The sequence below is a fragment of the Cherax quadricarinatus genome, chromosome 64 (assembly GCF_038502225.1).
Source record: "Cherax quadricarinatus isolate ZL_2023a chromosome 64, ASM3850222v1, whole genome shotgun sequence".
Taxonomy (NCBI): Eukaryota; Metazoa; Arthropoda; class Malacostraca; order Decapoda; family Parastacidae; genus Cherax; species Cherax quadricarinatus.
Window position 1 is genome coordinate 13,339,652 of NC_091355.1, and position 72,089 is coordinate 13,411,740.

Genomic DNA, 72,089 nt, shown 5'->3' on the forward strand with positions numbered 1-72,089 from the left:
GCCCGAAATGCTCTGCATACAAAGGGCTTTTGGCATGTACACTCAATTATTATATTCCTTTGTACAACTATATATCATGTCAATATGAAATTATTATTATTATTATTATTATTATTATTATTATTGGAGTCCTTGTCATACCTTATTATTAAACCTTAAAAGTTAAAATATCTAAGTAACTCAACTTTATTTACTACAAGTACATGTACAAGGTATACAGGTCTAGCTGACATCAATGACATACTACTATATAGAAAGTCCCTTGTTATGCTGAGCATTTCGGCCATATTAGGTCAGTTTTTGTCCCAGGATGCGACCCACACCAGTCCACTAACACCCAGGTACCCATTTTACTGATGGGTGAACCTAGACAACCGGTGTAAGGAAATACGTCCAATGTTTCTGCCCCTTTGCTAGGAATCGAAGTGGTATCCTAGGTTCTCTATACATAAATACAGTTACATAAATTATCATACATAGCAGGATATATGTAGATTACCTAGGATAACCCAAAAACGTCAAAGTGACTTATTTCCACTGGGGTCTTGGTGACATTTACTGCACCAGGTACATCATTATAGAACAGATAGTCCAGCATAAGAGGAATGAGATCAATTAGAACATGTTAACATGCTCGTATGGTTGAGATGGGTTATTCTATTTTATTTATAGTGGAGAGTTAAATCTGTGGGGTCATATAATGCCTAGAGAACAGGAGACATTCAGGTTTGATCTATGAGGATAAACCCATTTCCTTGAATCAAGAGCCCCTCTCCAACGAGCCACCTCCCGTGAGGGGCATCTCGTGTATAGATATACACATATCGGTATACACGGAGATATTATTATTATTATTATTATTATTATAATACACGGAGATATACCTCTCGAGTGTATATATATTATCATATACATAACTCAGTCCATATACACAGGTATATTCCTCTGTGTATATACAGCAGGTTTGGCACAGGCCTGTTGGAAGTCATATTCTGAGTAAGAACATTCCAGGCCTACTAAATGTCATATCCTTTATAATAAAACACTCATTCCTATTGCAAGCATTATCCTATGTAAGAAAGCGTCAGGCCTCTTCAAAGCCATACCTTATGTATGAAAACTAGGCCTACTAAGTAAGTACGTAAGTAAGTTTATTCAGGTATACACAAATACAGTTACATAGAATTATTATACATAACAGCATATGTGTAGAGAACCTAGGATAACCCAAAAAAGTCAGACAGAGTGACTTATTTCCATTGGGGTCCTTTACTGGAGGTCTATCCTTTATATAAAAAATTTCATGTCTTCTGGAGGTCTAGCCTGTGTAAGAAAACTTCAAGCATGCGATGTCTGAAATAATAAAAAATACAGGAGCATCGAAAATAATAATAATAATAATAATAATAATAATAATAATAATAATAATAATAATAATAATAATAATAACAATAACAATAACAATAACAATAACAATAACAATAACAATAATAATAATAATAATAATAATAATAATAATAATAATAATAATAATAATAAACACTGATAATAAACACCACTATGAATAAAAATAAACAATATAAAGAAATTAGTAAAGGTGAAATTATTTTGCAAGGGAAAGAGGGTTAACCTATTTGCCATTTTAGCTTTTAAAGCGACAATACTGAATACAGTCGTAGTCTTTGCAATCGAACTGTTCTGGCAAATGTTTTATTTGCCGTACAATAACTTCAGAGAAAGAAGAAAATTCAACATATTTTTATAAACGCCAACCAAATACCTCATATTAATAAATGTATACCAATCTATTATATAAAATAGGAATATCATGAATAAACACTGTACATGCTGAAGTATGAACGTGTGTCTTAGACAAAAACGTTCCCTGAGGGTGTTCGTGTGGTGAGCAGGTAGCAGGCGACCATGGCAGCTACTGCAGTATTATGTTACTCTAGGCTTAGTTTTCTTCGATTTAACTTCCAGTATGCGAGAACAGCAGCGGTAAACGTAAGCCACGCAATATCCTTCAATAAATGCTTCAAATATAGAGTAAATATATTTTTAACCTTGGCTCACACTCGGAGGGACCGGGGTTCGATCACCGGATGAGTGTTAAGATAAGATAAAATAAGATTTAGTTCGGATTTTTAACCCCAGAGGGTTAGCCACCCGGGATAACCCAAGAAAGGCAGTGTGTCATCGAGGAGCGTCTGTCTATTTACTTTGGGGTCCTCAGTCTTGTCCCCCGGGATGCGACCCACGCCAGTCAACTAACACCCAGGTATCTATTTGCTGCTAGGTGAACAGGACAACAGGTGTAAGGAAGCGCGTTGAAATGTTTCCATCCCGCCAGGAATCGAACCCAGGCCCTCCGCGTGTAAAGCGAGAGCTTTGCCAGCCAGGCAAAGCTGGGTATGTTAGTATTACAAAAATAATAATAATAATAATATAATTATTTCTACAAATACATGGTACAACTTGTACAGACCATAGCTGACATCAGTGACATACTATATAGAAAGCCCCTGGTTATGCAGAGCACTTTGGGTAACTTAGGTCAGTTTTATCCCCAGGATGCAACCCACACCAGTCAACTAACACCCAGGTACCTACTTACTGATAGGTGAACAGAGACACATGTCTTGAGGAAACACCACAGTGTTTCCATACGTACCGGAGATTGAACCACAGACTTAACGTGTGAGCTGAGTGTGCTACCAACCAAACTATGGGGCTCTGGTGGCCTGGTGGTTAACGCTCTCGCTTCACACGGTGAGGGCCTGGGTTCGATTCCCAGCCAGAGTAGAAACATTGGACGTGTTTCTTTCCACCTGTTGTCTATGTTCCCCATCAGTAAAATGGGTACCTGGGTGTTAGTCGACTGGTGTGGGTCGCATCCTGGGACACTGACCTAAGGAGGCCTGGTCACAGACCGGGCCGCGGGGGCGTTGACCCCCGGAACTCTCTCCAGATAAACTCCAGATAAGATGGGGCACCTGTTCGCCTAGCAGTAAGTAGGTACCCGGGCATGTTCTGGGTTGCATCTTGGGGAGAGGATTAAAGGCCCTGCAATGGAAATAAGCCAGACAGTCTAATGAGAGTGACTTTATTAGGTTAATAATCCAGACTTCTTCTTAGTGGGCTAATTAGTAATTATAACATATTTATTTACAGTAAATTGTTTTCATAAGAATATAAGAAAGGAGAAGCACTGTAGTAAGCCTACTGGCTCATGCTAGGCAAGTCCACGCATGCACCTACACCCACTCATGTACCTGTCCATCTTATATTTAATGCTACCCAAAGATCTTGCCTCATTGAAGCTACCTGGAAGTCTGTTCCACTGATATACAACTCTGCAAGTCCTGTCATGGTCAGATATTTTCAGCATCGTATTTATTGATTTATTCCTGTCTTCCCTGTGTTTTCTTCAGTCATATCTCCTTTAATTCTATGCCTTTCCAGAGAATGGAGATTCAATGTCTGCAGCCTATCTTTTAAAGGAAAGATTTCTGATACTTGGAATCAGTTTCCTCATCCCTCACTGTGTGTTATCCAGTAATACAGGGATCCAGAACTGAGCATCGTAATCTAAAAGAGGCCTTACCATGGATATATAAAGTTCAAGTGTAACATGAGGACTCCTATTATTTATATTGTACTCCTTAATATGAAACTAAAAAGTCATTTAGCTTTATTATACAAACTTATGCACTGTTATCATGGCTTTAAATTTCTACTAACCAGAACTGCTAAATATTTTTTTTGCATTCTCTCTAAGATCTACGTTGTTTAACTTATAAGTGTTACAGTTATTTTCTTTTTCTAAGATTAAAACCTTACAATTATCTTCATTGAGCTGCAGCATCTGCTGCTTCTCTGACCACATCATCAACCTATCCAGGTCATCCTGTAGCTTTCTAGTGTCCTCATCAGAAGTTACCTGATGGCCTATTTTAGTATCATCGGCAAACTTGTTTATGTCACTATTTATTCCCTCATCTATGTTATTTATGTAGATTGTGAACAACAAAGGACTCTTGTAGTAAACCCTGTGGCACACCACTAGTAATGGGTCCCCATTCTGATTTCTCCCCATTTATTGAAAATCTCTGTTCCCTATCGGTCAACCATGCCTCAGTCAAGGACTTGCTTATTTCTTTTTTCCAGATTTGAGTACTCTCTTAACCCCATAGGGGTTTGGCATTTATTTTGAAACATTTCCCTGACACTTTGTGGCCCCTATGGGTTTAGCGCTCCAATATGATTGTAATAATAATTTAAAATATAAAAACAGGAGATCCTGGTTTTGCTTATAGTAATACATACTGTATTGCTTAACCCTTAAACTGTCCAAACGTAGACCTACGTTTTTTCAACATTTGAAAGTATGTAAAAAAAGTAGATCCTTTTTTTTTTTACATTTGAAAACGTGTAAAAAAACTTTGATCTACCTTTTTTTTTTTTTGTTATATTTGAAAATATGTAAAAGAAACGTAGATCTACTTTTGGAGCACTACGCATGTGAACGTAGATCTGCTTGGACAGTTTAAGAGTTAATGCAGTAGGTGTAGAAAGTTAAACTATAAATTTCTAAGGTGGCTAGTGAAGTGGCCCATTTCTCAGATCTCTTGCAAATATTGTTGGTAATGCTTTGGTTCTCATTAGAGAGCAGCAAGTTGTTTCCATCAAAGTGTAATTGGGCTTCTGGCTGTCCTCAGTCCATCACTGGTTGTGGGAAGCATATCAATGCACTTGTCACTCCACTTACATATGGTTATCGCTTGAAAGGCCACTTGGTACCACTCTGCAAGAATTACCAAATTATACTGACAGTTCAACAAGTTTTGAGCAGTTGTCTTGTTTATTAAAGAGTGCATCACCTTCATTTCACACATTTTATTCTTCTGATATATTTACTCTCTCCACCTCCTCTCAAACTATTTCAACTTTAGAACAGATTCTCTGACACTGGTTTGCTTCAGTTACTTCCCCTTCTTTGTTGCCATTATTCTTTTTGTAACACCATTCATGTAGGTACTACTATTCTGTTATACAAATCCAAAATTGAAGCATGTTAAACATTTTACCCTCCAACAGGATTGTTGATCATTTCTTTGTTTAATGAACATACAAACTAACAAGTAAGAAATATTGTTAACTTCTACCTACATTTAGTACAGTATGCACCTTACTGTGAATTTCATGATAGTTTTTAGCCCTGTAATATTTCCTTTCCAGTTGACAGGACCTGGTCTGAGCTTGGGCTCAGTAATTCCTAGAACCAGTAACAGATATCATATTTTTTATGTCCTGTATGTGTCATTCCTACATTTTCTTCTACTTTGGGTTATTTACAGAGTTACTGGGCTCGTCAACACTCCTCGTGCAAACGGCAAACTCAGGTGGTGCCTGGGTGGCATCCATGTAGCATTTGTATACCAAGGAGTAAATGGGTGCTATCACGGAAGCACAGAGCAGACAGGCCTTTTCATACTACAGCTGTAGGTCACAGACTTGTCTCCTTCCTCTTGGCTGATATTGGTGAGGGCATCAAAGAAGTAGTCATCAAGGAATGGTAAATGATTTTGAAATTTAGTTGTAAATGAATATGAGATTAAGAAATAATCTTTTATGATATATGTACTGTACTGTATTACATTATGTACATGTGTCAAAAGTGATGAATTTGAATAAAAAGTTAATTTATTGGACAGGCTTGCGTCTGCCATGGAAAGATGTTATGAGATAAGCAAATTTCCTGTGCATTATATTAAGGTTATATAAATGAAAAGGTGATTAGAGAAAGTGTTACTTCAAATGCCCTTAGAAAATGCTAAGGTGAGTGGAAAGTCCATAACAAGACCAGAGGAGTAATTACAAAGCCAGCAAGACTAACTGAGATGAGTGCAACCACAATTGACCATATATGGACAAACATACTAGCCCCCCTTAAAGCGGGGATAATCACAGACTACCCAACTTTGCTCCTGACAAGCATTTGTAAGCGACTAATGAAATACAATAAGATCTCCTTTCGATTCCATGATGAGACTTCAGTAAGCAACTTCACTGCAGAACTAAGCTCAGTTGTCTGGCATACAGAATTTTTCAGTGACACTAGTATTGATGAATGGGTAGATATTTCTAAATAAAATTCAAAGACTATGTATAACAAACATTGTCCTGTAAAAACTAAACCGATCACCAATAAAAGATTAAGTTGCCCATGCTTACTAACAGCATCCTAAGGTCCATCAATACGAAACATCAATATGAGAAACATAGAAAGGGCTTAATAACTAAACAGTTTATCAAACACTATACGTCAGTCCTCGCCAAATTAATCAGAAAGTCTAAGCAACTGCTATGGTGATACCTCTCATGTTCAAACTAGTATATGAACCGAGACCAGTTCGGAAACAGAGTTTCCGGATATGCGAGGGGAAAAAATGCACATCCATACCGTCATATCACCATTGGCAACGGCATTGTAGGTTTAAAAAATGAGTCCAGTGTCATCTGGTGGTGGGACCAGACACTCTGCGCTCTTGAATAACAGCCTCCTGGATTTCTGCAGCCATTTTAAGTTCAGCACCACTAACCATCATACCACTACCACATTGTTGTAGGTACCACTTCATCATGCACTGATCGAATTCCAAGCTCTGTGGCTTCACCATCACTTTTTTTTCAGCACTTTTTCCAGTTTTTGAGGCGGCAGAAAACATCCAAATGGCTGTTCGGACATTTCGATAATTTTAGAATTTTACCCTTTCCCAGGGCCTGTTCGGATATTGGTGCAGTTAGGATAATGGTAGGCCGGATATGCAAGGTATCACTGTATACTATTTTAATAGATTCAATGAAATGAGAGGAGACATAAAAAGACCTGGAAAGCACTCTTTCAGATCCTGGGCACCCACAAACCGAACAGAACTAGTAATATTGTACTAACTAAACAGAAACACCAGCCTATTGATACAGCTAACAAGTTAAATGACTTCTCAACCACTAGTAAGACTACAATACGTACTTCAGTTTCGTTAGTAAATGGAATTTTACATTGGTTGTACAGCACTGTAAATAGAATACAGTAGATCTTTAAAATATTGAAAGTAGCTTCTGTTGCAGAACTGGTTTCATTTATAAAAATTGTTGAGTTCAAGTTTTTATGAATATATTTATTAGCTAAAAATTTGAGTTCTTTACTGATATTTATTATTGATTGCAGCAGTAAAGTTTTTTATGTAGTATAATAAATAATTTGGAAAGATTATACAAACTTGACTACATATTACTGTGTACTCTGTTATGAGCAGGTTTGTCAGTGAGGGAGACACAGTCGCACAGTTTGACAGCATTTGTGAGGTGCAGTCTGATAAGGCTTCTGTCACCATAACTAGTCGTTATGACGGTGTGATTCGTAAATTATTCTACGATGTTGATGACACAGCTTTTGTTGGAAAGCCACTTGTAGACATTGAGGTGTCCAAAGAAGGTGAGTAAAGGGAAAGATGTTGCACATTTATCTGTGTGTTTAACTTTCATTTTACAATTAGAATATAAAGTATTCACATATTTCAAAAGGAGCTGGATGCTTATCATTCCTAGTTTGTTTATTGGCTTCTAAATCCACTCTCTTCAGGAAGGGTCCATTCCTTGATACTGGTGAGTAGCTCTTGATTCAAGGAATTAGGCTTTTCCTCTCCTTCCTTAGATCAAATTTGATTACCTCCAATTCCTTAGGTGCTCTTCCCTCTCCCCATTGAATTAAATAATAATACGTATTCCTATTCTGGTGCTTAATGTGACCAGCTCTTTTAAATACTGTATGTCATTTTTTGTTTTACCTTCATGTTATTTTACATTTGAGAAGGGAATAAGATGAGACAGATAGAATGCTCAAAATTTTCTCATTTCAGATGACTCTGTGGGAGCTGAGGTACAGGAAGGGGAAGCTATATCTGTGGGCCGTCCTGTGGAAGGTGCAGTAATAGAGCCAGGCAACTTCACACTTCCAACTGGAAAAATCCTTACAACCCCAGCTGTAAGAAGAATTGCTATGGAATATAAGGTGTGTTTTGGAATACTTTACTGCATGGTATCTTGTGTAGGGGAGAAAAAGGTAATGTTGAAATTTAAAATTTGAAGCTTGTTACCTGACCTCAATCAGACTGTTGGTGCTAGCAACATGCTATCCAGTGTAGGTGACATAACCAGGCTGATAAGGACTGACTTGAAGAGCTTATCATGTATTTAGCAATTGTTTTTATCTTTTTACAAATTTTCAGATTGACTTGTATGATGTTCAAGGCACAGGGAAAGATGGGAGAATACTGAAGGAGGATTTACTGCAATACATAGAGAGAAAAAAGAGTGGAGTTAAAGCACCTGTGTCTTCAACTCCAACATCTCCCACAGTTGCAACAAGTAAGTAATATGTACCATTGCAAAGATCATTTTTATCCTTGTAGTGGCTGATTTGTTCCAGCTTTGTCTTGCATATTATATCCAATCTCTAATTGCAAACCGTATTTTAGTCAATTTTAGTTAATTCTTCTGGGAAATCTGGAAAAACAGATGGAACGTGCAACTATGACTACCCTAGAAAATGACAACAGGAAAATGCAAACTCACTTCCTGTAAGCTTTTTCACCCTGAAATGTGTCCCTCTTCAGTACAGGAAAGACTGTGCTATAACTTAAATTGCCAGACACACTATCTAAAGGGGACAAAAAGATGCAAAACATCCAGGCCATGGGAAAACCTGGGTAGCCACAGCCACTCAAGACGGAGAGGTTTTTTAGTGTCAGGAAGGAAAAAAAACTGGCAGGAAATGGCAGAAATTGTACACCAAATCCAGTCATTCCTGGAGTGGAACCACAGTCGATGGCCTCCACTCCAAACCAACAGATACAGATACTAATGCCGGAAAAAAAAGTCCCCCCCAGTACCACCAATACCACCAGTCCGATGACATTCTTCCTTGCAAATATACAGGGTCTAAAGCCAACAACGAACAACAAAATACCTTTCATCTGTGGACTGCTTGCAGAGGCAAATGCAGTGTTCGCAGCTTTCACTGAGACCCACATAAAGGATCACTTGGACAACGAAATATGGATCCCAGGTTACAACCTATACAGATGCGACAGAGTGAACAGGAAAAAGGGGGGGTTGGCCTGTATATTGCAGAGTCACTTGTTTGCACAGAACTGCTTAATGCCTCAAATGATGTAGTGGAAGTTTTAGCATTAAAGATCGAGAACCAAAACCTAGTCATTGTGGTAGTCTACAAGCCTCCGGATGCAGCGTCCCAGCAATTCCAGGAACAGCTGTTAAAAATTGACCACTGTCTGGAAAATCTTCCAGCTCCTGCTCCCAACATCTTGCTCCTGGGGGATTTCAACTTAAGGCACCTAAAATGGAGGCATATAGCAAATAATGTTGTTGCAGTGATAACATCAGGAGGCAGCTCTGACGAAAACTCACACACACACACAAGCTTTTAAATCTCTGCACAAAATTCAACTTAAACCAGCAAATAATAGAGCCTACTAGACTGGAGAATACACTAGACCTCATCTTCACTAACAATGATGATCTGATATGAAATGTCACCATATCAAAAACAACATACTCAGATCACAACTTAATCGAGGTTCAGACATGTATGCGTGGAGCCCCAGACCGACATAATGAGATTAGTCACGAGGGAGCCTTTACCAAATTCAACTTCAATAACAAGAACATAAAGTGGGACCAAGTAAACCAAGTCCTAACCGATATAAGCTGGGAAGATAGACTAAGCAACACAGAGCCCAACTTATGCCTTGAACAGATTAACTCGGTGGCACTCGATGTATGCTCAAGGCTTATTCCTTTAAGAAAAAGGAGGAGTAGATGTAAAATGGAAAGAGACAGGCGCTCCCTTTACAGGCGACGAAAAAGAATAACAGAGCGGCTAAAAGAGGCCAATATATCTGAAATGCGTAGGGAGTCACTGGTCAGAGAAATAGCAAACATTGAACTTAAGCTAAAGGAATCTTATAGGAGTCAGGAATCGCGGGAAGAACTGAAAGCCATAAATGAAATCGAAAGAAACCCAAAGTATTTCTTTTCCTATGCCAAATCAAAGTCGAGAACAACGTCCAGTATTGGGCCCCTACTTAAACAAGATGGGTCCTACACAGATGACAGCAAGGAAATGAGTGAGCTACTCAAGTCCCAGTATGACTCAGTTTTTAGCAAGCCGCTAACCAGACTGAGAGTCGAAGATCAAAATGAATTTTTTATGAGAGAGCCACAGAATTTGGTTAACACAAGCCTATCTGATGTTATCCTGACGCCAAATGACTTCGAACAGGCGATAAATGACATGCCCATGCACTCTGCCCCAGAGCCAGACTCATGGAACTCCGCGTTCATCAAGAACCACAAGAAGCCCCTATCACGAGCTTTTACCATCCTATGGAGAGGGAGCATGGACACGGGGGTCGTCCCTCAGTTACTAAAAACAACAGACATAGCCCCACTCCACAAAGGGGGCAGTAAAGCAATAGCAAAGAACTACAGACCGATAGCACTAACATACTATATCATAAAAATCTTTGAAAGGGTCCTAAGAAGCAAGATTGCCACCCATCTAGAAACCCATCAATTACACAACCCAGGGCAACATGGGTTTAGAGCAGGTCACTCCTGTCTGTCTCAACTATTGGATCACTACGACAAGGTCCTAGATGCACTAGAAGACAAAAAGAATGCAGATGTAATATATACAGACTTTGCAAAAGCCTTCGACAAGTGTGACCATGGCGTAATAGCGCACAAAATGCGTGCTAAAGGAATAACAGGAAAAGTTGGTAGATGGATCTATAATTTCCTCACAAACAGAACACAAAGAGTAGTAGTCAACAGAGTAAAGTCCGAGGCAGCTACGGTGAAAAACTCTGTTCCACAAGGCACAGTACTCGCTCCCTTCTTGTTTCTCATCCTCATATCTGACATAGACAAGGATGTCAGCCACAGCACCGTGTCTTCCTTTGCAGATGACACCCGAATCTGCATGACGGTGTCTTCCATTGCAGACACTGCAAGGCTCCAGGCGGACATCAACCAGATCTTTCAATGGGCTGCAGAAAACAATGTGAAGTTCAACGATGAGAAATTTTAATTACTCAGATATGGTAAACACGAGGAAATTAAAACTTCATCAGAGTACAAAACAAATTTCGGCCACAAAATAGAGCGAAAAACCAATGTCAAAAACCTGGGAGTGATCATGTCGGAGGATCTTGCCTTCAAGGAACATAACATTGTATCAATCGCAGCTGCTAGAAAAATGACAGGATGGATAATGAGAACCATCAAAACTAGGGATGCCAAGCCCATGATGACACTCTTCAGGTCGCTTGTTCTATCTAGGCTGGAATATTGCTGCACACTAACAGCACCTTTCAAGGCAGGTGAAATTGCTGACCTAGAAAATGTACAGAGAACCTTCACGGCGAACATAACGGAGATAAAACGCCTCAATTACTGGGAGCGCTTGAAGTTCCTGAACCTGTATGCCCTGGAACGCAGGCAGGAGAGATACATGATTATATACACCTGGAAAATCCTAGAGGGACTAGTACCGAACTTGCACATGAAAATCACTCACAACGAAAGCAAAAGACTTGGCAAACGATGCAACATCCCCCAATGAAAAGCAGGGGTGTCACTAGCACGTTAAGAGACGATACAATAAGTGTCAGGGGCCCCGAGACTGTTCAGCTGCCTCCCAGCATACATAAGGGGGATTACCAATAGACCCCTGGCTGTCTTCAAGCTGGTACTGGACAAGCACCTAAAGTCGGTACCTGACCAGCCGGGCTGTGGCTCGTATGTTGGATTGCGTGCAGCCAGCAGTAACAGTCCGGTTGATCAGGCTCTGATCCACCATGAGGCCTGGTCACAGACCGGGCCGCGGGTGCGTTGACCCCCGGAACTCTCTCCAGGTAAACAGTATGTATCTATCAGGCTATAACAAGGTACTTTATTTTAATATACTATTTCAACTCCAATTCCATGATAAATAGGATGAGAAAGGTCATGTAGGCCTGTAGCTCCCTCTCAGTCTTATAATCACACACTACCAGAATACTTTAGTATTATTGCAGTAATCACTGTATACCATAAATGTTTTGACTGAGCACAGATATTATTCATGATGCTTTTTTTTTTTTTAGTTTGCAAGTCTTTCACACTTAAGTGAATCAGTGGTTCATCATAAGCACTATTGACATTGCAATATTGATTTATGTCATAATATTGAAATTCTCCTCTTCCTAAAATTGGAGATATTGATGACAATATGTTTATGTACTCTCTATGGGGATGTGGAGAAGAATCCTTCCTCTGTAAGCTATTCATATCATAAGAGGCGACAAGGGGCTAGTAACCGTTTGTCTTGTATACATACAAAATTTAAAAAGAGAGACTTGTTTTTTTTTTTTTAGGTCACCCTTCCTTGGTGGGATATGGCCGGTTTGTTGAAAAAAAAAAATATCCTATATCACCAGCTTACTTACCACAATATTTGCACACACATTAAAGTTATATAGCCTCTCAGTCTTGTTTAAAAAATTATGAACAATAGTCCAGAAATACAGTACCTGCAGTCTGAAGGAGGGGTGGGGATATTGCAATTTAGAGGGTCATTTAAATTTTTGGAAGAAAGGGATAAGGGAGGTTTTGTGGGCGAGGGGCTTGGACTTCCAGCAGGCGTGCACGAGTGTGTTCGATAGGAGTGAATGGAGACGGATGGTATTTGGGACCTGACGATCTGTTGGAGTGTGAGCAAGGTAATATTTAGTGAAGGGATTCAGGGAAACCGGTTATTTTTATATAGCCGGACTTGAGTCCTGGAAATGGGAAGTACAATGCCTGCACTCTAAAGGAGGGGTTCGGGATATTTGCAGTTTGGAGGGATATGTTGTGTATCTTTATACGTACATGCTTCTAAACTGTTGTGTTCTGAGCACCTCTGCAAAAACAGTGATTATGTGTGAGTGAGGTGAAAGTGTTGAATGATGATGAAAGTATTTTCTTTTTGGGGATTTTCTTTCTTTTTTGGGTCACCCTGCCTCGGTGGGAGACTTGTTAAAAAAAAAAAATATTGTGATGTCTTCACACTTCTGGCAAGACACCTATTGCATAAATTATTTTTTTTTTTTTTGAGGGGGGAGTGGTAGCCCTACTTCGGTGGGAGGCAGCCAATGTGTTTAAAATTTGTTTTGTTTGGTGTCAACTGATTATGTATTCTTGTAGATGGAGAAAGTAACTTACAGGTATGCCTTTATATCTACTATCACTTGAAAGATTTATCAACAAAGTTTGACAAGTTTGCTTTGCTATCACCATTGTAAAACACTTTCTTTGTAGTTGATACTATTGTGTATATTTTTTTTAGTAAATATGTCATCTCTACTTGACAATCCTTCAAGGTGTCATCTCCTTGGTAGTGAAGTTCTCTTTATCCAAATAATTAGTTACCTTCCCTTTCCATGTTCCATCCTAATTACCTCCCATTTCCCAGGCATTGTATGGCCCTACAGGTTCATCACTTTCCACATGATTATATTAACAATAATCTGCAGGACAGACAGCAGCACCCACCCCAGCTTTGCAAGCCCCACCCACTCTGCCACCTTCCATACCAGTCTTCTTAGGAGAGGACAAGGATGAAACTATCACAGGCTTCCAAAAGGCTATGGTTAGGAGCATGACCCATGCCATGGTAAATAACATTATTTTTCATATTTTTTTTTTACTGTATATTGATTAATGATTCACTAGAAATATACATGTATTAGTTTTGCCTCCTAAAAGCCCCAATTTTTAGCTTTTTATGCTGCTCTCAGCCTGTTCATGAGTCTTATGTCCTCAGTATAATCATTGGAGAAGAAAATTTATGGGAAGTGATCCCCAAAGGTTTTATGGGATTAACCACCATCTCAGAAGTCCATCAAATAGAGGAGAGAAAGATGAATCCTTTTGTATTTGGAGAGTTGAAGAAGTCTGATTCATCACTCTCACTACCTGTGAATGGAATAGGGATCCTAGAGGTGGGAATTAACTCTCAAAGAATTGGTTTTGTTTTGGAACTGAGAATTAGACTGGGATGATCAAGCTCTAACCTTAAGTGATTAAGCTTCAGTACCTTATTAAATATGAGGGACTTCAGTAAGGTGTTTTGGGTTAGTGTAGCTGTCATAGATGGAAATATTGTTATATTCTTTGCTAGTGGTCCTCTTAGCTGTATAGAAACTCCTCTTAGAAAACTTAGACAGTGAGGGGGTTATTGATCTTGACATGCTTTCTTTTAACTGTCTCCTCTAACTTAAATGTGAAGAAAAGACACTTTGTAGAACAGGCTTTCATTGGAATGCTTTACTCTGTGTAGAACTTTATTAAGTCATGACTCAATAAAGCCCGCTGCAGAGTGAAGCATTTTCCCCAATAAAAGCTTGTTCTGCATCATGTGTCTCTTATTTACTATTGTTGCCAGTAAACTATTTATCCTTGGCCTGAATGTATCAGAATTTAAATATTGTATGTGAAGGTATCATGAATCTCCTGAAGTAGGTTCCAAGCGTAGAAGTTCCTAAATCTGCATCTAAAGCAACACTTGACTAAAAATATATTTTACCTGTTGGTCATTCAGATTTAAATGTTCACATGCCTGATCTATAAAATACTTAACAGGTTTGAACATCTTGTTGCCTAAGGGGATTCATGTTGATGCCAGAACTTAATGTATGAAACTCTGCCTCTGCCTTTCAAGGTTAGAAGCATAGATTCTGGCAACAGGCTCTTGATCCATGGAAGAGAACCTATTCTCCCCATCCTTGGATTGATCCTGATTACCTCCCATTTACCATATGTTGTATGACCTCTATGGGTTTTGTGCTTCCTCCAATTATAATAATAATATAATGGGGGTTTGTTTATGTTGTCATTTAGAAAAAGACAAGTTTGGTAACTCTATCCTTGACCTTTTTAATATTATCTACTTAACCTTTGTATTATAAAGTCCTCTTTGTTTCATCTTCATATTCCTTCAATTAGGAGTTTTCCATTACATCGTGAGGACACTTCAAAAGAGCTTTTTTCCTCACTTCCAATTAAGAGGCACAAACAGGCCTAATTCAGACTTTCTTGATGTAGGCCTACCTTTTAACTGTACATTAGTACAGTATTGACATAATAATATATACTGTACATGGAAAGTATTTGAGGGTTTAGACCCAAATCTGCACACTGCCATAACAACACACTGGAGTGAGAGGTATGGGAGGAAGTGTAAAATAAACCCAGTGAAAAGAGGGGTGCTGTGGGAACAGTAAGTAAATATTTTATTGTGTGAGATCCCAGACTACTCAGCACCTTACTAGAATATATCAGACACTGCTGGAACATGTGTAAAAGTCAAGATCAACCAGGCTCTGATGGCCATATGGGCCAGTGGGCCACAGTAGCAACAGCCTGGCTGACCAGGCAAGTACCAGACAAGCCTGACCCAGGGTTGGGCTCTAGGAGTAGAAAACTTTTGAAATTCATCAAAAGTACAAAGGTAAACACAAAAATAATCCTTAATGGACAAGTAGGGAAGGTCATTAGCTCTTGGCATCTGTTGTAAGAATCTGGTTCAGCCACCAGGACAGTTCTTTGATGACAGAAAACAGGAATTTGAAAACACAGAAAGTGGAAGGAGGATATATGAGTGAAAAGTAATAGGGAGTTCCCAAAACTGGTACTTATAAGAGGTAAAATTAATAAATTATAGTATTAGGGCTTCTTCAGGTAATGTAGAATACAAATACAGTACTGTTTATTTTGTATGTTTTCTGTGTGGGTCATCTATTTTATTGCTAATAAATTTATATTAAATATAGTACAGTGGACCCCCGCCTTACGATATAATTTCATTCCAGAAGTATGTTCAGGTGCTGTTACCGAACGAATTTGTTCCCATAAGGAATATTGTGAATTAGATTAGTCCGTTTCAGACCCCCAAAAATACACGTACAAAAGCACTTACATAAATACACTTACATAATTGGTCGCACTGGAAGCTGATTGTAAGGCGGGGGTCCACTGTATTTGTGAATATTTGATTTGGTTATTAAGGAAGATTAAAGCGATATGTATTTAATAATTTAACAAAAAAAAAATTATTCCCCAGAAAATTCCCCACTTTGGTTATTGTGACGAGATTGACATGACTATTCTGGTTAACATGCGTAAAGAACTGAAGGCTATGGCTCAAGCCCACGGTGTTCGCTTCTCCTACATGCCTGTGTTCATCAAGGCAGCATCAATAGCCCTTTCTCATTTTCCAGTTCTTAATTCTTCAGTGGATGAAAAATGTGAAAATATAAAATATAAGGTGAGTTTATTATTTTTTATGTATTAAACTAAAATTTCTTTAAACTCAACATTTTGCTGGTTTATTTTATATATTTGTGAAGAATTTTATATTAGATGTACAATAATTGATTACTGTATTTTGTAAAATATTCAAGTAAATATCTATTTAAACTTCTTGAAAGTTAAGACACATGTGCAACATCTGGATATCTTTATTGTAGACGTTTCGCCATCCAGTGGCTTTATCAATACAGATTCTAGGACATAATAGGAAGACAGTAGAACTATATACAAAAGATGAGGTAATCAGTCCCTCGGCCTTGGAGTTAGTGTTCACAGCATCGTGGTGGAGGAGAATCTGGAGCAAAGGCAAGAAGACTGGCGGTTATATAGGCGTCAGTGGATAGGGACGGGCAGCAGACGAGGGCAGTCACTGGTAGGCGGGATTCCCCAGTGGAAGTAGGTCCTTCCCAAAGAGATGGGTTAGTTGCAGCAGCCGTGAAGAAGGTCTTGTAGATGTCCTCTGAACCAAGATTCCATGATGTTGCAGTGTCTGACAAGTTGTGCAAGAAAGGTATTATGTCCTAGAATCTGTATTGATAAAGCCACTGGATGGCGAAATGTCTACAATAAAGATATCCAGATGTTGCACATGTGTCTTAACTTTCATATTGTCGGTATTTTATACCTTTCTTAAACTTCTTAGATCAAAAATATTTACTGCACAGTTACCTACAAGAGGAGAGCTAAGCCCACTGATGTCACATCTTCAAAGTATTTAGTCTGTTGCAAAGTTTTTAATTTATTATGTTGTTACAGCATTTTATAAGTGCAAATTAATACTTTCAGGCTATGCTTTTGCTGATAAAATGACATAATATATTTCTGAACACTACATTATTGTTTAGTTATTTGGGCAGATTACAATTGGTCATGATACTTTTTGAAAAACCCCTAATACTGTTTTGGGCTATATTTAATTATACTAGCATTATTGGCAATAGGAGCAATATTTATTATGGAGCATTTAAATCAATATTGTAATAAAATATTACAGATTTACTTTTTATGTAGGCAAGTCACAATATTGGTGTTGCCATGGACACCAGTGAAGGACTGATAGTACCCAATGTGAAGGGTGTGCAGCGCCTCACACTGCTTGAAGTAGCCGCTGAGCTGAACCGTCTGCAAGAGCTGGGATCACGTGGGGCTCTAAAAACTCAGGACATTACGGGTGGCACCTTCACGCTCTCTAATATTGGTTCAGTAAGTATGGTACCTAGTAATTTGTTTTAAAGTTTTTCCAAGGTTACTACAGTATTACAAAAGTAATTTTTTTATTTTGGTAATACATACTGTATTGACTATGTTGGCTTCTTGTGAGACACTGTTTATTGTTGGACCTAGTCTTTATTGTGAATGCAGTAAAATTAATAGGAAAATACATTCTGTACTGTACAGTATGGAGATTCTATTCCCAGTGTGAATATGTTGGCAGAGGGCTGGAACCATTGAATGAGGTTCATAGTTCAATTTATTTTTTTCCTTTCTTTTCATATTTGCATGTCATGTGTAATGAGGGATTTCCAGGATATTGAAGCACTGACTGCCTAACCTGTTTAAACATACAACCTAATGTAAGCTTGAGTTTCTTTCTCCTGTTGAGGGAGGAAATAAAACTGTACAAACTAGTCAATTTTAGATTGATTTAGACTAGACAAAGGTTTAAGAATTCCATTAGTAATTAAGTGGATGTGTCTGGTACGGACAATTTCCGAGTGGATGTACAAAAATGGGGAAAATTTTATCGAGAAAAGTGGTCGAAAACTGAATTGTATGATACCCGAACCAGATGAAAACCGGGCTTCCACTGTATTATGCTTTCAAACACTTTAATTTTTTATTAGCAAATTCTTGGATATTCCATAAGAACTATTAGTACTGCAGTTGCTAGGTGACACTGTGCTGATTAAAAATTTTAACTATAATTATTTTTTTTTCCTCAGTGAACCTGCTGCATCCCACCAAAGCAGAGTGACCTAAAAAGAAAATACTTTTTCTAAAAATGAAAAAGACTTACTAAATTTAAAAGGAAAAACAAAAGTTTTTCTTTTTAAATTTAGTAGTTATACAGAATGGGTTACTAGCCCCTTGCTCCCTTTTATTATTATTTATTCAACACGCTGGCTTTCTCAAGTTTAGCACTAAACCAGAAAAGGGTCATACAGTGCTGCAGGGAGGAATGCCATAAAGGATAGGAGTAAGGGGGCATGGGTGTGTGGAGGTAGGGGAGAGTACTAAACTTACTGATTAGCACTGCACTGTCAGGAGGTTGTGCAGTGAGCAATTTGAAATTCTTGAAAACTTGATAGAACTCTGCTCTGCATTTTGTGGAGCTTTTTGCCTGTTGTTTAATTATTTGGTAAATATTTGGTTGCATTATAAAAAGTATGTTGCCATGATAATGCCCAAGGCATGGTTACATTTAATGAGGACTTTTTTTTTTTTTTTTTTTTTTAATCAAGATGGCAATCAGTAGTACAGTTGCACTGGTAGTTGCCTCACATGGTATATCAGTATTTGCTAGCTACCTTAATGTCTAGGGGCAAATGAGGAGGTATATGTGCAGTATACCATATATGAAAAGTGACCAAAGGAGATGTACAGAGAAAAGAAAATGGAGTATAGTATGCATACAAGAATGCTTTGGTAGATAATTTGCAATGGTAGCTAAATTTTTTTTGCACTGGTCTGCCATGTTGTGGAACATGAAAGATAACTAAATTAACAAAAAATGTTTTCAATATTACAACAATTCATGGCAGTCTACTTTTTAAACAGCATAATTTTGTCTTCCAGATTGGTGGCACTTATGCCAAGGCTGTGATCCTTCCTCCAGAGGTTGCTATCGGTGCTATTGGCAAGATTCAGGTAGGTCTTTTGTTAATTTCATAAGAACATTAAAAGAAAGTGGAGCACCACAGCAGGCCCACCAGTCCCTGCCAGGCAGTTCTAACTCATATCCACTCATGCACTCGTCTAACCTATCTTTAAAGTTACCCAAGATTCTTGCTTCAGTGACTACTCAGGAGCTTGTTCCACTCATCTACAACTCTATTACCAAACCAGTGCTTTCCTTTATCCTTTCTAAGTATAAATTTTTCAACCTTGACACCATTGCTGCAAGTTCTGGCTTGGTTAGATATTTTCAGCTCTTTATTTATGTTCCCTTTATTTATTCCTGTCTTCCATTTATACACTTCACTCATATTCCCCCCAGTTCTGTGTTTTCTTAAAAGTATTCTGCTATGCTGCATATAAAACTATAGTACTGTATTATGAATGTAGTGAAACTTTTGCTTCACTACATTCGCCCCCTTTGGTTCTCTTTAGTTTACTTTTCAAGGGCTAAATTTATTTTTTTATATACAGTATAGTAAAATTTTAATAAATTAGCAATTTGTTATCTGAAAATTAAACCTTAAGTAGACCTGTTTTCTGCAATAGATTGCTAGTGCTGTGTAACTGAAAATTTCATCCTTTGGTATGTTTAAATGATTTGAACTACAGAATGTTTCCTGTTGCAGGCTTTGCCAAGATTCGATGCTGCCGGTAATGTAACCAAAGCACATATAATGCAGGTTAGCTGGTCAGCAGACCACCGCATCATTGATGGAGCAACAATGGCACGTTTCTCCAACCTCTGGAAATCATTCCTTGAAAATCCAGCAACAATGATAATGCATTTGAAGTGATAAGGTATATTTTTCTAAATAGTGAAATGATGACTCAAGGGTAAGAGTATTAAAATACTGTATATAAAGAACTTCAAGTGTTTATACAAAAAATTATGTAGGGCAATTTGTATTCATTTGAATTGTAGTACTCATTTTACAATGCGAGATAATTGTGCTAGTGGGTTTTGTCCTTTGAGGAGTAGGCAGTATGCAGTCGGGTTATAATTTCAGCTGTGTGCCCAAGTATTTTGTCATCTTGTGTGTTGCAAGTATTGCAATAATGGTAACATGACTGCCCTGTATTTGATAGCTGGTGGGGTGTTGTACCATCCATTACTACCTGGAGCTATGTAGAACCAACTTCCAGTCATTTTATAATTGGAAGGCATCATTAGTGTCTTGCCTTCTCTTTTGTTTTTTAAATATTGGCTATTTCCTGTCATGGCAAGGTGAGCCATATTAGTTGCCTCCCAAGAAGGGCACAGACTGTGTTCTCCAGTGTGGTGGCCCACATGATCCCTACCAAAACTTTCAAAGTGCAGGAACTGTATGTCCCAACCTTCAAAACAAAATTCATCTTTAGACTATTACAACTTTGTAGTTGTGGTTAATATGTAAAAACAACTAAAAATCTATATACAGCAGTATATACTATTTGTAGTTTTAAACAGACCATACCACGGGCAGGAATTGAACGCCTGTCATTACAATTTCACAAGTCTTGTAGTTTTATCAATGGTAGAGCACTGTCAAAATTAATGACATGTATAAACATTAGATTTTTATTATTTTTGTGTATATACCAGTAAGGAATAACTTCAGTGACTTAGGAATTGCCATCAGACTTGTAATATAGAATATGTGGGCTAAGTTTGTTCAGGAAAAGGGATAAAATGCATTCCACTGGCCTTCCTTTGGGGAATAGTGTAGTATATTTTTTCCTGATAAAGTTTAGCAAAATTAGATTAATAGTGAATCTTATATTTATGTGGAATGACTACCACAACTATGAAAAAATTAATTATTGGTACAAATATAAGGAAAAAAATATTAACTTCATATAGGTTTTCACCCAATAGTGGTATCTCTTGAGAGTCTTTAAATAACATTCTCCTGAAAGATAAGTTCATGCCAGTGAGAGGGCTCTTAATACGAGGATTTGGATCTATCCTCCCCTTCTTGAATTGAACCTGTTTACCTCCTATTCCCCATGTGCTGTATGACCAGATGGATTGAAAACATATCACCAGCTGTGTTGTTTGCCTCCTGATTGTACTTACTTCGCTACATACCATGGATAATAATGCTTCTTAATTTAGCTAGTAACCCATAATTTGAAGAGGAAACCAATAATATTTTGATCCATCCTTGACCATCAGGTCAAAGCTGAAGGAGAAAATGGGGACAGACAAAAAATGTGAAGAAAAGGCTAAATTAATCTCTTAACAGGACTTTTCTTCTGCTTGTCTCCCTTAGTCTTGCTTTGATTAGGATGGATCATTATCTAAATTTAGAGTTCACAGTAAATTGCTCTAATCATGGTATTGTGACTACTTCACACACCTTAAACCCTGAATGCTAATGATACTGGGATTGTGTGCATCATGAATATAATGATATTACATGAACACCAGTCTGTTTAATTTGGCCATTCTTTTATAGAATTTTATTTAAAGTTTTTAATTTAGTTAAAGTGTACTAGTTCAGTATTTCTTAAGAATAATAATCTTAACAATAATCTTGGGGATTTTTCTTTCTTTTTTGGGTCACCCTGCCTTGGTGGGAGATGGCCGACTTGTTGAGAAAAAAAAAATAATCTTGGGAAGTATGTGAGAAATATTTTACTTTATTCCATAAATAAAATGCTCTAAGCCCATTGAGAACCATACATTATAAAAAAAAAATTGTTAATGGGGAAGACATAATCTAACTATTTAAACCAAAGAAAATGTGGGATGGTGCTTGAAGAAATAAGTACAGTTCATAAAAGCAGGCCTACCCAGATTTAGTGGAGGCAGGTGGTAAGATGTAATAATGGTATATTCATGGGAAGATGCTAAACCTGTACGGGTCACTGGCAGGGAAATGGATGGTAATCATGTTTGATCTCAAGGAGAGGGTAGTAGTTCCAATTCCTTGTATAAAGGTCTTTAGTAGCATCACAGCTCCTCTTACAGGGAGTGGCAGTATATAGAAAATATTAATGAAAATTAAATATATAAATGGAAGTTTGGGCAGTGGTTAACTTCAGTACATTGAATGTTGCCAGACAGTATGTCAATTTTGCTGTGTTCAACACAGTTGAGTTGTAGGATTTTTGCATATTAGTTTTGTGACTGTAGTAGAAATATTTTATACAGTTTTGTATAGATTTCAGGCACTCCTCAGTGGAATGTAAAAAATAGGCAGTGTAATGTTATTTCAGACATTGTATAGTACTTTATTATACTTGCACTCGTCACTCAAATTATTTTATACTAGTAAATAACTTTTTCTACTTATACTATTTTTAGCATCATTCCTCCTGAATCTCATATGCTATATCCCTTTTTGCCCTGGCTGCTAGTTATTTTTGTAAACTGAATGGTATGCCATTATTTATTAGTCATGATTTTTTTCAATGTATATATGTAGTCATTTTGGTTATATTTAGCTTAATAATCTAATTAATTAATTTTTCTTATAATGTACAATTGTATATATTTCAGAAAACTAGGGTATTATCTGCAGTTGTTTATACAGTAGTGCAAAGTACTTTAATATAGAAGCATGATAATGATTATTGAAAGTCAGATACAAATATGGCACGATCTAAAAGTTCCATGGATGAATATTTTATGCAAATAATAAAGACTGTCCTAGGTAGTAGGTTGGTAGACAGCAACCGCCCAGGGAGGTACTACCGTCCTGCCAAGTGAGTGTAAAACGAAAGCCTGTAATTGTTTTACATGATGGTAGGATTGCTGGTGTCCTTTTTTCTGTCTCATGAACATGCAAGTTTTCAGGTACGTCTTGCTACTTCTACTTACACTTAGGTCCCACTACACATACATGTACAAGCACATATATACACACCCCTCTGGGTTTTCTTCTATTTTCTTTCTAGTTCTTATTCTTGTTTATTTCCTCTTATCTCCATGGGGAAGTGGAACAGAATTCTTCCTCCGTAAGCCATGCGTGTTGTAAGAGGCGACTAAAATGCCGGGAGCAAGGGGCTAGTAACCTCTTCTCCTGTATATATTACTAAATGTAAAAGGAGAAACTTTCGTTTTTCCTTTTGGGCCACCCTGCCTCGGTGGGATACGGCCGGTGTGTTGAATGAAAGAATAAAGACTGTAAAAGATTTTTATCATTATTGTTATTAAAATCAAAACTAAGTGCTGAGCCCACAAGATTCATACAGCACTGCAGGGCAAAATGTACTAAAGATAAAATATGCAAAGATCAGAGATCAGCAAGGGTTAGAAGTATGAAAGAGGCAAAGTTGGCAAGGGTAGTGGGAAGTGCTAAAAGGAAAATATAATTAAAGTTTGTATAATAAAGCAGTCAGTGACAAAAAATCAAAGGGAGTCTGCATCAAAGGTTGATGAAAAAGTTTAACACTAGTATATGATCATGCCAATATCTCATAATTCAGCACTTTTAGAGGCAAGTTGTTTGGTCATCACTGTGGAACATGACTGATAATTTGAAGCACCATAGATTTTGTTCATCTTTCAATTATTATTATTATTTTTTTTTTCAACAAGTCAGCCGTCTCCCACCGAAGCAGGGTGACCCAAAAAGAAAGAAAATATCCCCCCCCAAAAAAGAAAATACTTTCATCATCATTCAACACTTTCACCTCACTCATACATAATCACTGTTTTTGCAGAGGTGCCCAGAATACAACAGCTTAGAAGCTTATACGTATAAATACAACATATCCCTCCAAACTGCCAATATCCCAAAACCCCTCCCTTTAAAGTGCAGGCATTGTGCTTCCCATTTCCAGTACTCAAGTCCAGCTATATAAAAAATAGCCAATTTCCCTGAATTTTTTTTTTTTTTTTTTTTTTTCAACAAGTCGGCCGTCTCCCACCAAGGCAGGGTGACCCAAAAAAGAAAGAAAATCCCCAAAAAGAAAATACTTTCATCATCATTCAACACTTTCACCACACTCACACATTATCACTGCTTTTGCAGAGGTGCTCAGAATACAACAGCTTAGAAGCATATACGTATAAAGATACACAACATATCCCTCCAAACTGCCAATATCCCAAACCCCTCCTTTAAAGTGCAGGCATTGTACTTCCCATTTCCAGGACTCAAGTCCGACTATATGAACATAACCGGTTTCCCTGAATCCCTTCACTAAATATTACCCTGCTCACACTCCAACAGATCGTCAGGTCCCAAGTATCATTTGCCTCCATTCACTCCTATCTAACATGCTCATGCACACTTGCTGGAAGTCCAGGCCCCTAGCCCACAAAACCTCCTTTACCCGCTCTTTCCAACCCTTTCGAGGACGACCCCTACCCCTCCTTCCTTCCCCTATAGACTTATATGCTTTCCATGTCATTCTACTTTGATCCATTCTCTCTAAATGACCAAACCACCTCAACAGCCCCTCTTCTGCCCTGTGACTAATGCTTTTATTAACTCCGCACCTTCTCCTAATTTCCACACTCCGAATTTTCTGCATAATATTTACACCACACATTGCCCTTAGATAGGACATCTCCACTGCCTCCAACCATCTCCTCGCTGCTGCATTTACCACCCAAGCTTCACATCCATACAAGAGTGTTGGTACTACTATACTTTCATACATTCCCTTCTTTGCCTCCATAGATAACGTTTTCTGACTCCACATATACCTCAACGCACCACTCACCTTTTTTCCCTCATCAATTCTATGATTAACCTCATCCTTCATAAATCCATCCGCCGACACGTCAACTCCCAAGTATCTGAAAATATTCACTTCTTCCATACTCCTCCTCCCCAATTTGATATCCAATTTTTCTTTATCTTAATCATTTGATACCCTCATCACCTTACTCTTTTCTATGTTCACTTTCAACTTTCTACCTTTACACACATTCTCAAACTCATCCACTAACCTTTGCAATTTTTCTTTAGAATCTCCCATAAGCACAGTATCATCAGCAAAAAGTAACTGTCAATTCCCATTTTGAATTTGATTCCCCATAATTTAATCCCACCCCTCTCCCAAACACCCTAGCATTTACTTCTTTTACAACCCCATCTATAAATATATTAAACAACCATGGTGACATTACACATCCCTGTCTAAGACCTGCTTTTACCGGGAAGTATTCTCCCTCTCTTCTACACACCCTAACCTGAGCCTCACTATCCTCATAAAAGCTCTTTACAGCATTTAGTAACTTACCACCTATTCCATATACTTGCAACATCTGCCACATTGCTCCTCTATCCACTCTATCATATGCCTTTTCTAAATCCATAAATGCAATAAAAACTAACCTACCTTTATCTAAATTCTGTTCACATATATGCTTCAATGTAAACACTTGATCTACACATCCCCTACCCACTCTGAAGCCTCCCTGCTCATCCGCAATCCTACATTCTGTCTTACCTCTAATTCTTTCAATTATAATCCTTCCGTATACTTTTCCTGGTATACTCAGTAAACTTATTCCTCTATAATTTTTACAATCTCTTTTGTCCCCTTTCCCTTTATATAAAGGGACTATACATGCTCTCTGCCAATCCCTAGGTACCTTCCCCTCTTTCATACATTTATTAAACAAAAGTACCAACCACTCCAACACTATATCCCCCCCTGCTTTTAACATTTCTGTCATGATCTCATCAGTTCCAGCTGCTTTACCCCCTTTCATTCTACATAATGCCTCATGTACCTCCACCACACTTACATTCTGCTCTTCTTCACTCCTAAAAGATGGTATACCTCCCTGGCCAGTGCATGAAATTACCGCCTCCCTTTCTTCCTCAACATTTAAAAGTTCCTCAAAATATTCTCGCCATCTACCTAATACCTCCCTCTCCCCATCTACTAACTCCCCTACTCTGTTTTTAACTGACAAATTCATACTTTCCCTAGGCTTTCTTAACTTGTTTAACTCACTCCAAAATTTTTTCTTATTTTCATTAAAATTTCTTGACAGTGCCTCTCCCACTCTTTCATCTGCTCTCCTTTTGCACTCTCTCACCACTCTCTTCACCTTTCTTTTACTCTCCATATACTCTGCTCTTCTTATAACACTTCTGCTTTGTAAAAACCTCTCGTAAGCTACCTTTTTCTCTTTTATCACAACCTTTACTTCATCATTCCACCAATCACTCCTCTTTCCTCCTGCCCCCACCCTCCTATAACCACAAACTTCTGCCCCACATTCTAATACTGCATTTTTAAAACTATTCCAACCCTCTTCAACCTCCCCACTACTCATCTTTGCACTAGCCCACCTTTCTGCCAATAGTCGCTTATATCTCGCCCGAACTTCCTCCTCCCTTAGTTTATACACTTTCACCTCCCTCTTACTTGTTGTTGCCACCTTCCTCTTTTCCCATCTACCTCTTACTCTAACTGTAGCTACAACTAAATAATGATCCGATATATCAGTTGCTCCTCTATAAACATGTACATCCTGGAGCCTACCCATCAACCTTTTATCCACCAATACATAATCTAACAAACTACGTGTACTTTCATTACGTGCTACATCATACCTTGTATATTTATTTATCCTCTTTTTCATAAAATATGTATTACTTGTTACCAAATTTCTTTCTACACATAGCTCAATTAAAGGCTCCCCATTTACATTTACCCCTGGCATCCCAAATTTACCTACTACTCCCTCCATAACATTTTTACCCACTTTAGCATTTAAATCCCCAACCACCATTGCTCTCACACTTGATTCAAAACTCCCCATGCATTCACTCAACATTTCCCAGAATCTCTCTCTCTCCACTACACTTCTCTCTTCTCCAGGTGCGTACACGCTTACTATAACCCACTTTTCACATCCAATCTTTATTTTACTCCACATAATCCTTGAATTTATACATTTGTAGTCCCTCTTTTCCTGCCATAGCTTATCCTTCAACATTATTGCTACTCCTTCTTTAGCTCTAACTCTATTTGAAACCCCTGACCTAATCCCATTTATTCCTCTCCATTGAAACTCTCCCACCCCCTTCAGCTTTGTTTCACTTAAAGCCAGGACATCCAGTTTCTTCTCATTCATAACATCCACAATCTTCTCTTTCTTATCATTTGCATTTTTCTTATCATTCACTACATATTACCCTGCTTACGCTCCAACAGCTCGTCAGGTCCCAAATACCATTCGTCTCCATTCACTCCTATCTAACACGCTCATGCACGCTTGCTGGAAGTCCAAGCCCCTCACCCACAAAACCTCCTTTACGCCCTCTCCAACCTTTTTGAGGATGACCCCTACCTCGCCTTCCTTCCCCTACAGATTTATACGCTCTCCCCCCTCAGGAAAGGTTCCTTGATGTTGGTGAGGGGCTCTTGATTTAGGGAATTGGATCTGTGCTCCAGTTCCCCGAATTAAGCCTGAATGCCTTTCACATCCCTCCCCCAGGTGCTGTATAATCCTATGGGTTTAGTGCTTCCCCTTGATTATTATAATAATAATAATAATATATGCTCTCCATGTCATTTTACTTTGATCCATTCTCTCTAAATGACCAAACCACCTTAATTATTATTATTATAATCACAATTAAGCACTAAACCTACAAGGAGCATTCAGTGCTGCTCCATTTTTCAGTGACTTTCGCAACATGAGAAATTTAAAATAAACTGCTTTACTGACTTAGTGAACTAAATTCATGTTACATCAGGCTCACAGCTATGTAGCAATACCTTGATATAATGTATTAATAGGAGGGAGTGTCTTTGTGTCCATTAAATCATGCTCAAAAATAGCAAAAAAAAAAAAAGTACCTAAGTACCAAATATAGTACTCTACACACATTTAAACTATTTAAAACAAGGGTTGAAGGTGCAATTTACCCAGCAGTGTTTACTATTATCAGTTCGTTATTTTAAGGTCTGTTATGTCGAAGTATTACTGTATGCCATAATAATGAGGTAAATATGTATGATAGTAATTAGGGTAAGTTAGTGTGTTTCAGTTTCACATTATATTCAGCCTGGAAAATTCTTGAGCTAACAATACAGTAAAACCTCTGTTACAGATTTTGGATGTAACAGACAAAATTTGTTGCTCTTCCTTCAAATGTTTGCTAATTTCTGCATGTAGACAAGTTTGCTATTGCTTATGTAGGCACTGCCACCTAGTAGCAGTCTCCAGTGTTCTACTGATCATGCTTTTAACTGGGCCACCTCTCATAGGTTTAAATGTTCTGGTGCTAAAAATATTAGATAACTTCAGAAGAAATGGTCAGATGTGTGTGGTCATCGAATGAACTGGAAGCCTTAAACTTTCCCTGTAAGTTGCCTGGACCTCCTTAACCCTTTGACTGTTTCAGGCCCCTCTCTGAAACTGTCATTCTATGTCGCTCAATTTTTGAAAAAAAAAAAATTATTTTTTCTTATGAAATGATAGAGAATCTTTTCCCGATGGTAATGACACCAAAAGTTCGAAATTTGGTCGAAAACTCGTGGAATTATGCTCCCGCGAAGTTAGCGGTCTCGGCGACATATGCGTATCGGCGATTTCGCCGACTTTGGTAAAAATCGAACATTTCCGCTACTTTGAGCTCAGTTTCAAGGTCGTTTTCATCGTAAAAGTAATGAAAATCATCTCTATTTCTGTAATATGTTTTCCATTTTATCACCTAAGACCATGAAAACGCGAATACAACGATAAATACTATACGAAAATACACCTCAAAGTCGGCGTTTTATTCCAAAAAAAACGATCAGAGGTTTTTTTTTCTCATTACGCAATGTGTGCTGCAGGTTTTTTTTTATGTGGTGCACACTGACCACACAGACCCATTCTCTCACATGTGGGCCTACCAGCTTTCTCCCACTTGATTTGAAGCCGCTAGAATTATCGAGTATATATACGTCAGAAACATTGGCTCGTAAGACGTATTTATACGTCGAAAACAGTCAAAGGGTTAAAACTCTTAGCCCATCTTTCTTGGGAGCTGACATGCAAACTCTCCTTTGCTTACAATCGAGCCTTCATTTTATCTCAACTTTGCCATGGAAACCAACTACGTATATTTTTCAGCATTCCCACTGTTCTTTCTAAACTTGTATCCCAGTCATCATCATCCAGGGTTATGTTTGTTTTGGGACTTTTTGGTCTTCCCAGTCAAGAACCCATATACATAGTGGTACCTCGGTATATGTCCACTTTGGAATAAGTCCGTCTTGGTATACGTCCTGTTTGAACACAAAAATTTTTGCTTGGTATACAACCTTTGTTTGGAATGCGCATGTGCGCTAGAACTTACATGGTCAAAATGAGTCACGACACTGCGGAGGAGTTAGTGGAGGAGCACAGGGAAGAGCTGACCACTGAGGAGCTGCAGGAACTTGAGATGGAGGAGCACAAGACTAAGATGCACTCTCTTCAGGCTCGGAAGAGGAGATAGAGGAAGCCCCTACTTCTCCAATCAAGGAAATCTTTGCCAAATGAATGGACATCAAAAACTTTGCAGAGAAGTACCACCCCCAACAAAGCCCAAACAAGCCATAATAGTATTGTCTGGAGTGACCAGACAATGTCACATTTCCGAAAAATCCTGAGAAGGCAGAAGCAAAGTTCTTTGGACAGATTTTTAGTAAAGTCAAACCTATTTGTAGTTTTTTCAGGCTCCCAGATTATTATAATCAAAAAGAAGCGCTAAGCTACTCAGGCTCCCAGAGCAAGTTACAAACTATCCAGAAATTAGACTCCCATCACATTGTCCATTATATACAATTTTAATTATTATTATAATCAAAAAGAAGCGCTAAGCCACAAGGGCTATACAGCACAATTTTAGTTGTCACATTTCTAGTAATTTTTTTTTTTTTGCTTGATCCCTAGACATTGATGTTTAACTATTCACAACTTTCTTAATTTCCTGCAGAGGTATTCCTTTCTCATTTTTTTTCAGTGCTCATTCAACAACTTCACAACCTCTGGCATTAACACTCATGGATACCACATGGAGAAATGACCAATACTGGAATCTTAGTCCTAGTTTAGTTTCTGCTGATTACCTTTCCCAGTACACTCAAACACAACCATCTTCAAAACATGTAACTTTAGGATATTTTCACCTAACCTGTCTTCTTCCCTCCTGATGTCTTCTGGTATTCTATCTCGCAACTGAATGATCACGGAAGCACTACCATAACTTAGCAAACTTTAGAGGAACTACAAATATGCAAGTGGAGCACTACCTTGCATGTATAAATATTTCAGAAAGGGGACAGTAAAGCAATAGCAAAGCATTACAGACCGATAGTGCTAACGTTCCATACAAAAATCTTTTAAAGGTTTCTAAGAAGCAAGAGCAACACCCATTTAGATACCCATTAATTACACAACCCAAGGCAACATGGGCTTAGAGCAGGCCACTCCTGCCTATCCGAACTACTGGGCCACTATGACAAGGTCCTGGATGCTCTAGATTATTATAATAAAAAAGAAGCGCTAAACCACAAGGGCTATACAGCGCTACAGGGCAGGGAAGGAAGCGAGGGTATCGGGTAGCAGAAGGGGTGAAGGATGATTAGTAGGTTACAGAAAACAGCGGGACGGGATAGTGTGGGGGTAGAGGGTAGCAAGAGATTGAGGTAGAAAGGGCCGAGATGCTCTAGAGGACAAACAACAACGAAAAGCACTGGTGCCACGAGTACAATAAGAGATGACAATAAGTGTCAGGGGCCCATGACTGTTCAACTGCCTCCCAGCATACACAAGGTGGATTACCAATAGACCCCTGGTTGTCTTCAAGAAGGCACAAAGTCAGTACCTGACCTGCCAGGCCGTTTCATACATCGGTGTGCATGTGGCTAACAGTAACAGCCTGGTTGATCAGGCCAATCCACCATGACCCAGGCCACGAGCACTGATCCCCCGAAACCTTCTCCAGGTATGGAATGAGTAAATATTTGTTACACTGTTGTTGGCAGTGCATTTAACATTAATAGCAAATTGTATATGTAAATGCAATTGAAGGTAAAAAAACAAAAAACTAAATTAATAATTTATTATGTTGATATACATTTGTTTATTCAGGTTTTTATGGGTTATTTTATGTACATTACTCATTAACGAGTTAAACCGGTAATGAGAATTCCTACTAACGTATTACCATTAAGATTCAAGGAATGAATGCATGAGGTAGTTAAGTCTATTTTTCTTTCTTTGGGAAAGCCATGCCATAGAATAAATCAGCACACATGATTAGACCAATAGCATTAAAAAAGAGGGTGCTGGCAAAGAGCAAATTGTCCGTAACGCCTCCCTTAAGGTGGACTGGCGTGCCATCATTAATCTGAAAAAATTATTATTATTACCATATTATTTAAAAATAATCACAGCACTTAGACTTAAAAATTTATATCTCAATCAATCTGAATGCAAAAAAGATTTAGGAGTTCTGGTTCAGTGATCTAAAGCCAAGACAACAGTGAATAAGTTTTCATAATAAAGCTAACAGAATTCTTGGCTTCATATCAAGAAATATAAATACCAGATCTCAGCCCTATACATCATTGGTAAAGCCTCATTCAGATTATGCTGTGCAGTTTCAGTCATTGTATTTTTTTTTTTTTTTTATTATCACACTGGCCGATTCCCACCAAGGCAGGTTGGCCCGAAAAAGAAAAACTTTCACCATCATTCACTCCATCACTGTCTTGCCAGAAGGGTGCTTTACACTACAGTTTTTAAACTGCAACATTAACACCCCTCCTTCAGAGTGCAGGCACTGTACTTCCCATCTCCAGGACTCAAGTCCGGCCTGCCGGTTTCCCTGAACCCCTTCATAAATGTTACTTTGCTCACACTCCAACAGCACGTCAAGTATTAAAAACCATTTGTCTCCATTCGCTCCTATCAAACATGCTCACGCATGCCTGCTGGAAGTCCAAGCCCCTCGCACACAAAACCTGTATTACAGAATGGAAATAAATGCGCTGAAAAAAACAGAGAAGGATTATGAAGTTAATCCCATATATCAGAAATCTTTCCTGCAAAAATAGACAAAGCACTGAATCTGCACTCTAGACAGGCATAGAATCACAGGGATGTGACTGAAGTGTATAAATGGAAGACAGGAATAAATAGATATAAATAAAAGGGACATAAATATATATTTTTATATAGCTGGACTCGAGTCCTGGAAATGGGAAGTAAAATGCCTGCACTTTAAAGGAAGGGTTTGGAATATTGGCAGTTTGGAGGGATATGTTGTGTATCTTTATACGTATATGCTTCTAAACTGTTGTATTTTGAGCACCTCTGCAAAAACAGTGACTGTGTGAGTGAGGTGAAAGTGTTGAATGATGAAAGTATTTTCTTTTTTGGGATTTTCTTTCTTTTTGGGTCACCCTGCTTCGGTGGGAGACGGCCGACTTGTTAAAAAAAAAAAAAAAATTAACTGGCTTAAAATATCTATCCAAGACAGGGCTCACAGCAATAGGGTGAAGGAAAAATTTAGATTTAGAAAGAATATAGAACTTGATTTGGTAATAGAGTTGTTGATGAGTTAAACAAGCTCCATTGTTTTTTATTGAAATGTGTGGGAGTTTCTAACACACTGGCTTTCTCCCACCAAGGTAGGGTGATCCTAGGAAAGAGGAAACCCTGTCATTCGGTTAATCACCATCTTGCCAGAAGCATACTGGCAATGCAGTTCTGATGACCCCCTTGTGCTGCAATAGCCCCACTTCTCTTTCAGAGTGTAGACTTAAGTGTGACTAAGTGGTTAACTCTGCATTCCTTTATAAATGTTACCTTCTTTACACTCCAACAGTACATATATTCATGTAAACCACTGGCTTCCAATCATTCCTATCTAGCATGCTCACACAAACTTAATGTATGTCCAAACCCCTAGAATTCATATTAAACTTCGAAAACCAGAGTACATTTTATATGACCAAAAAATATGATACTGTTGAGTTATAGAGAGAATGCAGTACACAGAACTAGTCTTACTGTGACACGTTTTGCTCAAGATGGGGTTAACAGTCACCCCTAACTCACTGAGAGTTACTTATGGAGAAACAAAACAGCAATTACACAAACAAAAATTACTCACTTGGAATTGTGCCATCTTGGCACGAATCTTTTGGTACCCTGGATGAACATCAGCCTTGGCTGCCTTTTGCACGGATCCTGTGGCAAAGGTTCGGACAAGTGCCTGAAGACAAAGTATGCATGATTAATGTGCACCATAGACTACCATTAACGTTAAGTCTCCAGTATTACAAAATAAACGTGATCTACCTACATACCTAAATTCTTAAGAAATTAATTTTAATACAAATACTTTGAATAAGTAATCAAGATTCAAAGCATTGTGTACAGCAATGTACTTTACATAAAGTGTATTTTAGAAACCTTTACCTTTTCATAAAACAAAGGTGAACACATGTTAGTATATTTCTTCATTATAATACAGTATTTAGAGTATACATTTAAGCACAAGTAAAACAAAGTTAAAACACAAACTCCATAGTTTCTAGCAGTAGGTAATAAACAACTATTCACCATAATGATGAAATAGTAGTAGTAAGCTGACACAGTAAATCAAGGACATGTAGACAAAGCAAGCTTTTACTAAACAAAGCATTTTGTTCAGTGAAAGCTTTATGGACTACCTATTAATTTGATAATGTTCTTACTAAGCAAAATGTCATTTCTATCAAAGGCTTGCTTTGTCAACCTAAATGATTCACCACACTAATATTAGTAACCTCCTGAACAAAGTACTGTTTACTCTATAAGGAGATGAGAGGTTAATCACTTAGGAATCCCAAAGCTTGAACACTGGTGCCTGTCTAACATATGCCAAAACCTACAGTAATGGCATTAAATATTCAATGATATTTTTATAAATACAGAACAGAAGATTTACCATAACTGGTGTAGTATATCACACTACACAATTGCTATGAAAAGGTTTCTTTTTACTCCAATGCAGAAACAAAAAAAAAATAAATAAATAAGAGTATGGTATACTGAACAATTTATTTTTGTTTTACAGTTTTTATATGTACACAAAATACTTATGGAAAGTACGTAGTTTATACCTGTACATAAAGGTAAATGCAAGGTTAAGCAAGGCAGGCGAGGGACTAGGCCCACATATACAGTTAGGGCAAGTTGTGATATTTGGTGTAGTTAGGCAATACATTGCGTCTAATGTTTCAAAGTACTACTGATAGTAAACTACCAAGTAACAGTGTAATAAGTCGTAGTGCAAAAATGAGACTCTTCCTTTGTACTGGTTTTGAATGACCAATATGCAACGCTCACGCATCTCACACTTATCATCCGTGGTTCAATCCCCGGCCGGATGAAACAATGGGCACGTTTCCTTACACCTGCTACCTGTACACCTAGCAGTAAGTAGGTATCTGGGTGTTAGTCAACTGGTGTGGGTCACATCCTGGGGGACAAGACTGAAGTACCACAATGGAAATAAGACAGTCTTCAATGACACAATGACTTTCTTGGATTATCCTGGGTGGTTAACACACTGGGTTAAAACTCCAAACAAGTCTTATTCTTTCCCAATAACAAGTTTTGGCTGTTTGCCTAACCAGAAGCTGTGTTCATACTACATGCATATGAGCACACCTGATTTGAATTTTGCGAGTGTAGTGGATTTCTTCCTTGGAAGATCTTTGAATGTAGCAAAGGTGATAATAGCTACATTCACTTTACACTTGGAGAGCTCCCAGTGAACAAAACATTTCTATAATAAATGTCTTAGTGCTGATTTACATCTGTACATACTTATCAGTATTTGATATACCATCTTGGTATAACATGGTATGCCACTGTAAGTGTACACCTTGACAAACACTGTATCACTTGCCCTAACTGTACTTAGTCCCCCCACCAATATCACTCACTGACTCATGTTACCCACAAGTCTATTTTCTATATGGAGCTTCAACTCGACACCACAATGTAAGAACACTGTTTTGGTCACAGGGTAACCATGAGCACTGTGGATTCTGGCATTATTAGCAAGCCAACACACCATTCAATAAGTACATTAACAAAATGCTCAAAGAATAAAAAGGCACAATATCGTGACTGGAACAATACACAAATAACCCGCACATAAGAGAAAGATTATGATACTTTGGTCCAACAGACCATTTACAAAGTCACACTCGCATTGTGACTTTGTAAATGGTCTAAGTCAGACTGAAATGTCGTAGTAATCTTTCTCTTATGTGCAGGTTCTTTGTGTAGTGCTCATAGCTTTTACAGCAAAGTGACCTTCATAAGTGAGTCAGTTTTATATTAAAAACCAAATTATTATTACAATCAATAAAACTACATGCTAAACCCACAATTAAAAACCATAGCTTGTCTGGATATGACTAACGTTAAAGCCAAGTTTCTTTTGTAAATTTTCCATTACATTTTTTTGGTCAAATGGTAATATTTTTACACCACCAGCCATCTTCCCCTGAGGTAGGGTCAAAAGAAAAAAAAAAAAAAGTACATTTTATCAATGTTAAATCATACCGCCCGTGGTATGGTTTATATCTGCTTTTCTTTATAGACAAATATACGTAACTCTCAGTACCTACAAATTTAAGCTAAATTTACTTACACAGTATGTACTGTAGCCTTTTATTTAGTGAAGGTATACATTGGACCCCTGGTTTTCGTCCACTGCGGAAATCGTACAATTCGGATTTCAAGCACTTTTTTCGGCAAAATTTTCCCCCGGGTTTCATACATCCGCTTGGAAATTGTCAATACCAGACGCATGCGCCTGGGCTGCTCATACGTTCGTGACTCCTTCTTGGGCACATCAAATATCTTATTTTAGGTTAATACATATAGGCATTTTAATTAATCCATCTATATTTTCTTGAAAATTATACAGTATAAGAAACACATTACATAGCATATAAACATGCAATGTTTATATGCTATCGAGGGGCGAGTTGATGGAGGAAAAACACCAAGTTTTCTCTGGTCCAGCGTTAGAGAAAATGTGTATGAATCTACGTTTGGCCCAGTCACTCCCCCACTCCACTTCTGTTTACAATTCTTTACATAATTAATCATTACTTCTCCCTTTGTTTATGACGGCATCTAAGGGTAGTTATTATTTATTATTTTATTATCACACTGGCCAATTTCCACCAAGGCAGGGTGGCTCGAAAAAGAAAAACTTCCACCATCATTCACTCCATCACTGTCTTGCCAAAAGGGTGCTTTACACTACAGTTTTTAAACTGCAACATTAACACCCCTCCTTCAGAGTGCAGGCACTGTACTTCCCATCTCCAGGACTCAAGTCCGGCCTGCCGGTTTCCCTGAACCCCTTCATAAATGTTACTTTGCTCACACTCCAACAGCACATCAAGTATTAAAAACCATTTGTCTCCATTCACTCCTATCAAACACGCACACGCATGCCTGCTTGAAGTCCAAGCCCCTCGCACACAAAACCTCCTTTACCCCCTTAGAAACAATTAAACTCAGTGAACATGGTATGTCGATGGTAATAATATGGCTGTGGGCTGCAGTGTATGTAGCCGATAGGTACAGCCCAGGCGGACTACATACGCCTGGGACTACAAATAAATACTACTCACCTCTTGCCCTACATTAAGACCATTCTCTTTGCTGACGACACAACTTATGCCATCTCTCACCCTAATCTTGCCACCCTCAACACCACTGTTAATGAGGAGCTGCTCAAAATATCAACTTGGATGACAGCCAATAAACTTACACTTAACACTGACAAAACCTACTATATTATGTTCGGTAGCAGAGCAGGTGCTGCGCAACTTAACATTAAGATCGACAGCACTCTAATTGCCAGACGTAATGAGGGCAAATTCCTAGGCCTATACCTCAACAACAACCTGAATTTCAGCACCCATATCCAACACATATCAAAAAAAGTATCCCAAACAGTTGGGATCCTCTCCAAGATACGATACTACATGCCGCAGAATGCCCTTCTCACACTATACCATACACTCATTTATCCATACCTCACCTATGCTATTTGTGCTTGGGGTTCAACTGCAGTAATACACCTAAAGCCAATAATAACTCAACAAAAAGCTGCAATAAGAATAATCACTAATTCCCATCCCTGGCAACACACACCCCCACTCTTCATAGATCTAAACTTACTCCCTGTTCAGAACATCCACACTTACTACTGTGCAATCTACATATACAGGACCTTAAATTCCAATATTAACCTTGACCTAAAATGCTTTCTTGATAGTTGTGACAGGACCCACAGGCATAACACCAGACACAAACATCTCTACGACATTCCCCGTGTCCGACTAAACCTTTACAAAAACTCAAATTATGTCAAAGGCCCTAAAATCTGGAACACACTACCTGAAAACTCTAGAACAGCCGACACATTCATCACCTTCAAAACTACTGTTAGAAAACATCTTATCTCCCCGATACACCCAATCAACTAACATAAAAACCACCTGGTGGTCCACATTTACACTCACTCGCTCACCCATTTGACTATAAGCACAGAAATACGTATCCTAATCTTAAAATAATGATTCCTAACTAGTCGTAAGTTTCCCTGTGATACTCCAATATACCTGGAGTTTACCTGGAGAGAGTTCCGGGGGTCAACGCCCCCGCGGCCCGGTCTGTGACCAGGCCTCCTGGTGGATCAGAGCCTGATCAACCAGGCTGTTGCTGCTGGCTGCACGCAAACCAACGTACGAGCCACAGCCCGGCTGGTCAGGAACCGACTTTAGGTGCTTGTCCAGTGCCAGCTTGAAGACTGCCAGGGGTCTGTTGGTAATCCCCCTTATGTATGCTGGGAGGCAGTTGAACAGTCTTGGGCCCCTGACACTTATTGTATGGTCTCTTAACGTGCTAGTGACACCCCTGCTTTTCATTGGGGGGATGGTGCATCATCGTCTGCCAAGTCTTTTGCTTTCGTAGCGAGTGATTTTCGTGTGCAAGTTCGGTACTAGTCCCTCTAGGATTTTCCAGGTGTATATAATCATGTATCTCTCCTGCCTGTGTTCCAGGGAATACAGGTTTAGGAACCTCAAGCGCTCCCAGTAATTGAGGTGTTTTATCTCCGTTATGCGCGCCATGAAGGTTCTCTGTACATTTTCTAGGTCAGCAATTTCACCTGCCTTGAAAGGTGCTGTTAGTGTGCAGCAATATTTCAGCCTAGATAGAACAAGTGACCTGAAGAGTGTCATCATGGGCTTGGCCTCCCTAGTTTTGAAGGTTCTCATTATCCATCCTGTCATTTTTCTAGCAGATGCGATTGATACAATGTTATGGTCCTTGAAGGTGAGATCCTCCGACATGATCACTGCCAGGTCTTTGACGTTGGTGTTTCGCTCTATTTTGTGGCCAGAATTTGTTTTGTACTCTGATGAAGATTTAATTTCCTCGTGTTTACCATATCTGAGTAATTTAAATTTCTCATCGTTGAACTTCATATTGTTTTCTGCAGCCCACTGAAAGATTTGGTTGATGTCCGCCTGGAGCCTTGCAGTGTCTGCAATGGAAGACACTGTCATGCAGATTTGGGTGTCATCTGCAAAGGAAGACACGGTGCTGTGGCTGACATCCTTGTCTATGTCGGATATGAGGACGAGGAACAAGATGGGAGCGAGTACTGTGCCTTGTGAAACAGAGCTTTTCACCGTAGCTGCCTCGGACACTATAGAAACTATGTATTGTGCCAAAACAAAAGCATTCACATAGCTAAACTCACAAACTAGTATTTGTCACTTAGTATTTAGTCAACTTACTCCACAATTTGTTATAATTAATGGTTAAGAATTAATTTAAGTTTGCCTGAAATGCCTAGCCATGCTAGGTGTTCTAGTGGCCCCCTCTGTAATTAGTATTTTACTACATGTAAACCACACAACCAAAATCTGTAAAACCCTGCATTGTAATCCTTATAGAGAATAAACTTCAATTTGATATGATTTGATTGAAATATTTTAAGGTAAGTAATGAATGTACTGTGTATGTATTTTACTTTTTATTGTTTTTTAATGCCTAGTTCTATTACTAACTTAATATAAGTTAGTATAAACTTGACAACCCTGCGCCTGTTGTCGAATCTATTGTGGCTTTGGGGAAGTCCATGGGGTTGGATGTGAGTGGCCAGGATGTGGATGAGTTGGTGGACAACCACAGGGAAGAGCTAATCACTGAAGAGCTGCAACACTACAGCAATTCTCTATAAAATTTATTTTTTGTTAATCTTTTTGATGTCTGAAACTGATTAATTGGATTTACATTATTTCTTATGGGAAATATTACTACGGTTTTAGTCCATTTCAGATTTCAGCCAACCTTCTGAAACGGATTAAGGATGAAAACCAGGAGTCTACTGTACATATTCTGTATTTCTTTCCCACGTGATAGTGATGGCTCAAACGAAGGGCAGCCATTATGTACATCTTGAACTACACCCAAATACTGTATGATAATTATTCAAAACTACAGCTGTAGTTCACAGTCATTATTGTTGCTCTAAGTAAACTTATAAACTCGCATCTACATTACTATAAACTGAAGACTAATTTCCAAGTCATAAAGAGTGCTGCAAAGAGAGCAGCCTGATGTTTAACTTCCCCATCTGCAACACTTGAGTATTTTTATTGAAGAAAAGTTTTGCAACACAGTAACTTCAGTCCAATACCAGGCTGAGAGACTGATTACCTCAAACTCTTTATGATCTTGACTGATGGACTAATCACATCGAATCCAAGCTAAGGGAGTGACTGCCTCAAACTACTCCTGATCTTCACCATTCTTCTTTGTGTTGCACTGATGAAGCCACTCTATGGTGAAATGTTTTCTCAAAGATACCCAAGTGTTGCAAGTGTCCAATTTCCCAATGTGTCGGTTCACTAATCATCTGTCTACAACTTCCCTCATCATTTAACTTCTTAAGATAAAGAATATCAAGTAATTTTTTTTTCCAAAACCAATATGCAAGAAAGATTGCTCTGACTCACTCAAAGTCAAAAATTCTCCTTTTTCAATCATGTTTATAGAATGTAGCAAAATTTATTTGTAGTGGTTAAAATTCAGATTATACAAACCTTGATGGTGTTACCATCTCAGTGAAGTCATCTGCAGAGGGCATATGAAGTAATGATGAGCAAACTTAGTTTTTAAAATGTTTTATGAAAACTACTACTGTACATTGAATTAGCTTATTCTCTTTATTCTGTTACTAAATATTTACTAACCATTTAGATACAAAAAAAAATTCATTACACTAAGGAAAAGTAGTTTAAAAATTTGTCTTTTAATGACTGCAGCAATAAAAAAGAAATATGGTCAAATTCCGTAATTCACGTGCTTCATAATCCATGCGATTCAATTAAACAACGTTTTGTGTGAAGCTTAGTGTGGATAGCTTTGGTTATACATTTTTCTTGGTGCATATTTTCTTTTTTGTTTGCAGCATAATCCATAAACTGAAAACTAACCATAGGATTTCATTAAAATTTTGCTCATTTCTTATTAATGTCAATATTAGCCAATACTTAAAGAAAAAACATTAAAAAAAAAAATGGATTTTTTTATTCAACTACGTACATGAAAAACAAAATGCAAAAAATTTATTTCGGACATGTGATATTTCCTATCATCAGCTTCATGACTCACGTTACTTCCAGGAACTTAGGCCATGCAAATGCCAGGGTTCAATTAAGCTGCATTAAGATAATTTAATAATCAACTACGTTATAGTAACGAGCATGAGATTATTATATTCATAACTGTTGAAGGAAAAAAAAATCTTGGAAAACATCTCACTGCAATGAATAAGTTACTGTATCTAACTTAAGCAGGTGTACTTATACAAGTACAGTACAGCAGATGTTGTCTTAACCAGTCACCCTCACAGCAGCAACTGAAAAAAACTATGCATTAACTTTTTTTTTTCTAGTTCAAGATAATGCACCACTCTCCTACTATACCTCTAAACTCTAAAGTATTCATTGAATATGTTAACATTACAGTGGGTACAAGAAAACTTGCACATATATTGAAGAATCATTTTGACCAATATATCCATGGCAGTGCCTTCAACTCAATCAAAAGTACCAGGGTATGGTACTTTTGGTTGATAGGAAGGTCAGTTGGTCAACATTATTAAGAACATAAGAAAGGAGCACAACAGCAGGCCTACTGGCCCAGGCTAGGCAGATCCAAGTCACCTATTGGCCTATGCTACTGGCCTAAGCTAGTCAGGTCCAAGTCACATTCACTTAAAAAGGAAAAAGCACTACACCAGACCTATTAGCACAAGCTAGTCAGGTCCAACTTACCCACTCATGGGCTCCATATTCAAATTCAACCCATATCTGGAGAGGGTTTCGGGGATCAATGCCCCCGTGGTCTGGTCTGTGACCAGGCCTCGTAGTGGATCAGGGCCTATTGAACCAGGCTATTGTTTCTGGCCACACACAAACCAATATACATACCACAGCCCAGCTGGTCAGGTACTGACTTTAGGTGCCTGTCCAGTGCCTTCTTGAAGACAGTCAGGGGTCTATTTGTAATCCTCCCTTATGTATGCTAGGAGGCAGCTGAACAGTCTTGGGCACCTGACACTTACTGTGCTGTCTCTAGTGTACTCGTGGTGACCCTGATTTTCATTGGGAAGATGTTGCATCTCCTGTGCAGTCTTTTGCTTTCGTATTAATATTATATTCATGGGTTAAGTTAGGCGAAGTTCAAGAAACAAGGCCCAGCGCTTCCCGACTCGGGTCTCTCATATGATGACCCGCTGTCGGAGCTTTTGGTCATGTGACCGAGGCCTTCCGCTGGCTTCTCTGTCCACCCCTTTAAAAATCATGGTCATAGTTATAACCATTTTTATGCATGGGAAGACACTGTACCTGTAGCACTAGGGAAATTGGAAGGGTAGCTCCAATTCTCTGGATCAAGAACCTTTCACCGGCATCAAAACCGGTGAAAGGTTCTTGATATTTCTAGTTTTACATTTGCATATTTATTGGGAAAATTCACTGAGTCATATGTTATTGGGTAATTGGGGAAACGGTAACTCAAAGTTTGATTCCATTAAAGAAAAAAAAAAAAAGTAGCTCGAAACCCTGGATCAAGAGCCCATCACCGGTATCAATACATCTCCCCATCAAGGGCCATTTTTCATAAAGCTATCACATTTGTCCTACCAAATATACAATCTATATAACAAATAACAGATATATAATGTAGAAACTGGTGATACATGAGGAAGATAGACTCACACGAGCAGTATTCATCTTGGTGAGTGTGTCTGCTTCACTCTGCGCAAGATGGCCACCTACACTCAACCTTATTAAACTTATACTCAAATATTCACTAAAATCAAAGGAAAAGTCGAGAGAAAAAGTATATTATCAACTCAAACAGGCAGCTAATTATATTTCCATCACTCTAATTTATATATAGTGTGGGAGAGGCAATCAATAAGAAAATAAATGTACAAGGCGGGAAGTTTAAATCACTTTATGTGATATTGTCTCTTAACAGTTATAATTAGTAAGATTATTCAGGTATACACAAACACAGTTACACAGATTATCATACATAACAGCATATGTGTGGAGAACCTGGGATAACTCAAAGAAGTCCATTGCAACTCATTATGGTAATTACATAATCTCATTGTACTCTTGCAAGGAAATAAAAATTTGCATTTGTCAAGACATATCATACTTTGATTAAGTACATGACTGTAAATTATTATTAATATATTCAGGAGAAATGAGAAGGGTCAAATTTAAGAACTTACCTAGCATGGGCCAGCAGTACTGCAGTTTACCTGGAGTTTACCTGGAGAGAGTTTCGGGGGTCAACGCCCCCGCGGCCCGGTCCGTGACCAGGCCTCCTGGTGGATCAGCGCCTGATCAACCAGGCTGTTGCTGCTGGCTGCACGCAAACCAACGTACGAGCCACAGCCCGGCTGATCAGGAACTGACTTTAGGTGCTTGTCCAGTGCCAGCTTGAAGACTGCCAGGGGTCTGTTGGTAATCCCCCTTATGTGTGCTGGGAGGCAGTTGAACAGTCTCGGGCCCCTGACACTTATTGTATGGTCTCTTAACGTGCTAGTGACACCCCTGCTTTTCATTGGGGGGATGGTGCATCGTCTGCCAAGTCTTTTGCTTTCGTAGTGAGTGATTTTCGTGTGCAAGTTCGGTACTAGTCCCTCTAGGATTTTCCAGGTGTATATAATCATGTATCTCTCCCTCCTGCGTTCCAGGGAATACAGGTTTAGAAACCTCAAGCGCTCCCAGTAATTGAGGTGTTTTATCTCCGTTATGCGCGCCGTGAAAGTTCTCTGTACATTTTCTAGGTCGGCAATTTCACCTGCCTTGAAAGGTGCTGTTAGAGTGCAGCAATATTCCAGCCTAGATAGAACAAGTGACCTGAAGAGTGTCATCATGGGCTTGGCCTCCCTAGTTTTGAAGGTTCTCATTATCCATCCTGTCATTTTCCTAGCAGATGCGATTGATACAATGTTATGGTCCTTGAAGGTGAGATCCTCCGACATAATCACTCCCAGGTCTTTGACGTTGGTGTTTCGCTCTATTTTGTGGCCAGAATTTGTTTTGTACTCTGATGAAGATTTAATTTCCTCATGTTTACCATATCTGAGTAATTGAAATTTCTCATCGTTGAACTTCATATTGTTTTCTGCAGCCCACTGAAAGATTTGGTTGATGTCCGCCTGGAGCCTTGCAGTGTCTGCAATGGAAGACACTGTCATGCAGATTCGGGTGTCATCTGCAAAGGAAGACACGGTGCTGTGGCTGACATCCTTGTCTATGTCGGATATGAGGATGAGGAACAAGATGGGAGCTAGTACTGTGCCTTGTGGAACAGAGCTTTTCACCGTAGCTGCCTCGGACTTTACTCTGTTGACGACTACTCTCTGTGTTCTGTTAGTGAGGAAATTATAGATCCATCGACCGACTTTTCCTGTTATTCCTTTAGCGCGCATTTTGTGCGCTATTACGCCATGGTCACACTTGTCGAAGGCTTTTGCAAAGTCTGTATATATTACATCTGCATTCTTTTTGTCTTCTAGTGCATTTAGGACCTTGTCGTAGTGATCCAGTAGTTGAGACAGACAGGAGCGACCTGTTCTAAACCCATGTTGCCCTGGGTTGTGTAACTGATGGGTTTCTAGATGGGTGGTGATCTTGCTTCTTAGGACCCTTTCAAAGATTTTTATGATATGGGATGTTAGTGCTATTGGTCTGTAGTTCTTTGCTGTTGCTTTACTGCCCCCTTTGTGGAGTGGGGCTATGTCTGTTGTTTTTAGTAACTGAGGGACGACCCCCGTGTCCATGCTCCCTCTCCATAGGATGGAAAAGGCTCGTGATAGGGGCTTCTTGCAGTTCTTGATGAACACAGAGTTCCATGAGTCTGGCCCTGGGGCAGAGTGCATGGGCATGTCATTTATCGCCTGTTCGAAGTCATTTGGCGTCAGGATAACATCGGATAGGCTTGTGTTAATCAAATTTTGTGGCTCTCTCATAAAAAATTCATTTTGATCTTCGACTCTCAGTCTGGTTAGCGGCTTGCTAAAAACTGAGTCATATTGGGACTTGAGTAGCTCACTCATTTCCTTGCTGTCATCTGTGTAGGACCCATCTTGTTTAAGTAGGGGCCCAATACTGGGCGTTGTTCTCGATTTTGATTTGGCATAGGAGAAGAAATACTTTGGGTTTCTTTCGATTTCATTTATAGCTTTTAGTTCTTCCCGCGATTCCTGACTCCTAAAGGATTCTTTTAGCTTAAGTTCGATGCTTGCTATTTCTCTGACCAGTGTCTCCCTGCGCATTTCAGATATATTGACCTCTTTTAGCCGCTCTGTTATTCTTTTCCGTCGCCTGTAAAGGGAGCGCCTGTCTCTTTCTATTTTACATCTACTCCTCCTTTTTCTTAGAGGAATAAGCCTTGTGCATACATCGAGTGCCACCGAGTTAATCTGTTCTAGGCATAAGTTTGGGTCTGTGTTGCTTAGTATATCTTCCCAGCTTATATCGGTTAGGACTTGGTTTACTTGGTCCCACTTTATGTTTTTGTTATTGAAGTTGAATTTGGTGAATGCTCCCTCGTGACTAGTCTCATTTTGTCGGTCTGGGGCTCCTCGCATACATGTCTGAACCTCAATTATGTTGTGATCTGAGTATATTGTTTTTGATATGGTGACATTTCTTATCAGATCATCATTGTTAGTGAATATGAGGTCTAGTGTATTCTCCAGTCTAGTAGGCTCTATTATTTGCTGGTTTAAATTGAATTTTGTGCAGAGATTTAAAAGCTCGTGTGAGTGTGAGTTTTCATCAGAGCTGCCTCCTGGTGTTATTTCTGCAACAATATTATTTGCTATATTCCTCCATTTTAGGTGCCTTAAGTTGAAATCCCCCAGGAGCAAGATGTTGGGTGCAGGAGCTGGAAGATTTTCCAGACAGTGGTCAATTTTTAACAGCTGTTCCTGGAATTGCTGGGATGTTGCATCCGGAGGCTTGTAGACTACCACAATGACTAGGTTTTGGTTCGCATTTTATGTTCGCATTTTTTTTTTTTTTTTTTTTACACAGGGTTTGACAAGGTTAAGGATCCCTAGCTTTATTGACAAGCTATTTACAGGTTAAGGATTCCTAACTTTATTGGCAAGCTAAGAGCTGTTACCTACATCAGCTCATTTGAAAGCATTTTTATTGTTACGAGACATACAAGTAGGGAACAGGATGAAGTTGGAGCCATCTGTGGGCCAGCATTTTCATTTGATCAACTGACTATCTCGTTGACATCATTATGCTGTACGAATGTGTTCCATACTCGAGTCATCCTGGGTATATAGGATCTCAGATGGAGAGATGTTCTGGAGAAGGGTACAGCCAGAGTGAGGTTGCTGCTTTCTGCCCGTCTTGTGGCATAAAAGCTTGTTTCACGCTGTCCTGGAAGTGGATCCAAGTGTGGTACTTTGACAATATTGGCCTTGTACATAACAGTAAGGCCACCCACATCCCTCCTATGTTGAAGGCTCTGCTGAAATGACAGATCTATCCAGGATGGGTCCAGGCGAGAGATGAGGCGTCTTGCTCTGTTCTCTACTTTGTCAAGCAGTCGCAGATGAGAGGGGGGCAGGCAAACCAAGAAAGTCTAGCATACTCATGGTGCGAGCGTACTTGTGCCTCGTACAGAATCTTGCAACCCCTACTGTCAAGTAGATGCGAGATACGGCGAAGTGCTGTAAGCTTCCTGGCTGCATTGTTTGCAAGATTTACAACATGGTTCTTCATGGTTAGTTTGGAGTCAAATTTCACCCCAAGGATATCAACTTCTTCTCCAGGTGCCAACACCCTCCCATTCATCCTTACTACTGCACCAGCATTACCGTCATGGTGCCTAGAAACGATCATCATTTGCGTTTTCTCAGGTGCAAATGTTACTTGCCATCTATTTCCCCAAGCTGATGTAGCTCTCAGCTAGTGATTGATGTAGCTTAGAGCAGCTGGCATTTCTTCTCTTGGATAAGTGAATGTCAGTGTGCAGTCGTCTGCATATGCATGTGATTCTGGGATGAGATGAAGAAGGTCGTTGAAGTAGACATTCCATAACAATGGTCCCAGCACGCTTCCTTGTGGAACACTTTCCCCAATAGGATGTCTTGCTGATTCCGTTCCATTGAGAACTACACTTAGAGATCTACCATGAAGGTAATCACTGAGGAGACATAGCGTAGAGCCTGCAATTCCCAGTGCTTGAAGTTTTGCTAAGAGGCCCTGGTGCCACACCCGGTCGAAAGCGCCAGCAATGTCCAGTGCTACCACACAGCTGACTTTGGATTCATCCAGTGACTGGTGCCACTTAGTGGAGAGGTTTAACAACAGATCAGCAGCAGAGTAACCTTTCCTGAAGCCATATTGACGATCAGAAAGTAGTGAATGATAGTCAAAAAACTCTGTCATTTGTCTTGAGATTATTGTCTCAAGGATCTTACCAGTGATTGACAGGAGTGACACTGGTCTGTAGTTGCTGATTTCTGCTCTGCTCTTCTTATTGTGAACAGGGACTACATTTGCCTCTTTCCATAGAGAGGGTCATTTACACTGTACTAGGCAGTGCTGAAAGATGCGAGTTAGAGGTGCTGCTAGCTGGTCTGCACATCTTCTCAACAATCTTGGGCTCAACTTGTCTGGGCCCACAGCCTTTTCTTGGTCAAGCGATTTAAGAAGGAAATGCACCTCCTGCCTTATTGTCACCACTGACAGTTTTGACACAGTTCTTGCAGCTAGCCAAGGAGGGTCCCTTGCTGGATCAGGAACTTGCATTTTGGTAGCAAAGTGTTCAGCAAAGAGGTCCGCCTTCTCTTGACTACTAGTAGAGGTGGTCCCATCCTGTCGATTTAGATGTGGAATGAGTTCACCAGGCAGATAACCTTGTCTGTCCTTGACCAGGGACCACCAGGTTTTGGAGCCTACCCTACCTGATGCTAGCTTTCTTTTGGTGTCCACCTCTTAAAAAGAGCCAGGGGTCTATTAGTAATCCCTCTTATGTATGCTGGGAGGCAGTTGAACAGTCTTGGGCCTCTGACACTTACTGTGTTGTCTCAGCGCACTCATGGCGCCCCTGATTTTTACTGGGGTGGGGGGGAGGCTGCACCGCCTGCAGTTTTTTGCTTTCGTAGGGAGTGATTTCCGGGTGCAGATTTGGGACTAATCCCTCTAGGATTTTCCAAGTGTATATTATCATGTATCTTTCTCGCCTGCGTTCCAAGGAGTACAGGTCAAGGGACTTCAACCTTTCCCAGTAATTTAGGTGTAAGCACAACAGTAATTTAGGTGTAAGCATAAACATGTGATGTAAATGGTTCGGAAAACCGACAAGTTGAAGATTAGACACGTGTGCAACATTTGGAAATCCTCAACGAGGAAACGTTTCGCCAGCCAGTGTCTTCTTTGGTCCAATACAGAGAAGAACGAAGAAAGATGAGGAGCTTGAGGTCATCAGTCTCTCAGCCTGGAGTTGATGTGTTCAGTCCAAGATTGATGGAATAAACACATTGACTCCAGGCTGAGGGATTGATTATCTCAAACTCCTCCTCATCTTTCTCCGTTCTTCTCTGTATTGTAGATAAATGGTTCAGAGAACCGACAAGTTGATAAATTAGACAAATGTGCCACACTTGGGTATCATTTTGTGAAAATGTTTCGCCACACAGCGGCTTCATCAGTCCAATAAAAAGAAGAATGGTGAAGATCAGAAGGAGTTTGAGGTAACCAATCCCTCAGCCTGGAGTCAATGTAATCAGTCCATCAATCTTGATAATACAGCATATGGTTAGGCAAGGTAAGTTTGTCAGGAAACAGGACAAGTGTTTCCTGATGCGGGTCTCAGTCATATGATGACCTGCAGCTGGAGCTTCGGTCATCTGATCGAGGTCTTCCACTGGCTTACTGGTCCACCCCTTTAAAAATATGGTTATGATTCTAACCATTAATAATTACATCATTTGTGCGAAGAAGGGGGATTATATATTGCAGACAGGTGAGGTGAAGCAGTCGTAGGCAGTGCCACCTTGAATAAATCCACAGGTGCCTATAGGCATGACCAGCTTCCATAGAAGACCTAGAAATATGAAGGCAGAGTGAGAACCGCAGGACGAAGAAGGGAGCAGTGTGCACACTGAGAGCAGATAATTGAGCTCCCACTTGTGTACTTCCCTGCTGGACTGTCCTGCCACGACGCAACGGCCTCCTCCCACAACAGACTGTTGGCCAGACCCGGAAGGACTGGGCAGCACACCTCATGTATCTTGCAATCGAGAACTTGAGAATGTTACTGCCGATCATCTCTTGCCATCCGCCACCTCGATAAAAACGTGATGACATACCCCACAGGGGGTATGTTATCACCCCCTATGGTCTCACCCCCTAATTGGTGTCACCTGAGGCGGCCCGCGCTCCCCTTACGACGCCACTGGCAAGGTGTAAGTGTGGTGGATGGGGGCCTGGTGCAGGATGTGCCGGAAAGGTGTACTGTTAGAGGGGTGCAGGCACACGAGAGACCTGTGATTGGCACCTCTGTTGACCCAGCCATTACTCCTGGCTTCTGCTACCAAGTTCGATATGCAGATTCGACCAAGCTGCTCTTTAAGGTAAGATAAGATTTTGCTTGGATTTTTAACACCAGGTTAGCCATCCCTGGTAACCTAAGAAAGTTAATGTGTCATTGAGGACTGTATTTCCGTTGGGGTCCTTTAATCTTGTCCCCAGGATGCAGCCCACAACACTCAGTTAACACTTATTGCTAGGTGAACAGAGAGCAGGTGTAAAGAAACATGATCTGCATTTCCACCTGTGCCAGGGATCGAACCACATACACTCAGCATGTGCACTGTCAACTGAGCCACACATGTATTTGACAAGTGTGAAACATGTCGAGTTCTTTCAATAACTGTGGCAAGCAAATGATGATCTGTTGATTATACTGCAGTACTTATCCCACTGTTGAAAATATACTATTGCCATAGAATTAGCCCTCCCCTGGGTTATCCTGGGTAGCTAACCCTCTCGAGTTAAAAATGCCAACAAAATCTTATCTTAATACTTAGTTTTAAACCCGTAAGCTAAAACAACTCATCCATGTAGATTTTTTTATTGGCACTTGTTTTAATTCTTGATTAAATCTGCCTAAAATGCTGTGCATTATTAGCCATGGGGGAAGAGCTAAACCCCAAGGGGTCACAGCGCCTGGGAAAAATGGGTATTATATCACTTGTGCGCTTTTGTTTTCGACATTATCATGATTTACATACTTGGACTCATCCTTCCTAACGGAGAGGTTACTAGTGTCTTCAAAATAATCACTTAAAACAGTAATTAGGTAGCTCTAAACCCCACGGGTCGTAAAGAGGCTGGGAAATGGGAGAATCAGGTTCAAGAGGAAAATTTATTCAATTCCTTGAATCAAGAGCCCTTCCCAGGCATCAAGGCACCCATCGCTTTATGAGCAACATTACTTTAACAAAACAGTATCAATATTTAATGTAAATTTTGTATTCTATTCTTTATTATAGCTCTTAGTTATTAACCATGACAGTATTAAACACTGATACTGTTTTCAATTGATTTTTTTGAGTTTAGGTGAATGATAAACAGGTAACATAGCTAAAGTTTATTCAGTCTTCTGGGTAGGGAAGGATGACTTGTGGTGTCCAGGTTGTATCACTGGCTGGAACACCAGGCTGCTGCATCACTGGCTGGAACACTTGGCTGCATCCCTGGCTGGAACACTTGGCTGCATCACTGGCTGGAACACAGTATTAGTTGAAACACTGATTCAGTGTTGAATGCAACATTCATCACATCAATCAACATTGTTTTTATGATAAAAATACAATTTTACCACTGAGTTATTTTAATGACATGTACTCTCAGCTCAGGCTGGTAGATTTCAAGACCTATAGGGTAAGATTTGTTCGGATTTTTAACCCGGAGAGTTAGCCGCTCAGGATAACCCAAGTCAGTACGTCTGCGAGGGCTGGTTAAAAACAAAACTGCCGGTAAACAAGGAATCGCTGGCAAAAAAAAAGCATTGCTGGCAAGAAAACAAGGCATCTCTGGCAAACAAAGGAATCGCTGGTTTAAAAACAAGGTATCGCTGGCAAGAAACAAGGCATCGCTGGGAAGAAACAAGGTATCGCTGGCAAGAAACAAGGCATCGCTGGCAAGAAACAAGGCATCGCTGGTAAGAAACAAGGCATCGCTGGCAAGAAACAAGGCATCGCTGGCAAGAAACAAGGCATCGCTGGCAAGAAACAAAGCATCGCTGGGAAGAAACAAGGCATCGCTGGCAAGAAACAAGGTATCGCTGGCAAGAAACAAGGCATCGCTGGCAAGAAACAAGGCATCGCTGGCAAGAAACAAGGCATCGCTGGCAAGAAACAAGGCATCGCTGGCAAGAAACAAGGCATCGCTGGCAAGAAACAAGGCATCGCTGGCAAGAAACAAGGCATCGCTGACTGGATGAGGCATTTGCACTCGGGTTATTTTTGTTATTATGGTTGTTAGTATTGTTAGTACTAGTACTGCTACAATTATTACTATTTTATAAACTCTGACCAACCTCTTATACAGATTAAATATTAATACATGTGTTGTGATAGAAACACAGGCCTTATCTCTAGGCTTTATTGAACATAGAATCTTCATAGTACTTCTGCAACAACAAAATATAATGACTAGTACATCTAATAATGGCTTCTACAGGGATGGTGATGTCTTGCATATGTCAAGAGAAAAGTTATAACTACAGGCCACATATTTAAACTCACCATGTAATCTGCATCGCTGATAAATGGATAAAGTAGGAGAGAATCACACACCATGTGTTGGTGCCCATGACACACACCAAACTGTTGTTGTTGTTAAGGGCCCCTAGAGGTGGTGCAGTATTATCCTGCTGCTGCTCCCCACAGGACCAGTATCACTACAATCTCCCCCTTCTAAAATATCAGAGACAGTAATCTCCCAAACTGTTAGGTGGGCGACGTACACGTCCCGACCTTCGTAGCCCTTGAGCCTCTTCACCAGGTTCGATATTTTCCAGCGGGGTTTGATTAACTGCTGGAGCAGAATCCTCTATTTCCATAGGGGTAGTCTCAAGGGGCTTTCCAGGAGAAAACGAAGCATCTTTCACATCTATTGGTGTATCTTGAGATTCCACACTAATAGGGATTTCAACTGGGGCTAAATGTCTTGTAGATACTGTAGTCTCTTCACCATTTTGGTAGCGAATGTGGGCGTAATGTGGATTAGCTTGCAGGAGCTCTACCTCCTCCACTAAAGGATCCGTCTTGTTCATCCTACAGTGACTCTTCAGGAGAACGGGTCCAGGATGACATAACCAAGTGGGCACGGAGGCTCCCGTAGAGGAACGACGTGAATAGTTGAGGAGTCTTTCATGAGGGGTTGCATTAGTAGCTGTGCACAGCAGTGATCTAATAGAGTGAAGAGCATCAGGTAGGACAGTTTGCCAGTGTTGAACAGGTAGATTGCGCGACTTTAATGTCATTGTAACTGCCTTCCATATAGTACCATTGAACCGCTCCACTTGACCATTGCCTTGAGGGTTGTAGCTTGTTGTTCTGCTGCAGGCAATACCTTTGCTAGCCAAAAACTCCTGAAGTTCGTTACTCATGAACGAGGATCCCCTGTCTGAATGGATATAAGCTGGCATACCAAAAATAGAGAACAACTGTGAAAGACAACTAATAACAGTTGAAGCAGCCATATTTGCACAGGGGAATACAAAGGGAAACCTTGAATATTCATCTACTATGTTAAGGAAATACCTATTCTGATTTGTGCTTGGTAGAAGTCCTTTGAAATCTATATTCAATCTTTCGAAAGGCTGGGTGGATTTTATGAGATGAGTCTTCTCTGGCTGATGAAAGTTTGGCTTGCACTCTGCACATACTCTGCATGCTCTGATCACTTGTCGCACATCTTCCACTGAGTAGGGCATGTTCTTTGATTTGACAAAATGGTACAGGCGTGTAACTCCTGGGTGACACAAAGCCTTGTGGAGAGCTGAGAGTGATTGCAAATCATGACATGCTGCTCCACAGTGGGACCTAGAGAATGCATCAGGTGAGATGTTCTCTTGACCCGGTCGGTACAGAATATCAAAGTCATAACACGATAGTTCCATCCTCCAGCGTAATATCTTGTCATTCTTTATCCTACTTTTGTGCCTCTTGTCGAACATATACATCACGGACCGTTGGTCAGTCCTTATAGTGAAATGTCTACCAGTTAAATAATGCCTCCAGTGGCGAACTGCTTCTATGATGGCCTGGGCTTCCTTTTCTACAGCAGCATAACATTTCTCTGATCCTTGAAAAGTTCTCGAAAAGAAGGCTACTGGTCGTCCTGCCTGAGATAAGACTGCAGCAATGGCAATGTCAGATGCATCCGTTTCCACTTCGAATGGTAGGGACTCATCAATGGCTTGAACTACTGAGTTTTCAATGTCCTGTTTGAGAGTATGGAAAGCGGCTTCTGCTTCCTTTGTCACAGGAAATGTGGTAGCACTCAATGGGCGGACTTTACTTGAATAGTTGTAGATCCATTGTGAGTAATAAGCAAAGAGACCAAGAGTTCTTCGGAGTGACTTTTTGTCTTGAGGCATTGGAAGTTCCCGTAGAGGTCGTAGTCGTTCAGGGTCTGGGAATATTGAACCTCCTTCCACTACATAACCAAGGATGCTAAGCCTTTTAGTTGAAAAAGTGCACTTTTCCTCATTGTAACTGATATTTTTCTTCTTGGCGGCTTCCAAAAACTTATCAAGGTTTGCATCATGTTCCTCCTGGGTCTTGCCACAAATGGTAACATTATCTAAATACGCGTAGGTTCCCATGAGTTGCTCTTCCTGAATGAGTGAATCCATAATTCGTTGGAAGCAGGCTACCCCATTGGTGACTCCAAAAGGGACTCTGGTAAACTGATACAGGCCATCACTAGCCTGAAACGCTGTGTATGGTTTATCTTCATTCCTTATAGGGACTTGATGATAGGCACTCTGCAGATCAATTGTGCTAAACACGTAGTACTGAGCAATTTTGTTCACTGTATCGTCAATTCGAGGTAGAGGGTACCCATCAAGAAGTGTAAATTTGTTGATTGTCTCAGAGTAATCGATAGCCAGTCTCCGTTTCCTATAACCATCTTTAACAACAACAACCTGTGCACGCCAAGGGGAATCACTCGGTTCTATAATACCCTCCTTCAGCAGCCTCTGAGTTTCTTTCTCAATGAACATCCGATCCTCATAAGAATAGCGGCGTGACTTAGCTGATATAGGATGGCAATCCGCGGTAAGATTTGCAAACAGCTTTGGTGGGTCTACCCTTAAAGTGCTAAGTCCACAGACAACAAGAGGAGGCAGTTCACCTCCATATGTTAAGGTGACACTACCATGCAGCTTCTGAAAGTCCTGACCAAGGATAACATCAGAGCACAGTTGTGGCAGAATAGCTAAATGTACATCTTGATAATCCTTTCCATTAACTCTGAGATTTACCTTACAAAACCCTAAGGTCTGAATAGAGAGAGATGTTGATGCCATGGAAACGGTACCTGATGAGTGATGTAGAGTCAAGGAGAGCCGTTTAACTAAGTCAAGGTTGATGAAACTCTCTGAGCTGCCACTATCAATAAGACCATCTACTTCTGTTCCTTTGATGAATACTTTCACAACTGCCTTTGACAGTGAATTTGGAGTAGCCGCAGAAGTCACTGTTGCTAGAGTCGCATGATCACTGGAATGTGTGGAGGCACTAGCTCTTGTTGATGCATTAGCACGACATACTTTAGCAAAGTGACCTTTCTTGTGGCATTTATGGCACATTGCTTCACGAGCAGGACACTTTGGACGTGGATGTCTTGAAAAACCACAAAAGAAACACACCGTACCTGCTGCTGCTGTCACTGAGGCAGGTTCCACAGTAACTTCATTGCAAGAGTCTTGGTCAGGAATTGCAGCACTTACCACTCGAGAAGGCTGAGTGGTACTGTATACTTCAGAATTCTTCTGGGCTGAATCTAGAGCTCTTGCCTGGTCAAAGGCAGCGGCTAAGTCGAGAGTTTTATTCTCCAATAAACGCTGCCTTATTATTGGTGATTGCAGGCCACTGATAAAAGCATCCCTGATGGACTCTTCACAATACTGAGCAGCTGTCACTGCTTGGAAGTGACAGTCCTTACCTAAAATTTTCAGTGCTTGAAAGTATTCCTCTAAGGACTCATCAATCTGCTGGCGGCGAGTTGCAAGGCGATAGCGTGCAAAGATTTCATTTGTAGGTTTAATATACTGAGACTTGAGGGTTTTGATAGCATCTTCGTAGGTATTACACTCAGAAATAGCCTCATATATCTTAGGTGACACAAAATTGATGAGCAGACTTAGTTTATCTAGATCTTCTTTAGGAAGGGCTCCCAAGAAGTTTTCGAAAGTCTTAAACCAGTGCTTCCATTCCTGAGCAGCCGTTGATAAGCTGGGGTCACAGTCTAGCCTCTCAGGTTTCAGTAAACGCTCCATGTTGTGATGTAGTCTAGCGCAGGATCACCACCAGGTAGCCCAGGATTCTATGTTCAATAAATTGTTGTGATAGAAACACAGGCCTTATCTCTAGGCTTTATTGAACATAGAATCTTCATAGTACTTCTGCAACAACAAAATATAATGACTAGTACATCTAATAATGGCTTCTACAGGGATGGTGATGTCTTGCATATGTCAAGAGAAAAGTTATAACTACAGGCCACATATTTAAACTCACCATGTAATCTGCATCGCTGATAAATGGATAAAGTAGGAGAGAATCACACACCATGTGTTGGTGCCCATGACACACACCAAACTGTTGTTGTTGTTAAGGGCCCCTAGAGGTGGTGCAGTATTATCCTGCTGCTGCTCCCCACAGGACCAGTATCACTACAATATGATCAATATATTTGGTATTTAGAGCACATATTATAGGTGACCTAGGTAAGTTATGTAGACCATACTGAAGTCTGCCAGCCTCATCTGGCAGACGTCATTATCTGTAGGATGAAGTATTAAGGAAACCATCCTGCTAGGTAAAGTATAACAGGAAAACATCCTGTGTGAAAATATGACATATAAACTATGAACCTAGGAGTAGGCGTAACTAGCAGGAACAAACATCGGTGGCAGGAGCAAAGGCATCTTCGGTTTGTGGTAGCATCCCTGGCTGGAAGAAATGTCACTTAGTTCAGTAGCTTTGTCATGCACCCTCCACTCATCCTGTGGGTTGTAGTCACAAGACTTTAAATATACATAATAGGTCAGGAACTGAGCGAGAGGTAAACAGGTAAGTGGTAATGAATGTTTTGCAAGTTAATCTGCTGGAAATAACATTACAAGTTTATACACACATGAATCAAGGCATTATTTCAAATACCCATTTTTTAGCAAAGTATAGTTGAATTTCAACATGTTTAAGTGGTTAGGTTTTATTTACAGTAGTAAAAGGTGGTACTGACCAGAGGGTATTGCTGGTTGCAGGGGAATCGCTGGCAGGAACAGTCCTCACCAGCTGGAAGAGTAATCACTGGCTGGAAAAGGCATTGCTGTTAGTTTAATAACTTTATGCACCGCATACCCACCCTATGGGCAGTAGTCAAAAGATTACACACTTAACGAGTTCAGGATCTTGGTCGTAGTTAAGCAAGTTACTGGGGTAAAGAAGTACTTGAAAATGATCTGATAATTGTAATGAGTTATTTATACAGACTTAGAGTTTTAAAAAAATGTATAAAGTGAATTATATACTTTTATGAGTTATTTAGGATACCCAATATTTTAGCCAAGTATGTTTGAATTAAAACAAATTTAAGTGCTTATCAGTTATTTACAATAGGCAGAGGCATCAATGACTGGACGAAGAATTGCTGCCTGAAGAGGCATCAGAGGCAGGGACACTGCTGTTTACCTGAAACACTTCACTGCATTGCTAGGTATAGTACTTATATTATGGTTAATCTTCCATCGCAGACTGGAAGATGCATCGCTGGCAGGGAGAGGCGTCGCTGGCTGAAAGATACAACTCTGGTTGGAAGATGCATCGCTGGCCGGGATATCTGAAACACTTTGCATTGCTTAGTATAGTACATGAATTATGTTTATCATTGCTATGATTATTATAGATTGATAATGAACCAGTTACACTGATACACAACTATAATATATGAATTATTAAATGCAAAATTAAAATAATGTTAGCTGATGTACATTACATACAGGTGATCCAGTTAGGATACCTGGTCTACAGACCACGTATCCAGGTAGGATGCCTGGTCCACAGACCACGTATCCCAGTTGAGTCCGACACACTTCACCTGTTGGTTGGAGTATTGAGCAAAACTATCCTGTGATAAAACATTCAAGGGAAAACTATTGTGTACGATGGAGTACACAAACCCATCCTGTATACAGAATGATACAAAAACATCATCCTGGTTATGAAATAGGATAAAACTATCCTGTGAGAAGATGAGTCACATCGCTGTATCGACTGAAACTCCCCACTTCACCGACCGGAACACAAAAACATACGGAAAATGAACAATACAGTAGGCCTACTGGCCTATACTAGGCACGCCAAACTCACACGCAAACACAAACTCATATTGAGCATCACTAGACACTTGAACATTACTAAGTGGAAAGTGCGCTGCTTCCTGGACTGTGCCCCTAATTGAAACCTGTGAAACTGAAAAAAAGGCATTATTGGCTGAGAAACACATTGATAGCTGGAAGGTGTTGCTGGCTGGAAAAATGGAGAAATGACAGCATTATAGTAAAAAGGGCCTAGCTGGCTGCAAGGAACTGCTGGCAGGAGAAAAGGCAATGATGGCTGGAAAAACACGAACTGAGGGCTGGAAAAAAGACACAAGAGTTAAGGTTATAATTATTTCTAACTATGGATGACTAACATATTAAATAGATTACAACATAACATATATATTAATGATTATACCTACATATATCAATACATAATCAGTATTGACATTTACAATAACAAAATTATTAGCACAGACAGTAACAGGTATCGTTGGCTGGAAGCGGCATCGCTGGCTGGAAACGGTGTCACTGGCTGGAAGAGGCATCGCTGGCTGGAAACGGTGTCACTGGCTGGAAGAGGCATCGCTGGCTGGAAGCGGTATCACTGGCTGGAAGAGGCATTGCTGGCCGAAAGCGACATCGCTGTCTGGAAGCGGCATCGCTGGCCGGAAGAGGTAGCTTCCGGCCAACTATTTGACATTTGTGATAATGAAACACTGTAAATACATGGTTGACACATCACTTCAAGAATATAAATTACTGGTAGGGAGAGGCGTCGCTCGCTGGAAGATGCATTGCTGCAGGGAGAGGCATCCCTGGCTGGAAGCTGCATCGCTGGCTGGAAGATGCAACACTGAAAGGTGCATTGCTGGCAGAAAAAGGCATCGCTAGCAGTGAGGCATCGCTGGCAGGGAGAGGCATCGCCGGCAGAGAGGCATCGCTGGGAGAGGCATCGCTGGTAGGGAGAGGCATCGCTGGTAGGCAGATGCATCCTTGGCAGTGAGGCATCGCTGGCAGTGAGAGGCATCGCTGTCAGGGAGAGGCATCACTGGCAGTGAGAGGCATTGCTAGCAGTGAGAGTCATCCCTGGCTGGAAGATGCATCGCTGGCTGGAAGATGCAAAACTGGCTGGAAGGTGCATTGCTGGCAGGAAAAGGCATCGCTAGCAGTGAGAGGCATTGCTGGCAGGGAGAGGCATCACTGGCAGGAAAAGGCATCACTGGCAAGGAGAGACATCCTTGTAAGGGAGATGCATCGCTGGCAGTGAGGCATCGCTAGCAGTGAGAGGCATCGCCGCTGGCAGTGAGAGGCATCGCTGGCTGGAAGATGCATCGCAGGCAGGGAGAGGCGTCGCTGGCTGGAAGGTGCATCGCTGGCTGGAATATCTGAAACTTTTCTGCATTGATTAGTATATATTGATATAATAACTGTTATGATTATTAAAGACTGATAATGAACCATTTACACTGACACAACTATATTAATTAAATACAAAATTAAAATAATTAATGTTAGCTGATATACATTACATATAGGTGATCCAGGTAGGATACCTGGGCCACGGACCACGCATCCAGGTAGGATACCTGGTCCACGGACCACGTATCCCAGTTGAGTTCGACACACTTCTTCACCTGTTGGAGTATTGAGCAAAACTATCCTGTGATAAAACATTCAAGGGAAAGCTATTTTGCATTACAAAAAAAAAAAATGCAATGACAGGAAAGCCAATCTGTGATGGATAATAATAGGGAAAACATCTTTTAATGGAATATTCTGTTAAAACCATCATTTATGATAGAATATAAGAACATGTAATGGAATACATGAGAACCATTCACAATATGGCAGTAAAACTATAGTATGATACAACATAATACTATTCTGTGTGATGGAACATAACTATTGTGTACGATGGAGTACACAAACCCATCCTGTATACAGAATGATACAAAAACATCATCCTGGCTATGAAATAGGATAAAACTATCCTGTGAGAAGACGAGTCACATCGCTGTATCGACTGAAACTCCCCGCTTCACTGACCGGAACACAAAAACATACGGAAAATGAACAATACAGTAGGCCTACTGGCCTATACTAGGCACGCCAAACTCACACGCAAACACTAAAACTCATATTGAGCATCACTAGACACTTGAACATTACTAAGTGGAAAGTGTGCTGCTTCCTGGACTGTGCCCCTAATTGGAACCTGTGAAACTGAAAAAAGGCATTATTGGCTGAGAAACACATTGATAGCTGGAAGGTGTTGCTGGCTGGAAAAATGGAGAAATGACAGCATTATAGTAAAAAGGGCATATCTGGCTGCAAGGAACTGCTGGCAGGAGAAAAGTCGCTGATGGCTGGAAAAACACGAACTGATGGCTGGAAAAACGACATAAGGGTTAAGGTTATAATTATTTCTATGGATGACTAACTTATTAAATAGATTACAACACAACATATATATTAATGACTCACGAAATCTTAATGACACGATTGCAAACAAACCATACCACGGGTGGGGTTTGATCCCGCGGTCAGAATCTCAAAACTCCACACTGTCACGTTAGCCACTGGGATGAACTTAAAGCTAACTGGCCCGGTGGCTAAAGCGACGGTCTGGAGTTTTGAGACTCTCTGACCGCGGGATCAAACCCCATCCGTGGTATGGTTTATATATATTAATGATTATACTTACAATTATCAATAATCAGTATTGACATTACTAACGAAATTATAAGCACAGACAGGAACAGGTATCGCTGACCGGAAGCGGCATCGCTGGCTGGAAAAGGTAGCATATTAAATAGATTACGTCAGTACTATATATTAATCATACCTATAAATTTATCAGTACATGATCACTATATTTGACATTTGTGATAATGAAAAACTATGAACACCTGGAAGAGGCATCGCTGGCTGGAAGCGGCATCGCTGGCCAGAAGAGGCATCACTGGCCGGAAGCGGCATCGCTGGCTGGAAGAGATAGTTTTCAGGAACACACTTCTGCATATCTGAAACACTTCGCTACATATCTTAGTACATGAATTATGATTACTGTCAATCTTGCTATAGTTATTACTATTACATTATAGATTATTGATAATGAACCAGTTACATTGATACACAACATTTTTTTTAATGTATGTTAGCTGATATACATTACATACAGGTGATCCAGGTAGGATACGTGGTCCATACACGTCTCCCAGTTGAGTCCGACACAAAACCATCCTGTGTGATACAATATAACAAGAAAACCATCCAGGAAAATTATCTTGAATGACAGAATACAAGAGACATTGTGGAAAAAATATAGAAAACCATCTTGTGATGACATATACCATAAAAACTATCGTCCGTGATGGAGTTTGAGAGGAAAACCATCCTATATTATATGACATGTCTTCGGTGGCACCAGTGCCTAGAAACGAGGTATCGCTGGTAAGAAACGAGACACCGCTGGTAAGAAACAAAATGAGGCATCGCTGGTAAAAAACCTAAACGAGGCATCGCTGGTAAAAAACCTAAATGAGGCATCTCTGGTAAGAAACGAAACGAGGCATCGCTGGTAAAAAACTAAACGAGGCATCGCTGGTAACTAAAGGAGGCATCGCTGGTAACTAAAGGAAGCATCGCTGGTAAGAAACAAGGCATCGCTGGCTGAATGAGGCACTTGCACTCTGTTTAAAATTATCATGACTGCCATTGTTAGAGTTTTAGTGTTAGTGCTATTATTGCTGCTACGGTTATTTTTTTCCTAAACTACCAATGACCACCCTACCATAGAGATTACTTCACTACGTATATATTAATGATTACACGAACATAGTAAATATTAATACATGATCGACATATTTTATATTAGAGTATACATGTACCCTAGGTAGGTCGTGTGCCAGATGAGGCTGACAGACTTCATTACGTGTAGGATGGAGGGAATCCTTTCAGTGTTAGGATTAAAATACTGCAGGGAAAGGTTATAGTGAAGTTAACCAATTTTCTTATTCTCTGAAAAAAAAATTAAGAAGGGGGAAACAACTATTAACACTTAATATGTATGAGGCCTCATACTTCCAATTTATTCCTATCATAGCGGAGTAGCAGGAGACCTGTAAGGTCTGATACTTATCCAGGTTGAAGCTGGTACTGGTGGACCATACAGACGAGGTGAGGATAAAGTTGCATCATTTATCCACATCCAAGGAATTGTTTTAGTATGTCGTTTCTCCACACGAGGAAGGGGAAAGGCACAGTACACCAATGGACTTCACTCCTTAACTTCGTGTCAACACATCAGAGTGGCGTGTCTAAGGCTATCAAGAATCTGAAAAAAAAAATTGTTAATCCAACATTTGGTATAATCTAATACACTAGAAATTAGGTAAGCAGAAAGCCTGGTAAACAATATAGAATTAGTAATAGCACAAGGCAAATGAATGACATCCTTACTGAGTATGTATGTTCGTGTTAACAGAAACAAATGGGTCTAAAAAATTTACGTATTGTAAGCAAGGTAATATTAAGTTAAGAAAAACTAGTTAGCTGAATTTGTGTTCTTGGTGTTGTATACCACTGATGTAATCATGTTAACAAATTAGACATACACACTGTGTGTGTATATATATATATATATATATATATATATATATATATATATATATATATATATATATATATATATATATATATATATATATATATATATATGTCCGTGGTTACTTTAATACTATATATTTACAGGAGGGCCCCGCTTATACAGCAGGTGTTTCTGGGCTACTGCTGTGAAGTGAAACCTAGCTTCGTCTTTTTTCACTTCCAAATGCATATCAGAGCCTGGTAACATGTTTACACTAACATATTGAGCAGTAGAGCTAGGTCTAAAAAAATCATATACAGTAAACACATTGCATGCAGCCGGCAGTAACAGCCTGGTTGATCAGGCTCTGATCCACCAGGAGGCCTGGTCACAGACCGGGCCGCAGGGGCGTTGACCCCTTGAACTCTCTCCAGGTAAACTTCAAATATTTTCGTCCTTAGCATATAGCTATTATTCATTTTACCATGATAAAATGAATAATCTTATATCAGAGATACTTATTCCAAACTTAGAAAGAATCCCTTAGACTTGGTTAATATTAATTAACATAATAAAACGACTGTTGAAAGTCAAAAATGAAGTAATTACAAAAAAACCCATGACCACCAACCCATCGTTACCACATATGTTTAGATTAATCAAAAAATCCAGGTAATCCAGCCAGGCCCATAATTAGCTTCACAGGGTCAGTTAACTACAAATTATCCAAATTCCAAATAGATATGTTGAACCCAATTGTTGACAAAGTTTCTAACTTTCACGTTAAAAATAATATTGATTTGGCCAATAAGTACCATAACTGATTTAAATATTTACAGTATTCAGTTCAAATTCAAAGTTTATTCTCTATAAGGATTACAATCCTGAGTTTACAGAATTAGATTGTTGTGTGGTTTACATGTAGTAAAATAATGATTACAGAGTGTACCACTAGAACACCTAGCATGGCTAGGCATTTCGGGCAGACTTAGTTTAAATCTTAATTTTAAAATATTACAAATTATGAGGTAAGTTGTATGGCTAAGTGACTAAATACTAGTTTGAGAGTTTAGCAATGTGAATACTTTTGTTTTGGCACAGTACATAGTTTCAGTATTGGAGTATCACAGGATTCATTATTTTAAGATTGAGATTAATATTTCTGTTTATGGTCAAATGAGTGAGTGTAAGTGTGAACCACCAGGTGGTATTCGTGTAGTTAGTTGACGGGGTGTATCAGGGAGATAAGATGTTTTCTAATGGTAGTTTTGAAGGTGATGAATGTGTGTGCAGTTCTAGAGTTCTCAGGTAGGGTGTTCCAGATTTTAGGGCCTTTGACATACATTGAATTTTTGTAAAGGTTTAGTCGGACACGGGGAATGTCGTAGAGATGTTTGTGTCTGGTGTTATGCCTGTGGGTTCTGTCACAACTATCAAGAAAGCGTTTTAGGTCAAGGTTGATATTGGAGTTTAAGGTCCTGTAGATGTAGATTGCACAGTAGTAAGTGTGGATGTACTGAACAGGGAGTAAGTTTAGATCTATGAAGAGTGGGGGGGTGTGTTGCCAGGGATGGGATTTAGTGATTATTCTTACTGCAGCTTTTTGTTGGGTTATTATTGGCTTTAGGTGTGTTGCTGCAATTGATCCCCAAGCACAAATAGCATAGGTGAGGTATGGATAAATAAGTGAGTGGTATAGTGTGAGAACGGTATTTTGCGGCACGTAGTATCGTATCTTGGAGAGGATCCCAACCGTTTTGGATACTTTTTTGGTTATGTGTTGGATATGGGTGCTGAAATTCAGGTTGTTGTCAAGGTATAGGCCTAGGAATTTGCTCTCATGTCTGGTAATTAGAGTGTTGTCGATCTTAATGTTAATTTGTGCATCTCCTGCTCTGCTACCAAACATAATATAGTAGGTTTTGTCAGTGTTAAGCGTAAGTTTATTGGCTGTCATCCAAGTCGATATTTTGATCAGCTCCTCATTAACAATTGTGTTGAGGGTGGCAAGATTAGGTTGAGAGATGACACAAGTCGTGTCGTCAGCAAAGAGAATGGGTTTCAGGTGTTGGGATGCGTTTGGAAGATCATTGATGTATACGAGGAAGAGCAGGGGACCAAGGACACTTCCCTGCGGAACTCTAGTATCAAGTGGCCGTGTTGTTGATGCTGTGTCTTTTATGGTGACATACTGATACCTATTAGTAAGGTAAGATTTGAAATAAGCAAGCACATGGCCTCTTATACCGTAATGGTCAAGTTTGTGGAGTAGGATGTCGTGGTCTACTGTGTCAAAAGCTTTTCTTAGGTCAATAAAAATTCCTAGTGGATATTCCTTATTTTCCAATGCTGTGTAAGGCAGATCTAGCATTTTTATGATTACATCATTAGTGCTTTTATTTTTCCTGAATCCAAATTGGCAGGGGTTGAGTATGTTTTGTGTTGTTATAAATGAATATAGTCTCCTGTGCACGAGTTTCTCAAAGATTTTGGATAGCAATGGTAAGTTTGATATTGGCCTATAGTTGTTTAAGTCTGTAGGGTCACCACCTTTATGTATTCGTGTAACCCTTGCCATCTTGAGTAGTTTCGGGAAGGTGCTAGTTTCTAGTGACTTGTTAAAAAGTAATGAAATAGCATGCGAAAGGACATGGGCCGCTCGCTTATACAGTAATGGTGGGACATGAGACAGATTCCCTGAGTTATTTTTAAGTGACTTTATAATCTCGGTGACTTCCGTGGGCTCAGTTGGTGCAAGACAGAAGGAATTTGGGAAATTCCCATCTAGGTAGTCCCCGGCATGGGCATTGGTATGTCGGATTTTATTGGCGAGATTAGATCCTGTGGTTGAGAAGTCGTTTATCTTGTTAGCTGTGTCAGTGGGATGTAATGGTGTTTCATTAGGTTTAGTTAGGACAATATTCTTGTTTTTTTTTCCATTTGTGGGTCCCTAGATAACCCAAGAAAGTCAGTGCGTCATCGAGGACTGTCTAACTTATTTCCATTGGGGTCCTTAATCTTGTCCCCCAGGATGCGACCCACACCAGTCGACTAACACCCAGGTACCTATTTGCTGCTAGGTGAACAGGACAACAGGTGTAAGGAAACGTGTCGAAATGTTTCCACCCGCCGGGAATCGAACCCGGGCCCTCCGTGTGTGAAGCGGGAGCTTTAGCCACCAGGCCACCGGGCCACCCGACATAATTGGAAGACAGATCCCTCCTTCAATTTGTATTGATAGAGGCAACTGGATGGCGAAATGTTTACAATAAAGACACCTAGATGTTGCATGTGTCTAGTTTTTCATCTTGTCGGTATTGTATGCCAGAGGCCTATCTTCTCTCTACGAGCTCCTTGAGGGCGGGGAATGTGGCTAAGCCTGGGGACAGTTGGTTCCAGAAGATGAGGAGGTACTTGTACCTCCTCCCATGGCAGACAAAAGTCTCAGACACTCCCAAGACAGGGAGCCATGACCGGGAAACCATCTGGGCTGGGAGAGTATCGGCGAATCAAGAAGTCCCTCGATGACGCACTGCCTTCCTTGGATTATCGTGGGTGGCTCACCCTCCGGTGTTAAAATCCGATCAAAATCTTATCACATGACTAAAACTCGCGTCAGGAAACACTTGTCCTGTTTCCTGACAAACCTTACTTAACCTAACCTGCCCTTTCTTGCATTATTGTCTATTATATAACCTTGGTACTTCTTGTGTACCCTACTGATTTTAAAAGAAAAGGCTTAAAAACCATGTGAAACGCTGTCATTCATAAAGTTATATATACTGCATTAAAGTGTATTATTTACAGCATTCTAAGTGACGGTATTTACATACCATTCCGGTTAAACCATACTCCCGGCCGGGATTGAACCCGCGGTCATAGAGTCTCAAAACTCCAGCCCGTCGCGTTAGCCACTAGACCAGCTAGCCACAATAAGATTCATCCAACTAGGCATATTTCTACACCATAGGTGTAGAAATGGTGTAGAAATATACCTAGTTGGATGAATCTTATTGTGGCTAGCTGGTCTAGTGGCTAACGCGACGGGCTGGAGTTTTGAGACTCTATGACCGCGGGTTCAATCCCGGCCGGGAGTATGGTTTGTTTGCAATCGTGTCATTACGATTTCTTGAGTCATTCCGGTTACATCAGTTAGTGGTGCAAATTCTGTTTTCTGTAATCTAGCCTAATAGAAGATGGAATGTTGGTGCCAATCTTACTCTGTAGAAAATCAGTGGAAGCTCTTACATTACTGTCCTGAAACTGGTGAAAGAAACCCCAAAATTTAAGTCTACTTCCCCTTTGGAGTGCATACTTCCTTGCTAATTTCTCAGTCTACCATGCATTTGAAGGTCAAACTAAGAGGAAATCCACACGAACTGCACTTTGACTCCACCTTTTACTATTAAAAAAATAAAACAAGAAAGGGGGATAAGTAAGTAAGTAAGTAAGTTTATTCAGGTATACACAAATACAGTTACATAGAATTATCATACATAGCAGCATATGTGTAGAGAACCTAGGATAACCCCAAAAAAGTCAGACTGACTTATTTCCATTGGGGTCCTTTATTTCCATAGGGAAGAGGGACATGATAATGATGGAATAAGGTTAAAAAATGAATATGCATAAGAGGAAAAGGATTTCCGTGGTTTATATCTTTTGATCTAATGATATGTAGTTACTAGCTAAACCCAGCAGTGTTTAACTTGGTTTAATTGGAGAGGAGAGTGAACTTGGGGATTGGTATATTATGGGGGAGGGAGAGTGAAGAACACTAGGAATGTACGATTGCACAAAAGACATATTGATTTTGAAAATTTATAACCTATTTAAAAGGTGCATTTCAGTGCAGTATAATTATATTTTATAAAAGTGTGAGAGTTTACGATAACTTCATATAAAAAATGAGTATAACATGGAATAATTTTAACACAATCGCGTAGTAGCTGATCGCCATTTTCTCTGATGTTATTGAGTGGTTGATCCCTCCTCAGTTTTCACCCGTTTTAACCAAGTTGTCAATAATGTGAGTACTAATTACTGCTGATACACTGTTTATAGGTAGTCAAACAGGTGAGGGCGATGAGTAAAACTCTCCTAGGCTGGACAATAACTGTGTATAAGGTAGCAAAATATTTGGTAGAGGCGAGGGTAAGTCTGGAGGTGTATTGACGTGGAGGCTGAGGCTGCCATGTGTCTGTATATTACACTACACCTGCTACACCTGATCACTCTCACCTGCCTACGGTTACACCTATACTGTTCTCAATAGTACTGTGTAATTTCCAGGGTTGAGGCTTCCAGCAGGTTGTATAGCGGGTCTACCATCAGTTGGTGCAGGATATACCTGGGTTAATATACTGGGTTCAGTAGTTTGTACTGTATACTGAGGCAGCTTATCCATCAAGGAAGGTTCCTTCATGCTGGTGAGGAGCTTTTGATCCAAGGAATTGGTCTTGTCTTCCTTTTTCTTGAATCGAACATGATTGCCTCTCATTTCCTTGGGGCTGAATGACCCTTGTACGTTTAGCGCTTCCCCATAAATATAATAATAAAGCTTCTTACTGGTACTGCAGTACACTATTATGGTTCATGCCAGGCATATCTTTGTCAGATTCCCTCTCTTATATTTCTTTAACCTATTTTTAAAGTTAGCTAAAAGTATTTGCTTCATCAAAGCTCTTTGACAGTTCCATTTGTCTATAATTTGAATTTGTCCAGTTTGAAATAATGCAGTTCTGGTAATGTTAGAATTTTTACAATCTTATTTATACAGTTTTAATACATGCTAGAGTGAGTTTGCACATGACATCAGAGGATGAATGTTCAGCATGTTAGTAAGATAAGATAAGATTTATTTTGATTTTTAACTTGGAGGGTTAACCAGCCAAGATAACCCAAGGAAGGTGATGTGTCATTGAGGACTGTCTCATTTCCATTGGAGTCCTGGCTTGTTCCCCAGGATGCAACCTACACCAGTCGACTTACACCCAGATACTTATTGTTAGGTGAACAGGCACAGTAGGTGTAAGGAAACATGCCCAATGTTTCTACCCGGCCCAGGATTGAACCACGGATACTCAGTGATGCGAGAGCATTGCCTACTGAGCCATGGGCCACCTTGCTCTAGCTTGTCTCTGTGATATGTTTGCCTTTCCTGAGTCCCAACAAAGCTGTGTATATTCAAAGCATAATACTGACATTTCTGCTACTACAACAAATACTACAGGATCGACTGAATACTAATATACAAATGGTACGGGATTGAAATGTTCCCATAAGGTTAGTAATAACCAAGAAATAACCATGGCACATATAAACTGAAAAAATGTAGATCTTGGATTGAATGCAAGAAGACTTATGAGTTCTGATTAGTGGGAATCCAAACCTAAGATAACAGCGCGTAACAATAAGGCTAATAGAATTCTTGGCTCTGTATCGAGAGGCATAAATAATAAAGTTCTAAATTTATATATACATAGTAAGGCTTCACTTTAAATTCTGTTGCTCATTTCTGGTCTCCATATTTAAGAATAAACATAAGTATGCTGGAAAACATAGAGATGATGCAGGTGAGCCCCTGTATCAGAAATCTCTGCTGCCCGAAATGCCCCGGCACGATGGTAGCTTTCTTTGTACTTAGCAAACCAAAATTGTAATTACATTGTAACCTTTACAAAGAAATAAAATCTTTATCTTTATGAAGCTAGTCTGAGGGCACCGAATTTGCATTCTGTGAAAAGGCGCATAATTAGGGAGGATTTGATTGAAGTGTACAAATAGAAAACCAGAATAAATATGGGGGATATAAATAAAGTATTGAAAATATCTAACCAAGACAGAACTTACACCAAGTTCTAGTTGATACAAATTTAGATTTAGAAAGGATATAGGAAAGCACCAGTTTGTCAGTAGAGTTGTGGATGAGCAGAACAAGCTCCCAGGTAGCATTATTGAAGTGAGAACTTTGGATGACTTTAAAATTAGGTTCGAGATGCACATAAAATGATTTAGGTAGATGTTAGTACTGCAGCAGGCCACTAGGCCTGCTGCAGTACTAAGTACAGTACTCGGCTGAACTACTGCTAACTACTCGGCTCGGGTGGCAAGATCGTTACCCATCTAGATACCCATCAGTTGCACAACCCAGGGCAACATGGGTTTAGAGCAGGTCGCTCCTGTCTGCCCCAACTACTGGATCACTACGACAAGGTTCTAGATGCACTAGAAGACAAAAAGAATGCAGATGTAATATACATATACAGACTTTGCAAAAGCCTTCGACAAGTGTGACCATGGCGTAATAGCGCACAAAATGTGTGCTAAAGGAATAACAGGAAAAGTTGGTGGATGGATCTATAATTTCCTCACAAGCAGAACACAAAGAGGAGTAGTCAACAGAGTAAAGTCTGAGGCGGCTACAGTGAAAAGCTCTGTTCCGCAAGGCACAGTACTCGCTCCCATCTTGTTTCTCATCCTCATATCTGACATAGACAAGGATATCAGCCACAGCACCGTGTCTTCCTTTGCAGATGACACCCGAATCTGCATGACAGTGTATTCCATTGCAGACACTGCAAGGCTCCAGGCAGACATCAACCAAATCTTTCAGTGGGCTGCAGAAAACAATATGAAGTTCAACGATGAGAAATTTCAATTACTCTGATATGGTAAACATGAGGATATTAAAACTTCATCAGAGTACAAAACGAATTCCTTCCACAAAATAGAGTGAAAAGCCAACGTCAAAGACCTGGGAGTGATCATGTCGGAGGATCTCGCCTTCAAGGACCATAACAGTGTATCAATCGCAGTGCTAGAAAAATGACAGGATGGATAATGAGAATCTTCAAAACTAGGGATGTCAAGCCCATGATGACACTCTTCAGATCTTTTGTTCTATGTAGGCTGGAATATTGCTGCACACTAACAGCACCTGTCAAGGCAGGTGAAATTGTTGACCTAGAAAATGTACAGAGAACCTTCACGGCATGCATAATGGAGATAAAACACCTCAATTACTGGGAGCGCTTGAAGTTCCTGAACCTGTATTCCCTGGAATGCAGGTGGAAGAGATACATGATTATATACACCTGGAAAATCCTAGAGGGACTGGTACCGAACTTGCACACGAAAATCACTCGCCAGGAAAGCAAAAGACTCGGCAGACGATGGAACATCCCCCCAGTGAAAAGCATGGGTGTCACTAGCACATTAAGAGACCATACAATAAGTGTCAGGGGCCCAAGACTGCTCAACTGCCTCCCAGCATACATAAGGGGGATTACCAATAGGCCCCTGGCTATCTTCAAGCAGGCACTTGACAAGCACCTAAAGTCGGTACCTGACCAGCCGGTCTGTGGCTTGTACGTTGGATTGCGTGCAGCCAGCAGTAACAGCCTGGTTGATCAGGCTCTGATCCACCATGAGGCCTGGTCACAGACCGGGCTGCGGGGGCGTTGACCCCCGGAACTCTCTCCAGGTAAACTCCAGGTAACTCAGCTGAACTATGAAAATTTACATGTCTCTTAATGTATAAGCAAGGTATCCAAACCCAGGCAAAAATAGTTGCTATTTCCTGTACATGTTGTTATGGCAGATAGTAACACTTATAAGGAAAATTGTATGTAGTAAAATATATGCTGGTAAGTCAGCAGTTAGTAAATATTTAGTCCTTGATGTTCCAGTAATATACCTGGATCATGACAAAATCTCGAGTACCACTGGTTTGCTTATAGCTATACTCTAATACATAACTGTATTTCCTAATTAAGCTTCATTATGTCCAGTGGTATTTAAAGGACGAAAACTTTATGGAAGGTGCTCTGATGCACTTGATGGGCTCTTGATCTCTAAATATGTATATGCAATATATACTGGCACATTGTGTTCCATCTTCCATTTATCTGGCCCCACTAATCCCCCTCAATCTCTTTTGTGGTTTTTTAATAGGTCTGATTCAATTATTAGGATGCCCTAAATCCTGACCACTTATTTCTTGCTATATTTTATTATCTGGGAAATAGAGTAAATCTATTTTTGTATTTTTATGAATTCAAAATGGAATGTAAGTGTAGTATAGGAGAGGCCTGGAGATGTGATTAATGAGCACAGGAACTGTTTTAGTGCCAGGAATATCTACATTGTTAATTTTACTCAATTTTTAAATTAGTATTTTTTTTAATTGTATGAAATTGAGTATGAGCAAGGTAACATTCACGAAGGGATTCAGGGAAACTGACAGGCTGGACTTGAGGCCTGGAGATGGGAAGTACCATGCCTGCACTCTAAAGGAGGGGTGTTAATGTTGCAGTTTTATAACTGTAGTGTAAACACATTTCTGGCAAGACAGTGATGGAGTGAATCATGATACAAGTTTTTCTTTTTTGGGCCACCCTGCCTTGGTGGGAAATGGCCGATGTGTTAATAAAAAAAAAATAAAAAATTGGCCAGTTTATGGACTTTTGTAAACTTTATGAGGTAGTTGAATGGGAGGTTTCTTGTGCTCAGTCGATAGAATGGAAGGCATACTAGCGAAATAGTTAAGAATTTGGTCAAATGGAGTAATGAAATTGACTTAAAAGGAACTCGGACTACTAATTTTGTGCCTGTGTAATTCTGTAGGTTTTCCATCCAGTTTCATACTTTTGATGTCATTACCATCAGAAAAAGATTCTACTATTTCTGAATAAGTTTTTCTTCTTAAAAAGTGGATACTGGGAGCAATATTCATTTTGTGGGTCTGGACAGTGAAAGGGTTAAAGGGAGTACCTTGGTATAAGAAGTTGCTTCTACCTCTCCCTTGAAGCAAACCTTAATTACATGTACGGTAGTCCCCTCATATCCAAGAGGGATAAGTGCCAAGACCTACTGCAGATAGAGAACCCTATATATGTCATTTTTCGTTTACGTACATACCCATGATAAAGTTGAATTGATAAATTATTCGCAATAAGT

At 39.8% G+C, this 72,089-nt stretch overlaps 3 protein-coding genes across 12 annotated transcripts in view; 2 read left to right on the forward strand and 1 right to left on the reverse strand.

Annotated features, from left to right (window-relative positions):
• The first annotated feature begins 1,746 nt into the window (after positions 1-1,746).
• Positions 1,747-41,166, forward strand: Dbct (Dihydrolipoamide branched chain transacylase E2). 4 transcript variants are annotated; one of them, XM_053792997.2, is made up of 12 exons: positions 1,898-2,007; positions 3,175-3,373; positions 5,361-5,578; positions 7,323-7,501; positions 7,926-8,077; positions 8,295-8,433; positions 13,647-13,786; positions 16,235-16,438; positions 17,494-17,685; positions 19,279-19,350; positions 20,007-20,178; positions 38,847-41,166. In XM_053792997.2, the coding sequence occupies exons 2-11, from the start codon at positions 3,233-3,235 to the stop codon at positions 20,172-20,174; spliced, it is 1,605 nt and encodes a 534-aa protein (XP_053648972.1). In that variant the 5' UTR covers positions 1,898-2,007; positions 3,175-3,232; the 3' UTR covers positions 20,175-20,178; positions 38,847-41,166. The 4 variants fall into 4 exon arrangements, with proteins under 4 accessions (XP_069954889.1, XP_053648974.1, XP_053648972.1 ...); XM_053792996.2 differs by lacking the exon at positions 38,847-41,166 and having other exon boundaries at positions 1,899-2,007; positions 20,007-23,013; XM_070098788.1 differs by lacking the exons at positions 3,175-3,373; positions 38,847-41,166 and having other exon boundaries at positions 1,747-2,049; positions 20,007-23,013.
• COX7A (Cytochrome c oxidase subunit 7A) lies at positions 31,362-42,794 on the reverse strand. Its single transcript, XM_070098789.1, has 3 exons — positions 42,640-42,794; positions 33,435-33,536; positions 31,362-31,664 (listed from the first exon to the last, which is right to left on the reverse strand). The coding sequence occupies exons 1-3, from the start codon at positions 42,652-42,654 to the stop codon at positions 31,521-31,523; spliced, it is 261 nt and encodes an 86-aa protein (XP_069954890.1). The 5' UTR covers positions 42,655-42,794; the 3' UTR covers positions 31,362-31,520.
• Positions 42,795-67,023: 24,229 nt separating this feature from the next.
• The window catches only part of LOC128700052 (RNA-binding protein 25), a 109,911-nt gene continuing 104,845 nt past the window's right edge, over positions 67,024-72,089 (forward strand). For all 7 annotated transcript variants that reach the window (XM_070098790.1, XM_070098791.1, XM_070098793.1 and 4 more), the window contains exon 1: positions 67,024-67,158. The gene's annotated coding sequence lies outside the window, so the exon portion shown is untranslated. The remainder of the gene's footprint in view (positions 67,159-72,089) is intronic.

Excerpts from the sequence above, each read along its gene's own strand:
- COX7A (XM_070098789.1), bottom strand. Across the intron at positions 31,665-33,434 it reads CCAAGATGGCACAATTCCAA|ATTAATGATGGCACGCCAGT; the intron begins GTGAGTAATTTT and ends TAATTTTTTCAG.
- Dbct (XM_053792997.2), top strand. The coding sequence starts at position 3,233 with ATGCTAGGCAAGTCCACGCATGCACCTACACCCACTCATGTACCTGTC. Across the intron at positions 5,579-7,322 it reads GAAGTAGTCATCAAGGAATG|GTTTGTCAGTGAGGGAGACA; the intron begins GTAAATGATTTT and ends TGTTATGAGCAG. Across the intron at positions 7,502-7,925 it reads CATTGAGGTGTCCAAAGAAG|ATGACTCTGTGGGAGCTGAG; the intron begins GTGAGTAAAGGG and ends TTCTCATTTCAG.